This window comes from Notolabrus celidotus, chromosome 4, assembly GCF_009762535.1.
Source record: "Notolabrus celidotus isolate fNotCel1 chromosome 4, fNotCel1.pri, whole genome shotgun sequence".
Taxonomy (NCBI): Eukaryota; Metazoa; Chordata; class Actinopteri; order Labriformes; family Labridae; genus Notolabrus; species Notolabrus celidotus.
The window spans coordinates 29,391,028-29,445,136 of record NC_048275.1 but is presented as its reverse complement, the minus strand read 5'-3'; the positions used below and the strand labels follow the sequence as shown (position 1 = coordinate 29,445,136).

Sequence of the window (54,109 nt, the reverse complement as noted above, 5' to 3'; positions counted from 1 at the left end):
AAGCTCTGTAATAAAGAGTTAAAACTAGCTGTTAGCAAATCAGCTCTTAGATCAACCAATCAATCAATCACATTGTCTAAACACTGCACCAGTGGTGGACTAAGTACACAGCTTAATTACTTGAGTCAAAGTATAGATACTCCATGTCAAATATTACTCCAATACAAGTGAAAGTTGCTCTGTCAGATCATTACTTGAGTTTAAGTACTGGAGTACTTACTTTTAAAAATACTTAAGTATTCAAAGTACTTCTTTAAAAATCTCAAAATGTTGTATTTTCACAATATATCAGTGCAGTCAAGAATACATAGGAGTACATTCAGTTAAATTGTGTTTATCTATAAACCATTAGGCTACTTGAAATCTTTAAAAACTATACCATGGAATAAAAACAGCAACTAAGTTACTCCAAGCACAGAAAACGTAGTTTGAAATGTTCATCATGAATGAAACAAATGTTACGGAGTTCAACACGCTTTCTCAGGTTGGACAGTGAATGTTTGTATGCTTGGGCAGAGTGGGAAACAGGGAGAACATTTCAAACGATACGTATCATTCTTCATTTCAAAAACCTCTAACACGGGCTGAAGATATGGCCATGGGTGCTCAGGTGGAGAATTATAGCCATCATTACCACCTCTACATGAACTGCCTGATCTGAGTGAAACTTGCTCTGTGTTTCCATGTTCAACCAAGGGATCAGATTTCAGAAAAGAGAATGAAAGTCATGAGCTGACTTCAAAGCAAAAGTAGTGAGTAACTAGAGCACTGATAGATATGTAGTGGCGTAAAAAGTAAAATAATTGTCTTCTAAATGTAGTGGAGTAAAAGCAATACGTTCCCCCAAAAAACAATACTCAAGTAAAGTACATATAATCAAAAAATGTACCCAAGTACATTACTCAAGTAAATTTACTTTGTTACTGTCCACCACTGCACTGCTCATATGCTGCTGGTAGGAGAGCAGTGTTGCGTATGTTTGCGTGTGAACAGAAGAGTGTACGTGGTTTTGGAAGGAGTCCTGTGATGTCGCTTGCTGTTTGGGGGAGGAGTACATGGGGACAACCGAAGAAGCAACAGTGTGATATCTCAGTGTGTGAGTGTGTGTGGTTATGAGTGGGTGAATATATGATGCTGGTGATCACCTGTATGATGAGGAGATTTTCGTCTGCTCCTGTGGTGAAGTAACGTCAGGAGTGATTTGCATAGGTAGTGATGACAAACCTCTCCCACTCCTCAAGCTTTCTGCTCCTTCCTACACTATTGTGCTTTTGCAGAGCCAAGCTGTCATAGATTAGAGCCAGACTCACCATCTGCTCTGTTTGTTGCAAAAGCTAACGCAAATTTCTAAATTCTATCTCAGCATCAGAGGACTAAAGAAAACGCAACAAGAAAACAGTGGTTGCTTTTTAATTTTAACATCGACCAGCTGCAGTTGTTGTTAATATGTTTATGCCAACCAATTCCCCTTGGACTGCTTCAACAACAAGAGGTGACCTCATAACGTTACAGACAAAAGGCAAGAGAGTAAGAATAGCACTCAAATTTTAATGTGCCACTCAGAGACATGCTGTTGTAACTGCCACTGCATCATTTTTCATGAACAGGCGATGTAAGCATCACATAACCAAACGCACTGGCAGATCATATTTATAATATTTTACAAACTCAGCAATATATAATATAGGAAAAATTTGAAGCTCAACACATAATTCAGACCTTAACCATTACTGCTGTGTTTGCATAATGACACAGCCAATGCGCAAAGTAAGACTATAACATCACTTTCCCATCATTGCCATTGTTAGAGCTGGACAGATTTTTAGGCTCTGTGGCGTGTCTGACAGTTTTAGAGGTGATATTATTAAAGCTGCAGTCCTGATGATACAGAGATAACGAAAAACGAATATGAAAACATGACTCAAACAGTGAGCACACACAACCACATTTAATAGTGCCTCTTGTGTTAGCCTATTATATTAATTATTATATTATATTATAAATTTTACCCTTCAAAGAAAAGTAATTACGAACAGGATGAAGGATGCTTAATTTTGGAAAGTGAAAGTACATACTATTAAAGATAAATGCTTTTAAAAATGATCAATAACAGTAAATAATGTTATTCATGTGTGTGTGCCCTCATACTTTATGCCATCTTACTATAAGTCAGTGATGCAGTTAGACTTCCTTTAACAAAAAGTTTGAGCACGCCCCAGGTGAGGACAGGCGGCTTTATAGAGGAAACATTTATATTATTATTTCTATTATCATTATTATTGAATTGTTTCTCAGACACATAAGAACGGTCAGAGTGCAGCCACCGTGACAGTTTTCCTGTTTCTTAAAACTCTTAGACAGCATGACACAGAGAAACCTAAAGAATGATTTTGTTTCTGTGACTCTGAATAAATCACTGATCCTTCACTCCAAAATAACAATCCTTTTACACACTCACAGTCAATCAGACTGGCTCTACTGGTTATCTGCGGGTGTTTTGCTGGGCAGCACGCTGGACTCTCCTAAGACTGATGTGTGTACTTTACACAAACGCAGTTTCCTGTAGAGTGAGAGTGTGTGTGTGTGTGTGTGTGTGTGTGTGTGTGTGTGTGTGTGTGTGTGTGTGTGTGTGTGTGTGTGTGTGTGTGTGTGTTCATGGCAGACAGGAAGTTGAAGGGTAAAGCAAAAGTGGAAGTGTTGAGAGAGAATCTTTGTGGAACTTACAGATAAAGTTTGTGTTTTAACAGCATAAATTGTCCTCTGTATTTTGACATGTTCAAGAGGGAAAAAAAATACAGACCCAAATTTCACAAGGCTGTCAAGTGTTGTTCTGAGGTGTGTATTGTGTGGGAGTGTGGTTGGCATTTGCGACGACACAGTCAGTATAAAGTTTCAAGGCTAACGGTTAGAGACAGAAATAAATGTGCACTTTTGGACACATTTAGATGTGATCATTTATATATCGAAATTTTCCATTTCAATTTAAAATGTGCATCATTAGGGGTACTGCTGAGTTGGCTTGTGTGTTGTAGCCTTTTACCAGGAGGCTTAAAGCTGGCCTCAGCTCCACCTCTTGGCCTGTTTGTGGATTGACTGAGAGTTAGGTTGCGTCAGCATTTCCAACATGGTGATATAATAACAACCTTCATTATTAAATGCCTGAGAATGAAAATATTTTGTTTTTGATTAAAAGGAAACACTCGTCAACAAAAAGTCAGTCTATAGAGTATTTTTGAACCTCTTTCAAGTGTTAATATTACCTTCAATTGTAAATGTATGTGTATTCACATTTGAGTTTTGAAATCAATCTCCAAAAATGTGTACAAATGTATGAAGTAAGAAGCTGACAAAATAAATAATCAAGGGCAGACTAGACAGATAATTGAGAGATGATAAATAGTAAGTACACTTAAAGAATAATGTATAGTAGGTGGTTATGGTTATATAACCCCAACAGGGTGAGACAAGACCCTGATGTGAATTGAAGGGGTCTTGTCCACAATGAAGGAGTCCATTTGGCATAAGCGGACACTAAGTATTGATCTGAAGATGATTTTTTTTTATTTATTTTTTTATTTAAACTTTTTTTTTATAAAGCTAAAAAAAAAGTCCCTCAGTTTCAATGGTTGAAAGTTCTTCCATGGCAACAGTATTATCATGAGGGAACTTACAGGTTGAATTAACACTCAGCTTAACATTTTCATTCACAGGAAAGTCTAAACATTAGTGGGGGCTATCTAATGTCACGATTGGGGTAAACTAAAAGGGAGGACCCAATTACAGATTTTGAAATAAAAATGATTTAATAACAAAAACTGAGATAGACAAACTAAAACTTGTTAACAAATCACAGAAAAAACCAGAGGACTAAGAACACAAGAACAGAACACAGGAAAGACAAACACAAGGAAGACGAACAATGATCCAACAAGGGCCAGGGGCAACAGAGGAACTACATACACAGAGTAATCAACACAGGTATGAACACAGGACACAGGTGAGACTAATGAGGGTATTCACAAAAGGAGGGAAACACACAAGGGCAGGACGTAAAACTAAACTGGTGACGCTAGGATTCAGAACTTCAAAATAAAACGGTAGAATCAAGACTAGACTAAGAAAACACAACAAGAGACATGGATCAATAAACACACAAGGGAGACACTAGTGCTAATCAAACCACAACATCTAATATATACAGAAATAACAGCAGCACCTGTATCAGGTTCGCTGTACATTTTCTGTTGGCATTTCCTTCTCACTGAACCAGTCCTGTAACTCTGCCAAAGCTCATATTATATTGCAGTTTTTGTTTGCTTCATGTCTGTTTTCTACAGCTCGGCTCCTTGTGTGTTTTAACATCGACAAATTTCTGCTTTATTTTCCCACTTCTCTTTGTCTTCACTCTGCTGGTGTCTGGCCACTAACCACTAGTCTAAAGTGTTGTGCTAACCAAATAAATGCAGGGAACTACCAAAAACATCCTCCATGTTGTCCACCAATACTATTTTAAAGTACAATTTCTGTCATATCGTCAACAGGAAGAGGTGAAATCATAAACAGTACACTAAATGTGACGTAAGTCCTTTCTGTGGTTTGATTTGATGTGTATGACGTATGTGATCAGGTTGTTCCTAGTGTCACCTACTTATCAGAATTAATAACCATTGTCAAGGGGAAGTGACCAATCAGAATCAAGTACTGAACACAGCTGGGTGGTTAGTAAGACAGCCAGGTAATAAATGGAACAACTTATTGTTGTACTGAAGATACGTGTTACTAAGTTGACATGAAAATGTCACAATGACTCATATTATTATTGACTGTTTCATAATCAAGCTAGTAGGTGCGTCATTGTGTCTGTATTACCTGTTAACAGGTCATTCAGGACCAGGTTGTAATTCTTTGCTCATAATTTTATGGCTATTGTTTGAATAAAGTCATAGTAACAACAGTAATTATAATGCATTGATTATGGACACAGAGTTTCAGAATAAGTAAGGTTACATGCATATTTTGAATAAGTCAGTGAAACACCTCTACACAGCTCAGGTGAGCAGACTTTGTTCAAACAGTAGCTCTCTCTCTCTCTCTCTCTTTCGGTGGGGTTTTCCCGCCCTCACACCTGATGATCCCCTCTCTCTGCTCTGAACGTTCACACCTGTAATTAAAATGAGCTGCAGGAAGTCTGCAGACTGTAGAACAAGGGAGAGTAATACAGGTGATCACATGGGTGTGCAAAGTTTAATTCTGTTTCCATCTGTTTATCCAGAAACAGTTTAAAATTCTCTTCAGGATTAATGGAGTCTTTATGTTCATAAGAATGTTAGGGTTACTTTTTACAGATTTATTTGTAATAAAGTTAGACACATTTTAAACATGAATGAATATAATACTCTCAGATAGTTATTGGGTGTTTGTCTGGTTCATCAAAAAACTTAATGTAATGTGAGTGTGTTCAAGGCGAGGCAGGTACCTGAGAGTGAAGATTTTAAAATCATCAGTGACAACCTGCAGAAACCTAAGTGTGAAGTAACAGCTTTCATTCATACTTGCAGGGAGAGACCAGCTGTGAGCTTGGGGGGAGGAGTCAAGGGAGGGGCTTTACTGGAAAGAGGTGGTTAAACAGGTCCATCTCGCCTTTTCCAGGATGTGATGAGGAAACACTGCAGAAACTAGTACTAACTACACATAGTGTTGTCCTGATAATGAGTGTTGATGCAGCCCTGGTGCAGATTGACATGATGGTTTTCTACACTTGATCCTCTGATTACTACACAATAACCTAGGTGAATTTTTATTTTACAGCTCAGTGCTAAGTATGCTAACACATTATTACTATGACTGTTTGACAATAAGGAAGTGATCTTACTCTGACTCAGCCTTTGTTTTCTCTGTGGCAGGGGTTCCCAAAGTGTGGGTCAGGACCCCCTGGGAGGGTCGTCAAACACAAATGGGGGGGGTCGTGAGATGTCCTCCAGAATGTTTTTTTAACCTTATCTAAAAATAGTACATTTTACCCATTCTAGTAAAAAAAAAATAGACAAAAATAGTAGCTACATTTGAAATAAAACATTGAAAATAGAAAATGTAATGAGTTTTCTGCCTTTCTTTTTGCCAGATGACTCCTCAGTTTAGGGTTAGTGACCTGTTAATTAGCAAAAGCATCAGTAGCTGCAGGTTAATTCATAACAGCACAGGAAACATAGCCACAGGCTCATCTAGGTAGGCAAATTTTCTGCAGACCAGCTAAATGAAGCCACATTTGTAACAGGTGTGAGGGTGAACCCAAAAGCAGCACACTGGAGCCTGGAGGAAACAAAAGGTAACAATCTTTACTAACCAGGTCACACAATGTCTGTTGAGATGCTGGTTTCACTGTGTGGAGGATCAGGCAGGAAACAGACGAGGAGCAGGCAAACCTCTTGGTCAGGGACAGAAGGCTGAGGTAGTTACCAGGGCAGAAACGAGGAAGGAAGGTTGGGGACAGGCAGGGTCGAAACTGGGAGATCAGTCCGAGGAAAAGTGCTGGAGAGTCTTGCATTGCAGAACAATCTGGCACTGAGTGAGCTGAAACCGGGACTTAAATACTGGCAGCAGGTAATGAGAAACAGGTGATTTGTGTTGGCTTACTGAGGAGAGTGTGGTTCAGGTAAACGAAGGGGAGCGGAAATGTACTGGGCTGAGAGGCTGAGCAGGTGTGGAAGGTGATAACTGTGACAACATTAAATCACTTTGAGGGACAGTGGGGGTTGCGAGTCTTTGGTACCTATATTTTGGGGGTCAGTGGCCGAAAAGTTTGTGAACCCCTGTTCTATGGTACCCGCAAGAGCAACATGCTGGACCACCTGTACCACCAACACTGTTCAAGAACTCTGTCACATGTGAAAAGTCTGGCATTCAAAATCATGCTTAAAAATATTTGTGTATAGGAAGTGTCTTGTAAAAGTACTTATAATACCTTTTCATAGAACTGAAAAGTACTCAATATATCATCTGTGACTGATTTATTACTGTTATCACTAATGTATACTGTTTGAAGTTCATACAGATTCTTCAGTCGATCAAAAATGCTGCAGCTCATGTATTTTAATTTGGAGAAGATGTTAAAGCACTTTTGATTTTGCCAGTCTCAGGTTTGATATTTACACCCCTCCAACAACTCTCTTCAGTATGAGTGTATCAGATGCATTGTGGTGGGGCTGAGTCCTTCCACTGGTGTGCCAGCATCACAGGTAGTACCAGAAGTGTTACAGAGAAAAGATGGGACAACTCAGCAGAGCAGGCAGGGCACAACAGCCATGTGTGTGTGCACGTCTGAGTTTGTGTGTTTGTATGTTGAGCTCATTACCTCTCTCACTTTCACAGTGATGTAACGCAAAGTTAAATGACACACAGGAACACTGATTTTACGGCATCATAGGATCAAAATGAAAGTACAAAGGCGTGATGATGGCAGAGCTGCATTATGACACTGTTGCAGACTTGCTATATGAAAAGACTAATATTTGCTTCTCAGCACTGGCTTGCTTTAAAAGCTGGAATAGAATTGTAAAGATTTCTGACCTATAAAGCCCTTAGTGGCCAGAGACCATCATATCTTAAAAAGCTCATAATGCCCTATCACCCCTATTGAACACCATGCTTTCAACCTACCTAGCTCGAGCTGTCTTAGGCTTAGACCACCACCTAGTTATGTTTCTTTAGGCTTAGACTGCTTGGGGAATTGCATGAATCCAACTGCTCAAATTGTGCTCTGAATTTCAGCATGGGGTTTTTCTTTTAACACCATCATGTGTTTTTTATTTGTTAATCTTGAAGCTGCTCAATTATGACTGCTATGGTTAATATTATTAGTCTTCTCCATTTGATCAGTTTTAGAATTTAAATGCTGATAACAGACCTGTTCAGTTTTACTTTCATAATTGTCTGTCATACTTATGATACTTTCACTATGCTGTTATTATTGACTATATTTCTACAAATATTAATGACACTGAAGCCATAAGTCAGTTCAGTCTTGGGTTGTTGTGGTCGGTTTGTTGGTCTTTCCCTCTCTCTTCCTCAGCCCATCCTGTCAAGGCAGATGGCTGCTCAGTATGAGTCTGGTTCTGCTCAAGGTTTCTGCCTATTAAAGGAAGCTTTTTCTTGTTCATGATTGGTCAATGTTGGCTTTCTGTAAATGACATAACAAAGTCCACAGTCTAAATCCACCCTTTTTGCAAAGTGTCCTGAGATAGTTTTTGCAATAAGGATGCCTCATTCATAAAAAATGATTGGTTTGCATATGTTATGTCATATTATGTTTATCAGTTTCAGTCTGGCTCAGTTTTGAAGGTGTCATGTTGTTTTGTTTGAGTCAGAGAAAGAAGGCCTTTCTTATATGAAAAAAAGAGAATAACTCAGTGAAGTCCAAAATGAAAGTGCAAAGTCATGTGAGTAAGTGGAGTCATGAGTCAGGAGGAAGCTGACTATCAGGTGATTAGCTTATTTTCTCAAGCAGAGAAAACTGTTAATCACCTCTGTACATTGTTTGAACTCCTCCTTCAGCAGATTGTATGTTTACAGGTTGGGACTGCAGCTTTAATCAGGTCATCCACCCAATTCATCTTGAATCTTTTTTACATCAAATTAAAATCAGCCACAGCTCCATTAAACTTTAGTGTTGGCATATTAGCTCCTTGTTAATCACAGGCTCTATAACTTACAGTGTCTTTCTTTACTTTCTGCTAACAGAAACATAAAGAAGAGGAAATGCCGTCTCTCTATTGGAGACAAAGCCAGAAGGTGTACTTGGGTAAGTCAGAACACTTGTTTCTGATCAGCTTGTAACTGCCACTGAAACTCCTCCTCAACATTAATCACAGTACTCTTGCAAGACAGATGCTTTTCGCTGTGTGTCTAGATTAAACTGATTAAATATGGTTGAGGAGGCCAAAACACACACAAACACACAAACGTCTGCATAGCAAACATGTTGCTAGAACCAGCAGCAGGTTAGCATAACCTAGCTAAAAGTCTGGAAACAGCTAGCTTGAGATTATGGAGGCTCAGTTTAACTTTCAGGGCAGAGTCAAGCCATCGTTTCATCCTCTGGTTTTAGACAAAAAGCTAAGCTAACTGGCTGCTGGTCACAGGTAGGAATTCACTCTACAGGTATGAAAAGAGTTATAATAATCTAATTTAACTGTTGACTGATATAAATTGGGGATAAACAGTTGGTATAGCTAAAGATGTAATAAGGCCCATAATGCACTCTGAGGTGTCCCAGTATTAAAATGAATGCATGTTGCCTAATCTGCATCCATTCTAATCAAATATCAGGGCACCTTGTTGTTTTGGTCCTTTGTGTAAATGTTCTGAATGCCTGCATAAGGATTATAAGATACAATGCTGATGATAAAACAACAAAAGGGTGAATCCCAGAGACTCTGTTTATTAAGAAAAAATCAAGTACAAAAGTCCCGAAATAACAGTTCTTACAAAAAGTCACTTAAATTCTTGAAAGCAAAAGAATCTGTAAAAAATAAAAGAGGCAACATGTCAGGATGATCCAGGCTACAGCTGACAGACATGAATCCTGCGCAGGAGCCAGTGTTTGTTCATAATCAGACATGTCTCCTCTGATAAGAAGCTCTGTAAGCTAAATAAAACATCTGTATACAGTATGTACAACATGTGGTTTAAGTACTCTGAGAACTCTGAATAATGTGATCACTGCTATGACATAGTCATTACAAAGGAAACACCACGCTAAAAATGTTCCCTCCCACTTCTTTAATGGAAGTTTCAGTACCTGACAGCTCGCTGCTTTCAGAAAGTTTACTGCTGTCACTCTCAAATGAGGCTGACATGTATATACAGAGTGCACTGAACAGCAAATACTCTGCTGTAACAATCAACAAGGAGAAAATGTCAACATTCTTTACAAAGAAATAAGTACAATTTTATAAAAAAAATAATTCTGCTGGATTTGAAAAATCCCTCACATCCTTTTACTCTTGCCCCCTAAAAACATTGATATTGACAATAAAATGGACAGTGAATCAAAGTTCACTTGAGAAAAATACCCACGATATTATATTCACTTCTTTGAAAAGATGTGCTCATTGTTTAATTGCTTGACAATAAAGTCCTCTAACTCATCCACAAACAGAAGCCAGCTGGACTCAGGTGAGCTGACTGTCATTAACTAGTCGAGGGATTACACTCAGAGGTCAATAAAACCAGCAGCTGGACACCAAACACAGCTGTGGATCAGTGGGAGGGATTGGGAACAGTTATTTCTTGGGCCGGAATCTGTTTGGAATAACAACATACATTTTTTTGTAAATAAGAACTTGTCGAGTGACACTGTGTTGCAGCCTGATCATTTTGAGCTCTGTCAGTAAATTTAATCAAGAGTCCTAAAATTAACAGGGAGCCAGAACAGATGGTTAAAACAGATGTTTTCTGTGATTGTCAGCTGAACTGTGTGTAAAAGGTTTACTGTTAATTAAAGGCAAGGCAATGAAAAAAGATTTACAGCAGTCTAAATGTAATTGGATTAATTCAGCATAAAAATCTAAGTTTCAGTTTTTAACAAAGCAGGACGTTAAGTTAGTAAGTTTGGTAAAATTTAGAGCTGTCAGTGTTAATGTGTTGGTTGCAATGCCATTAAGGTCCAAAACCAAGATGATTTCATTCAATTGTGGGATATTTTGTCCCTCCCAGCACACTGTAGTTAAGCTGCTGCAGCACCTTCCAGCTTCCTGTTGCCACCTTAAAGGAAAACAACAAAAACACCACAGTACTTTTGAAAAGACATTTTGCTTAAAAAAGGTGACGAGTGACAGCTCAGTTGACCAGTCAAAAGTAATACGCACTTTGAGTCAAATGGAATTAAAACATTACTTAAATACTTCAAGTTGTAGCTGTCAACCGAATCCCAGAATCCAGCAGAGCACTATTTTGGAGTGTTTGAGTCACCATAGACTTCTGGATTAAACTAAATTAAGACTTAACTACAGCACTTGAGAAATTAGTGACAGTCAGCACTGATGAAGGCTTCATTGGATTAATTTGATTCCCAAATCAAGACAATGGTAACAATTGCTTTACATTGTTAATCTGGACTTTTAAACCTTTTGCATAAACATTCACTTAAAAAAGTGATTGATAGCGATTGAAACAATTAATTGGTTGAAGACCTTAGTTTTATTCATTATGTGGATGAGACCAGGTCAGTGTCCTGAGCATCTAAACTCAAGGATTGGTTAAAATTAACACCAAGATCCTGCAGAGTAGACTGTGACACAGAGGATAGGGCACTAAGATTCTACTTGATTTCTGTCTACAGGCTATCAGGAGCAATAAAGAAAGTTTTTGTTTATCACCCTTAACAGCATCAATTCCTCCCTGCATGTTTTCAGCCCTGTCTGATCAGCCACTAATGAGAAGTACAACAGAGTGTCATCAGCGTACAAGTGATGGGAGATTTTGCAAAGCTAATGAGAAGCATTCTATATGACATGTTTGTCTAAGAAAGAACCAGTCCATTATCAGTGGTATCACCTAGACACAACTGTCTTTGGTTATTGATCAAACATAGTTCTGACCTCATTCCTGCAAATGTAATAGCCCCACCTTGATGCCCTCTGAGCCAAAGTCCATAGACTGTGGTTCTAACAAGAATGGGTAAGGCCAAATGACTAGCTTTACACAGCTAAACAAGATCCACATAATTCTCTGAGCTGTTTCTGTGCCATACATTAAACTAGCTTCTTTCAGTTGCTTTGTTTACTTGATTTGATATAGTCAGCAAGGGTTAGAAAGTGGCCTTCAGGATTTTGCAGATTTTTGTGAGGCTGCGTGTTGCCACTGCAGTCCCGCCTCAGTGGATCCATATTGGAGCCGTTGTTCATGGCACGAGGGAGCAGGTTGGTGTAAGTGTTTCCTTGGCTTTCTCTCTGGGATTGCATGAGTGGAGAATGGGTTTCTTGTCCCAATGACATCTGAGGTTCTTGTTTCAAATGGAAGGTGGGTTGAGACTCTCCCACCAGGCCCTTCACAAAATCATCCCCTTCCATTCCCTCCAAGAAGGAGAAAGTACCCAGCCCTTGTGATCCCCCTCCACCTCCAGGTACTGACCCATTAAAGGGGTTCTGAATTTGATTGAGGTTGGTGAAATTGGGCCATGCAGTCGGGTGACCTTGGTACTCTGGATGGTTCTGGCTCTTTTGCTCAGAGGCAAGATCCGTCCTTTGTTGCTGCAGGTGGTAGAGGGCCTGGGACTCCGGCTGGCTTAGTCCAGCTGCTTGTGAGACTGGGTCCAAGCACTGCAAGTCTGTCATGGAGAGCTCGGGTAAATCATTATTTTCAAAGTTGCCATGCTCCACTCTGTAGGAGAAACCTGGTCCACGGCTCGTCTGCAGCCTTCCAGGGTTAGGATGAGGACGGGACATGTTATTCATGGCACCGGGTGAGTTGATGGTGACTGTTTCCATGGAGAGTTGGGGGTTAGGACTGGCCCATCGATGGTTAACTGGTAAGTTTAGGGCCTGTGATGGCAGCATTACACTCTGAGGGCTTGGTTGGTATTGCTGGTTGAAAACAGGTTGATGGTGCATCATAGGTGTGGGCTGCTGCTTCGGGTAGATTCTGCTGAGGTCTGCAGAGGACACAAAGTGGCTTTAAGTGTGACTACTGGGCAGCATCAGCCTGATCTGGATGACTGTTATATGTGGTTTAACACATGATCATTGCTATTAAAGAGGAACCAAGTCGGAGCAGTTACCTTTTTGCATGTGACCCATAGTGCTCTTTGGTACTGCCTTGGGCCTGTTCATAGCCAGACCAGCAAAACGAACACCTGAAGAAAGTTCAGGATCCTCTGTTACATTACAAATAAGTTAATGGAAAGTACATGCTCATTGCAGTGTACATCATATCACTTACCTGACAGTCCTGTCATGGCCATCGTGTTCTGTATTTTGTGCTTCTTCGCATTGAAACCATAAGGATCTAAAGCAAATAAAACATGTTCACATAAGCCATCCAGCTGAGAACTGTCACCACTTATTGGACTGAGGAGATCTCTGCTCACCTTTGTCGTCAGGCAGATATCTAAAGTCCATCTGTTCACTGACTTCCTGATCAGAGGGTCTGCGTAGCTGCATGTGTACGGTGACAGACTCTATGATGGAGGTGTTGTAGTAGGGCGGAGTCTTGAAGACAATGGCAACCTGACGATGAACATCAGCCTGGGAGAAAGAGCCTTTAGCTTCCCAGCCATCAGAGGAGAAGAATCGCACCTCAATGTCATCTGGAGGGAAGTGATGATTGGGGAAACAAGAGTGGAAAACTGACTGAACATGCAAAAAGATATGGATGGCGCTATGGATATGAAATACATGATGGATGAATGAAGATGAATGGAGAGAAAATAGATGTAAGCTGAATGTACGAAAACATAGTGCTGATTTGTTTCAAGGAACATTGATGGTATTTACCTTTCTGTACTTTGTCACACAGTAAGAAGATCTCTTCCATTCCTTTGACGCTGCCACTGTTCTTGTTGACCCGACAGATCCTCAGCTCGGCTGTGTTCGGGGCTCCTGTTGACAGATGAAAGACAAAGATGATGAAAAGATGCAACAGAGCTGACAAGTCAGACTGCATACAACCAGTAAACACCACATTACACCAAATGACTTCTCAAGCCCTTTCACAACAGAGTTCTGCTGAAGTTGTGTTTCTCCTGTTATCTCTTGGGTTGATGCAAGGTGGTCATAAAAACAACCATGACGTTTTGAGTCCTGGTTCATGCAAAAGTTCAAACATTGTCCATAACCTACCTGCTGCAGCAAACTGAGTAAATGGTAAACAAAAAGGGCTGCTGACACCATGTCTGTACTGAATGAGACGCCATGCTTGTTCACTGTTGATTCACAATGTTAGCACGGCTGTTAGTTACTGTGAATTGGTGAGAGTGTGAAATATGGAAGAAGGAAATACTAGCTTTTATTGCTAACCCCACTACAAGTTGTAGCCTCAATCAGTGCGGATGGCAAAATAACACAGCACACACAGAGACAGCTGAGGACAAAAGCTGCTTCTGTTTCTACTCTGTTTAATTTTCATCTTGTAAATTTCCACCAGGAGTATGAAAATATATAATCTCATCAGGAAGCTAGTTGAAGTTTGTAAATATTGATCCTACCAGATACCAAGTCTTTGAAAAGTATTTTTTTCTGTGATGAAGATGTCTGTAGGTGTCTTTAGATGCTCTGGTATTTTAAAAGTCCTCCTGCTCATGCAAGCACAAGACAATGTGCTTTAACGTAAACACGCTGACATGTTTGTTGTGAACCAAATAGTGCTTAGCCTAAGTGGGTTCAACATTAACTTGGTTTAGAAAACAACCACATTGAAGCTGGGTCACATGTCACATGTCTGCTGTCAAAAGAGGAAGTGCTCCATGGTAACAGTGCTGTGGAGGGCTAGTGTGTTTGAACTTCCTCTTTCTGTATGTGTGTGTGTGTGTGTGTGTGTGTGTGTGTGTGTGTGTGTGTGTGTGTGTGTGTGTGTGTGAGGAACACTGGCTCATCGAGTACTACACACACACGCAAGCACACACACAAACAAACACACAGGTGTTGCAACAAATACTCGCAACAGGTACTTCCTGCATGAACTGTTTGTTCAAACACTACATTGACATTGTGACATAATAGAAAATAACCGCTTTAATGACCTCAGCAGCCTGATCTGTCAGAACAATTTATAATCACTTTCATAATGTTCTCCTCCTTTGTGGCAGGTCCATGGGACATCCGTGTGAAAGCAGCTATACTCTGGTATGATGAGACTTTTATATGTTCCGTCTTGTGATACATTTTAGGCCTGGGCAATATATTATTATTAATAATAATAATAATAATAATAATAATAATAATAATAATAATAATAATAATGCATTTTATTTGAAGGCGCCTTTCTTAGCTCTCAAGGTCACCATACAGGGCGGAGTTATAAAAAAGAACAATATAAAAATTAGGCAGATAAAATCAACAAGGTATGATACGGTAGTGATGTGATTGATGAACGGAGTTCTGGTGATGATACGAGCAGCAGAGTTCTGGACCAGTTGGAGTTTATGGATAGATTTGAGAGGGAGACCAAAGAGGAGGGAATTGCAAAAATCGATGCGTGAAATTACCAGGGTGTGAACAAGTATGGCAGTGCTGTTGGGTGTGAGGGACGGGCAGAGGCAATTGATGTTGCGTAGATGGAAATATGCAGACCGAGCGACATTATTGATGTGAGATTATAATGATAGTGTGCTGTCAAGGATGACACCCAGACTCTTTACCTGGGGGGAGGGAGAAAGTGAGGAGTTATCAATGATAAGTGGGAAACTGTTGAGCTTTGAAATGGTGGATTTGGTGCAAATGAGGAGAACCTTGGTTTTATCACTGTTTAATTTGAGAAAGTTGAAAGTGAACCAGGATTTTATTTCATTCAGACAGTCAGAGAGGGAAGTGGGCGGGAGGGAGGAGGAGGGTTTGGTTGACAGGTATAGCTGGGTGTCATCCGCATAGCAATGGAAACTGATGTCCATGAGTAACAAGTCATGAAATGTTGTTGCAGCAAAACAATGAACCTGTGTCTTCACATGGCTAGACACCATTCTGATCAGCCGCTGGCAACAGGTACGCTAGCTGCAGAGGGTAAGTGTGTGATGTCTCAGCCGATGCTGATGAGGCTTCTATCATAAAATGTATCTCAACTTTTAAACAGACTCAGAAGAAAGGCTTCAGGTAGCTGCTAAATTAGTGTGAGCTATGCTATACATCCCCCACTTATCACTTCATCAAAGTGACTACAGTGTGTTAGTTGTGTGCAGGTGTAAAGCTAACATATTTGACATTCTTACAGCAAATAGAAGTGGGCTCAAAGTATAGTGAATATTATTGTGGCATCAGAAAACTAAAAATAATAGGGACATCAGAAAAGGCTATTTTATGTCTGAAAATTAAAGAATGTTTTATTAGCATTTAATAATTGTTATGGGATGTAAATTGAAAGTCATAATATTAAGTTGTAGAATCCTTAAAACTATGCTTTTGATGTCATTCACAACAATAAAGAACAGCTGTTGTTGTAAATTCTGTGTAAGACATGTTCATAATCCCAAATCAATGTCTATCATGATGCGTATCGTAGCATGAGGCTGTGGGAAAAACCCAGCCCTGGTTAGCAGATGGGCAATAACACTCACGGTTGTCGTAGATGGGGTTGGTGACGATGGGGTTCAGAGGTCTGGTGAACTGTCCGTTCTCGTCCTGTAGGTGAACCTGGATACACAGACGCACCACATTCAGGTCGTACTCCTCTGTGTGTAGCAGCTGCTCCTGTGGTACTGAGGACATGCACATGATACAAAGATATCAGAATCACAGCTGGACAAAACCAAATGAGAACTTTTGTCACAGAGCAGATGTTTGGTCGTCAGCTCTCTCTAATTAGTTCAGAGTAGAAGTTTACCCTTCATGAATTTACACCAAGCATGAGAACACAAAGTTGATAACATGAGTAACACTCAAGATTGACTGATGAATATTTGGCTGTGATGGTGAGTTAAGCAAGCAGGATTTCTGAGGAAGAGGAACAGAGTGATGAAGACTCTCTGATGTTTGGGCTTATTTTGGATCTTTGCATCTTACAAACAGGTACAACATGTTAAAAACATGCAGAGCAGCTGAAAGACAGGTGAACTGTAAGTCAGAGCTAACAAGTTAACTTCAGTATGTGTTTATTTATTTCTCATTATGTCATCCGCTCAGTACTGAACATCTTTATCACTCATCTTCATATCATGGAGGGGGAGGATTCAGATTATCTACTGAAGAAACAGCCCAATTCTAACATCGTAAAAAAATAGTAATACACACTGTATGAAACTTCACATGAACACAGACTGTGAGAATACAAATGAACAAGTCATACGTACAGATGTATGAATTATATTTACGGATAAATTGATAAAGATTCAGAGTGTTCTCTGATGTTCTCGTGTCTGTAAAAATCTGTAGGTTGTCTCCTAACCTCAACTCTGGACTAACACAAACGTCACAGATAAGAACCTCAGCCCACACACTCACACACACACACACATGCATACACACAATAACCCCCCTCACAGGCAACATGCAAACACACCTTTAACTGAGACACCCACCCACACACACATCCTCTCACACACATAGGCTTTCACATCTGCCCACCCTCTCTTCCTTCGTCTCTCAATGTCTATGTGGCTTAAGTCGACACCTCCACGGCTTCTAACTGTCGCCAGAATGACGCTCTGTGACGTCTCAGCAGAGTGGAAAGAAGAGAGTTTCTTAAATGCGTGAGTGTGTGTGTATGTGTGTGTGTGTGTGTGTGTGTGTGTGTGTGTGTGTGTGTGTGTGTGTGTGTGTGTGTGTGTGTGTGTGTGTGTGAGCAGGAGCAGGAGATGACCACGGTGCTCCTGACGTGTGTGAAAGCAGTGGGAAACGTCTTAGCTCTTAAACTTTGTGTTTCTGACACGTTTATTGATATGTTTGAAAAACACTGCAGACATAAACTCAGAGCACAGTGGGACACTACACTTTATGTGAGGTGAAGGGGGAACTCCTTCCACTCAGTGCTAAGTTTAAAATGCTTGGTACGCTGCTGCTGACAGCATGCAAACATGCAGATATTTTGCCACAGGCTGGAGTCCAAGTGCACTGACAGGTCATCAGGTTACCAGTCTGTTTGGACTGTAATTTATCTATTACCAACAGCCGAGCTGCTAAGAAACAAGGCAGCTAACATCTCTCTCTCTTATAAGCTTTATCAAACATGGACATAGGCTCATTGACTTCACCCAGGGAGGTATGAGGAGGCAATGCGAGGCCCACTGATAAAGCATAGAGGTGGAGCAGGTTCAGCCTCCTGGCAAACAGGTACAGTCAGCCTGTCTTATCAGCCATGCTTCTTACAATGCAGATCCATGCATCAAGTTACTAACCATAGACCTTTCTGGGAGTCCCTTGGCTCCCTTGTCTCGTAGGTTCCTCTGAGTCGCTGCCATAGACGACCTGCTGCTGTGGACCTGCCTGACTCCAGCTGCTACTATCCCTCTCACCACTATCATCTCTCTCTCTCTCTTCATCTCCCCCTATTCGTCTTTCCAACCCCAACTCGGTTTCCGCAGATGTGTGTCTAACATGAGTCTGGTTCTGCTCGAGGTTTCAGCCTGTTAAATGAAGTTTGTCCTTGCCACTATAACTTGCTAAATGCTGCAAAGTGCTCTGCTCATGGTGGATTAAGATGAGATCAGACTGAGTCCTGCCTGTAAGATGGGACTGAATCTTATCCTGTCTTGATGTTGAGTCTTTGTTAATAATTTATTTGGTGCTATAAGAATAAAGATTGATTGATTGATTGATTGATTGATTGATTGATTGATTGATTGATTGATTGACTGACTGACTGATTGATCATGCTTAGCCTTCATAATCAAAACAGAGGAGGGGGGGGGTTGTGTGTGCGTGCAGTTGTGTGTTTGTGTGGACTGCAGAGGGTCCCTGTGGTGGTAGTGGGAAAAATCAGGATGACGTCACTGTGTTATGAGTGTGTGAGAGAGCAGAGTGTGAGAGTGAAAGAGGAGGGGGAGGCTGACAGCTTAACCACAAACAGCATCTCCACTGGTGACTCACATTTAAATCAGTTTTAACAGAGCAGCACTACTACACAAAACACCAGACAAACATACAGTGCACTTACATCATGTGCTGGTGTGACGTGTCTTTGTGCAGGTTTTATTACATTTCTTTATTTGTTTCTAACTCTTCATAGATTTGATGTTTTATTGTCCAAAAACAGACAGAGGAGAGAGCTTTCTGGCTGAATGAAAGATCAACATGATCATATATGATTCATATTCGTGTGCATATATATCTTTCTCACAGCTGTGCTGCACTTTAACATGTGGCATACCACTCAAGGGGCACGTTTCTTTATGCATGTGAAATTTATCTACAGCATACAGAGCATACACACGCACACCCAGTGTATTCTAAAGGACAGGTGTGTGACCTCATTAATCTCCCACTTTCTATGTTTCACTATTTCATTACGTGACCAAACACTCACTTGAAGGAAGGAAAGGAGCTCAGAGAGAGAGAGAGAGAGAGAGAGAGAGAGAGAGAGAGAGAGAGAGAGAGAGAGAGAGAGAGAGAGAGAGAGAGAGAGAGAGAGAGTGTCTAATACATCTGTATTGTGATAATGGGGACGCTGAAGGGGGAGTTTTGGGGGGGGGGGCAGGAAGCAGCTGAGTTTCAAAGCAGAAGTGTTCAGCAGATAGGGGCAGAGACACTGCCCTGCACATCGCACAACAAACACACCTGTGTCTGTGGTATTACCACGACAACCTATAACCTGACCAGTTGCAACAGAGATTGTTCAGCCGAGCATCCTGGGAAAATATCAGTTCTTCATTATGCTCTGATTCAGCAGAGTGATTTCATTGCAAACCCTGAGTGTCTACTGATGTTTAGTGTATCCTCACAGAGCAGCAGTCACACTGAAAGATCTGAAAACACACTTTGACTTCACAAGTGTGCCATATCTGACCTCTAACAACTAAATATGACCAAGGTAAATCAAACAGGCCAAAGAATGGCTCGGCAGAACAAGGAGGAATCTGAAAACTCTCAGCTGACAGCTATCAGCTCCCACCTGTCTGTCAAATAAGCCCCACCCCTTGGTTCAAGCCTTATGTATGTATTTTGAAAGATGAGTTATCTAAAAATCAACCGTCCTCACATTTCATACAAATAAAAAAGGGGGTATATAGATTCAGACATATATATAACAGGCTGGAAACATGTTATAAGTCTGCTTTAAAGTCTGACATGTTAACGTGAGGTTCAATGAGGATTGACTCACTCTTGGAGAGAGCCTCAAGTGGACACTTCAGAAACAGCAGATTACAGTACGTCAACTGAGGCTTCATATTTTGAAGCCTTCTTGCTGCACACTGTGTGCGTAGTCTCTGCAGTATCTTTTTTATGTGCAGTGTGCGTACAGTTTTTCTGTACTGTTCTATTTGTGTGTCCAGTGATAGTTGTTTACAGGATTTTTTGAAGTGTTGTTTCAGGTGTGGAAAATAGCCAAAGTGAGTTTTTGAGTCATCTTGAGTTAATGAAGTTGAATAAGGTAATAAGAAGAATCCTCAGATTGGAGAACCAGACACTGGAAACATCAAGCTTGGTTTTATGGATCTGTAAGGCTGTTATCATCCTCTGTGAGAGCTGGGGAACCCCCTCGACCCGCCTCCCCCCGCTCCTCGTTAATGAATCCTACATTCCCAGCTCTCACGTGGCCTCCTGCTCTCTGCTCAATTGAGCAACTGTGAACCAGGAATGAGGAAGTATCTGAGCGCCTGTTTGTACACGAGGACGCAGTCTGTCTGCAACACAGCGCGCAGAGGAAGAGTAGGTACAGGAAACAGCTTAATCACATACACTCTCACAATGTTTGTGGTGCAAACCAAAGACCAGAGAGAAAATCCGTGATATCAGTTCAGAGTGCTGAGAACTGGGTTAAAACCAGCGTGTAGGACTGTTCTCTGGAACTAGTCAACCTTTTTCTCTGTAAAAATGATAACAGCCCAACTTCGTAAATGCTTACTGCAGAATACTTGAATCCTCAGGTAAACTCAGTAGCCTTGTGAACGTAAAGAAGAACAGCAGAGTGTGTCTCTAATAAACTCTGACACAGAAAGAAGTCTGATTCTGAGAACACTGAAAATAACATTCAACTAATTTCTCCTTTTCTTTAAATCAACAGAATAAAGAGCAACAATTGTTTGTGCACTCAGTCACTACAACAGAAATGACAGACGAGGAAGACTCACCATTGAAGGGGTTGATCTTCTTTATCATCCTCTGTATGATGGCGTCTTTCACCTCCCTCCTCCTTACACACTGGATCCCCAGGTTCTGAAAACTGAAGACAAGACTGTGAGAGACTGTAACCAGCTGACTGTGATAAACCAAACACACCTGAGGAAGGTGCTCTACTCTTCATCTTCAGCAGTTTTCACAAAGTCTAAAGACATTTAAGCTCAGTGACAAGCTGAGCGTCTAATTAATCTGAATTTACAGCCCATAACCCAGATTTATAATTATACACAGAGAGATACTGACTCACACAAACACACACACACACACACACACACACACACACACACACACACACACACACACACACACACAAACACACACAGAGAGAGACTTCAGTGATGTCACTCGGGGAATTCCCATAATACCATCCTCATCACAGACATGATCCGACAAATATGCTCTGTGTGTGTGTGTGTGTGTGTGTGTGTGTGTGTGTGGGTGTGTGTGTGTGTGTGTGTGTGTGTGTGTGTGTGTGTGTGACTGTGTGTGTGTGTTTGTTGATGCTGATAGTGACTCTAACTGTAACACTGATCTGCTGTTCTGTTGTTGTTGATTATGTTTTTGTTGTTGTAAATGTTATTTATGTAATTTTTTCCCCTTGTTCTGTTGATGTTGGAGTTTGTTTGTCTCGCTGCAATAATTGTTGTTTATGTAGTACTTGTTTTGTTGTGTTGTTTTTGGTGTTGTTGTGGTTGTGTTGTTGTTGTTTTTCTTGTCATTGCTGTGTAGTTTATGATTTTGTGGTGTTGTAGTAAAGCAGGTGTTGTATATTATAGCCCCTATTTTTTTTTAAGTGTTTGTGCTGTTGTTCTGTTGTTGTTGTTTTGATGTCGATTTGGCTGTTCATTTATGATGTTGTTGCATTTAGCATATTCTGTTGCTGTTGTGTTGGTCTGTTGTTGTTCTGTTGTTATTATTATTGTTGTTATTGTTGTTGCACTGTCATTGTTGTTGCTTGGCTGTTTGGGGACTCACGCTATGACTCTGCGATCAGGTCCAAACTCGGCCTCGTAGAATCCATCTCTGCAGTCTTTCCCCACCAGGTCGTGAGGATGAGGACGGTATGGCTCGTTCTTCGTCACTAAGTATACTCGCACCTTTCCTTTTCCACTGTAGTTCAAGATCTGAGGAGGAAGAGGAAGAGGAAAAGGTCATTCATACAGGAACCGACAGATTTACACCTGTATTGAAAGACATGTGCATGATGAAAACATCTTTATCTCTGCACAGGTTGTATTTGCACCTTAAATCTCCCAGCCACCTCACTGAGTGTGTTTATTATGTGTTATTGCATGGCTTTAATAAATACTTAAATTTGATTGGTCAATACTCCATCACAGTGGTCTGCTATTTTTCAACAGCAGACCAATGCTATGAAGAACAGACAACTGCTATGGATGCAGCTCTGATCACAGACCTTGGAGGACATAAAGCCTAGGTGGGTGGATGCCGGGTTGTTAAGTTAAAAAAAAAGAAAAGAAAAGAGACCACAGCAGAAAAGAAAAGGCAGGAGAGATTAAAGTCACAAACACTATGAGATCTAGGACACCAGTTGGCCTAGTGGTTTAAGCACATGCTTCATATACAGGCTTTAGTCCTTATTGTAGCGGTCGCTCGCTCAATTCCCAGCCACAACCTTTTGCTGCATGTCTCCCACACTCCCCACATTTCCTGTCTCTCTTTAGCTGTCCTACCAATAGAGGCAAAAATGCCTAGAACTACAAGATCTACAAAACCAAAGATGCATGTCGTTAACATTTATAGGAAATTGATACAGGATGTAGCGGTGTGTTAAAGACACATAAATGGAAATGAAAATGAAAATTATTAAATCAATAAAATAATTTCCAAATCAATTCTGGTTGGAACACTGTCATGAACTTGTCTGTATTCATTAAAGAACATGCTTGTGTCTCTGCAGAGGTGAAAGTTTCTGACCTGCACACTCGGGTAGGTCCGGCTGTTGTCACAGCTCTTCTCTCCAGGGATGCTTCCAGCGGAGCGACCCTCACACTTGTACCTGAAACGCATCCCTCTCTGCTTTGGTTGCTCAAAGACCTGCACTGCCGGCTCAGCCACTGCAGAGGACAGAGAGACAGTGAAGGCATCATGAGAGTGAAGAGGAGAGAGTGACAGTGAAGGCATCATGAGAGTGCAGAGGGACAGTGAAGGCATCATGGGAGTGCAGAGGACAGAGTGACAGTGACAGCCTCATGAGAGTACAGAGGACAGAGTGACAGTGAAGTCATCATGGGAGTGCAGAAGAGGACATAGAGACAGTGAAGTCATCGTGGGAGTGCAGAAGAGGACAGAGAGACAGTGAAGGCATCATGAGAGTGTACAGGACAGTGAGACAGTGAAGGCATCATGAGCATGCACAGGACAGAGAGACAGTGAAGGCGTCATAAGCGTGTACAGGACAGTGAGAGGTGAAGGCATCATGAGAGTGCAGAGGACAGAGTGACAGTACAGGCATCATGAGCGTGTACAGGACAGTGAGACAGTAAAGGCATCATGAGAGTGCAGAGGACAGAGTGACAGTACAGGCATCATGAGCGTGCAGAGAACAGAGAGACAGTGAAGGCATCATGAGAGTGCAGAGGACAGAGAGACAGTGAAGGCATCATGAGAGTGCAGAGGACAGAGTGACAGTACAGGCATCATGAGCGTGCAGAGGACAGAGAGACAGTGAAGGCATCATTGGAGTGCAGAGTACAGAGAGACAGTGAAGGCATCATGGGTGTGTAGAGGACAGAGTGACAGTGAAAGCATCATGAGAGTGCAGAGGACAGAGTGACAGTGAAGGCATCATGAGAGTGCAAAGGACAGAGTGACAGCGAAAGCATCATGAGATTGCAGAGGACAGAGTGACAGTGAAGGCATCATGAGATTGCAGAGGACAGAATGACAGTGCAGGCATCATGGGAATGCAGAGGACAGAATGACAGTGAAGGCATCATGAGATTGCAGAGGACAGAATGACAGTGAAGGCATCATGAGCGTGCAGAAGACAGAGAGACAGTGAGGGCATCACAAGGCAAAGAGGTGAGAGACAGTGAAGGCATCACAGACGGCAGAGACAGCCAAAGAATGAATCACATGAACAGAGGATGGACGGACAGAAAATGAAGGCATCACAATAGCACAAGGGATGTGGTACAGTGAAGGCATCATTTGAGAACAGGATCAGGTTGGACAGACTGTGACTCCAACACCAGAGCACAGAAAATGGAAATATAGACAATAAAAAACCATGAGGGAAATTAGGGCGGGAAGATGGACAGTAAAGGCATCACGACAAAGCATCATGAGTGGGGACGAAGAGATGTAGATTGAAGGCAACATGAGAAAACAAAGGATAGGCACATGGGCAAGGAAGCAATCACTATAGTACAGAGGTAAAGTCAGCTATCTGTGCTCTGTCACTTTGTGTTCATCCAAAAGTAAAATCACTGAATCCACTGAGGGAACAGGAAACACCAACAAATGCTTGTTTCACCATTTGTATCTATTTCTCCTTTTTGTCTGTAATAATAAGCTCAGTTTGACTTCCTGTTTTACTTCTGCATCTCATTTTCTCTGTCACATTTTAAATGAGTGCCGATATAAAGCGGGCGCTCTAAGGGTACAGTTCTGCTTTACAGTGAAGTATCTGCAGACAAACAAGTGCTCGGTGTGAAAACAATGTCAGACATTGTTGAAACATTTAATGAAGACTCAGTAGACACGAACAGGTTTTAAAGTCAGGGCTCAGTTTGAATCAAACACAGAGGGAGAGTCTGTTTGTGCTTTGATATGTAGAGAAACAGAAGCTGCTAAACATAAAGTCTGTGAGAGAGAGGAACTAAAACTTAGCACGCACATACACACACACACACCCACCCACCCACCCACACCCACACACACACAAACAAACACACACACACACACACACACACACACACACACAAACACACACACACACACACACACACACACACACACACCCACATACATGTCTGTGTCACAGATCAAACGAGTATTGTCACATTTTTTACATGATTCTGAAATGGATGTTTGTTGCTCAGCTGAGTCCTACTTTAAAATGCATGTAACAGAGAAACACACTCTCTCTCTCTCTCTCTCTCTCTCTCTCTCTATATATATATATATATATCTCTAACACACACACACACACACACACACACACACACACACACACACACACATAAAAGATGAAAATTAAGTAGTCTTGGTTAACACAGGACAGGTCTAGTCAGCTACAGAACTAAAAGAGGAAGTGAGAGGCTGCGTTGTGTTCACTGACTGACTTGTGCAGACAGGCAGCTCAGTTTGACAGCAGATGGGTTAGATGTACTCACTCAGGTTTGGATCCTCGAGCATGGAGGGCAGCAGGGCTGAAGAGAGAATTATACAGAGGAGGAAAAGTGATGAATCTTCATTTCAGGAGTAAGACTGTGTTTGTGTGCTGCTTCAGTCCTTCTCTGACTATCAATCAACACAACACGAAGAGGAGGAGGAAGTGTCTCTGTGTTGCTAAATAAACTGACTTTAATATACATGGTTCAACTGAAACATGAAGCTTTAATGATGCTATACAAAGCTGCTGTAAGGATACACATACAGGAAAACTACACTAAGTCTGAACATGACTTTTTAAAGGATTGTTGTGAATAAAGAAAGTGCATCTGCTCACCGTCCATGATGCTGTCTGTCTCTGTCTGAATGTCTCTCTCTATGTCTCTGTGTCAAAGGGTTGAGCTGAATGACTGATAGCAGAGGAACTGTGATATTTGTTAGAGGACTGTCTGGGGGAATTCCCCTCTGTCCCCGCCCCTTTTTTGTGTCTGAACTGACCAATGAGAGGAAGGCTTGCTCACACGGAGCCCGCCCCTGCATTACAGAAAACTAGATTAACAACAGCTCATCATGCAGTGGTGGGCAGTAACAGAGTCAATTTACTTGAGTACTGTACTTAAGTACATTTTTTGAGTATCTGTACTGTACTTGAGTATTGTTTTTTGGGGATACTTTTTACTCCACTACATTCAGAAGACAATTATTGTACTTTTGACTCCACTACATTTCTATCAGTGCTCTAGTTACTCACTACTTTTGCTTTGAAGTCAGCTCATGAATGTCCTTCTCTTTTCTGAAATCTGATCCCTAAGACAGTAAAATGTACTTCTATGTATTCTTGACCGCATTTATGTATTGTGAAAATACGTTTTGAGATTGTTTAAGAAGTACTTTGAATACCTAAGTATTTTTCAAAGCAAGTACTCTAGAGCTTTAACTCAAGTAACAATTTGACAGAGCAACTTTCACTTGTAGTAGAATAATATTTGACCAGGAGTATCGATACTTTGACTTAAGTAATGAAGCTGTGTACCACCACTGTCAACATGTGCCACGTACCAAGCGCTTCTGGAGGGAGTTCAAATATATTTTACATAAATACAAGTTATATAAAGTTGTACATTGTGGAAAAGTGTGAGAATCCATCCGTCCATCTATTGCAGTGGGTAAAATATGAGTATAAGTTAAATATTTACTGCTCTAAAGTCTGAATCAAAGATAATTACAGGTCCTTGTATTTGTAGCTGTTAAACTGAACCAATAAGCTGATTACAGATGTTATACTAAGCTAGGCAGTTGCTTTTTTTTTAAACACAAAGATATGAAAGATACTCTTCAAACTCTCTTAAACACATTAAAGAGGAAAGTTATCCAATGATGAAGTATACTTCAGAAAAAAACAATTGTAGGTTGTGCGATCTGTTCGAATGGGCTGAAGTATTTGAGGATTTTGCTAAGTTAAACCTAAGGTGTCATTTTATCATCAAATCTGGTTTATTCATCTGTACCCAGCTGGCTTTATCATGTCACATTAACACCATGACCAAACTGAAGACAACTGTGGCCAGTAGCTATCTCATGATCTGATGTCTGTTTTATATGAAACGTGCCGGATACATACAGGGGTGAAAAGCCAGGCCAATTCTACAGGCCCATGACAGGGGCCCTGAAAACTACCTAAACATTGGCGTTACTGCAGTGGTGGTCACAAAGAGGGATATTTCATGGGCCCCCAAATCCCTGGTGGTGCCCTTGATGCATGGCAGCTGAGTGTTATCAGTTAACAGCAAAGTGATCCCACGGATAGCACAGTCAACTCAATCTGAGGAACCTGTTTCACCTCTGCCTGTTGACACTGTGGCAAAAACAGTAAGACTCCGTAACATTCTACATTGGAAAACAATATGGAGGATATTTTCAACAGCACTTAATTTATTTAGAGCACAAAACTTCAGATTTTTAATAAATGGCTGATCAATCCCCAGTTAGGAGAAGGGTGAAGAAAACGGCGCGGAAATTGCGTAGGACATTAAAAGACAAGAAACGGAATCCAGTCACTTTGTGCATCAGTTCAAAATGCCACAGAAAGCATTACTTTACTGTGAATAAAAATGTTCACATTATAATTGGGTGCACAAGTAGGCTGTTGAGTTTTAGCACCATGGAAGTGCCACCAACCATGAAGTGTGCATGTCTAGTTTTATTTTGCTGTATAAAACAAATCAACATTACAAAATGTAAATGTATACATTATTTTGTGTTAACTTATGAAGTTATTTGGTTGGTAGGTACGCAACAAGCAGGATAATGAATAGTGAGCAGGCTTTGCAACAAGATGCTGCCCGTCCTTTAACAACCTATTCACTTTGTTATCCCTTACTTCTTTTATAGTCTTCATGTTGGCATCAGCTATTGTTGACAAAAAGTATTAAAATGATATAACATGACCACAAATCAAAACAAAATTCACTCATATGGTTGTAAAGAATTTAAGGAAAACACCCCCCTCCCCTCCCCTCCCTTTCTGCACATCAGTAAAAAACACAAAAATGTACCTGAAATAAAACAGACAGACAGCAGCAGATAGTTTTTGGGGTTTAATGGTGTACAGACTCATTTAAAGGAAGTGATAAACACATAGAAAAATACCCTTTGAATACAGTTTAGAAACAAACATCTAGATGGCCCGTCTGTTTAAATGAGCTGTCAGAAACAGAGTGATGAAGAGTTCATTCAAAGAGACCTACCTGCTATGATGCTATTAAAAAAAAGATCACATGGTACAAATATGCAAATATAAATAAAGTGATAAGAAAACCCCAGTAATGAAGAAGAATATGTCTCTGAAAAAACTCTTCTCTGTACATTTAGTCTCTAAACCTGCACTAATGAAGAGGAGGAAGAGGAGGACAGAGCATCAGCATCACTTAACATCAGTAATCAACACCCTCACACAAACCTTTGACCCCTCAAAGACGCTGTTTAAGAACCTCCACAGGAGGCGCAGGGGGTCAACACCCAAAACACAGGGAATTCAGTCTGTTCACATAAACACAGCCAGCCTTGCACGCACTGAGGACCATTCACACACAGTTAACAATGCACACACACAAGGGCTGCAACTGATCGTTTTTGTCACATTAAATCGGCTTTTTTCACTGATGAGTCGTTCCATCTGTAACATGTCACAGGTTTGTGTGAAATGCTCCAGCAGAAAATCTTCAGATTTAAGAAACTAATTCAAAAAATGTTGGACTGTTGCTTTTAAATGAAGGAATTATAAAAAAATATTTGGTGATAAACTTTGTTTTCAATCAATAAATGTTGCAGCTTTTATGCACACACAACATCAAAAAGCTTTCAACCATTTGTTCTCAGAGTATCACAACATTGAGAACCTGCTGCATCAAGACGGGCTTTGTTGTGAACTAGGGGGGTGGGGTAGGGGGATTAGACTCTCAGGTCACCTGCTCTGAATGTCTCACCTGCAGGTATAAACACACCTGAACAAGAAGCAGAAACCATTAGACTTAACTGACAATCCAACAGCAGGTAAGACACTGAACGTGAACAGGGTTATTGTTCTGATATGATTTTGATGTTCTGTATTAACTAAACAGTAACTGAAGGGCTTCACACAATCTCCATCATGTGTCCTGTTGTAGCTGATTCACCTGAGCAGGTGCAGAGTCTTCGGGCATCTTCTTCCTCCTCCTCCTCCTCCTCCTCCTCCTCCTCCTCCTCCTCCTCCTCCTCCTCCTCCTCCTCCTCATTCTGCAGTCCTCTGTGGGTCCTTGTGATCTCTGTCATTAATCCTCCTGAAACCGAATCAAACCTTTACAGTGTTTACAAAAAGATCCAGGATGAGACGTTCTTTTTTGGACAAGCGATAGAGAAAAACAAAATATTACAATTTTTTAAACTTTTTTTTCCTTTTTAGATAAAACTACAATAAATGTTCAAAAGACTCAACGGTGATCTTTTGCTTCTTTTTTAAGACAAAAGTTATGTACATCAACATTTACTGTACAGGTTTGTGTTTGGGTGAAACAAAGTCAGCGTTCAGCACGAGAGTGTGCATGAACCGTCGATAATGTTCTGTTTAAAACGTGTTCACTGGAAAAAAAGAAACCGAAAGAAAAACATCTCCGTCTGTACGTTTAAACACCGAGAGGAGACGGCTTCTCCTCACTGTTAAAGGTCCTGTTGGGCGCTAACTGAGCAAACGGCGCTACAGAGCCGACTGAGGAGACATGGAGACACTTCCCGTCTCTGTGGAAGGTCATATCCTCTGAGTATGAGGCAAAGCCCTGCCTCCTCTCTTTATAGAACAAGTCTGTAAGCCCCGCCCACTCTCTGTAGAAATCCAGTCTGTGTTCTTTATTCAGGCTATATGGATCCTGGCCTTCTCCGTCTCCTTCAGCCTCTTGGCCTGCTCCTCCAAGGAGGGAGAATGGGGTCTCTTGGAAGCAGCTCCGTTTAGGGGATCAGCACCTCGGCTCACTAATGTGGGGATGGAGCTGCCCACGGGGGGCGCTGTGTGTTTGGCTGTAACATGTTCTACAAAGAGGAAGAGATAGAGGGGGGGGAAAAAAGTTCAAAGATTTAAAAAAGAAGTGATCAGCCATGGCCACAAGTGACTGTGTTTGAATGTTATCAGACTGAAGAACAGTTCTTCGATCTCTGTGCTGTATGGTAAGATCACAGACTGAAGATAGAACCTTCCAAACACACGGGACCTGCCTGATGACATTTCTGCAGCGGTGTAGATTAACTGATGTGTTCACCAAAACACTTCTCATTTCCTGCTTCAACTTCAAATGAGTAAAGGAATACAACATCAGCTTCCCTTCTTTCTTAAATCCCTTTGATGCTGCATGTTCTGTAAGGGGTTTTGTGCAACATGTGCGATTGTTCTGACAAATGGATCTCTTCTGACACTTTTTTTGCCGTGTCTCTACATATTGAGCTTTGTGCAGTCCAGGACTATTGTGATTGAGTTTGTTTACCTCTTCGTGCAGGGACATGAGTTCAGCCAGAGCTTTCAGCAAATACTGCGACAGGACGGTAAGAGGACACTGTAGGTCTGTCTATGTGACACCACTGACAGAAACACTAACACGCCGGATGTTTTTTTATAAGAGTGGAAAGTCAAAACAGCTGAATGTACGACTGGGATAATTTTAAGTCTGCTTTACATCAGACTTTCAGATTTTATATTTGACTTCATCCGTCCATCTTTCATAACTGTATCTTCAGTCTTCAAGAAAGAGGGTTGAGGCTTTTTTAAACCTTGCATAAACAACTGATGTGACAGATGAGCACCAGGTTAAATTCGAAATAAATAACTGAATAAAAATCTGAGAAATTACTCACTGGAGCCGATGACAGGAATGGACATGCCCTTCTCTTCTCCTGCAGGGGGAGTTTCTGTGGGGAGGGTTCCCTCAAACACAGGTGGTTTGGGAGGTGTGATGCTGCATTAAACAGACAGCAGACAATTTAGATATTAAGAATATTTTTTTAACTGCAACATTAAAAAGTAACACACACAGCTTGCATGGTGTGTGTGCGTGTAAGGATAGATACTTACTTGTGGCGGTTCAGAGCCAGTTTAATGGAGTTTTTCACCACCCGACAGCTGTTACTGGCTGGTAGAGGAGAGGAGGCGTCAGGCAGCTCCATGCTGGGAAGTCTCTGAAACACACAAACACAAATACGCACAATCAGTTAATTCAAAGCCCCACACAGAGACTAAATAACAACCTGGTCATTTACTCTATGGACTATGAAAGAGAAAGAACTCCTCCAGAACATGTGTTGTTTTTTTTGCTTTTGTGCTGTCATTTTTTGGAGTTTTTCAAATCTTGCATATCTCAAAAATCTAACATCCTAAAAGAGTTGTGTAAGAAGTGTAAGTGATTGTTTGTGGTTTTTAAAAAGTATTATGTAGTGATCTCTTGAGGTCAATGAAAGGCCGCCACTCGATGTCATCAATGAACTCACAGTGTAATAATGTAGAGGAAGGACGTCTTAACTTTCTGCTGTAAGAATAACGGTTGAGGAAGAGCCCCGGTTATCATATGTGTCTTTTCATGATCCTGTTTGAATTTATCAAAAACACATAGGGTCAAGCTCTCAAATGAATCAGAGCTGAGAATGTTACCTGTGTTCTTGAGGTATCGATGGTTGGAATGGGTTTAGCCTTTGATCCAGAGAGGGGGGTCTGATGGTAAAAAGAGACATAACTTGTTCTTAATGTTCGGTGTGTGTTTGCAGGGTGAAACAAACAGAGACAATAACACTTACAGTGCTGTTTCCTTCTGCGGGTGTGTTGCTGTCCGAAGGAGGATAGGGCTCTTTAAATGTGCAGTCATCACTGGATGCCACCTGAAAAACACACATACATTGCATTGTCATCATACAGTTGAATTCCATTCAATTAAATACACATAAACATTAAGTTCCTTGTAATTACCTCAGAGTCTCTGGGCCTCTTGGCAGGGTCCTCCTCCGTGGGGGAGTGAGGTCTTTTGGCAGCGGCTCCGTTGAGCGAGTCTTCAAGGCCGTTGGGTTCCTCTCGGGGGCTGCTGGCAGCGTTGGGCTTCACGTCTCCGCTCAGCACGGAGCTGATGGAGACGCTGGGTGGAGGAGATGGGGGCTTTGCTTTCACTGAAGGCTCTACACAGAGAAACACAAAAGAAGACGATGTAAACAGTCTCGTCAAATACAGCACCATCAGCTCAGCTTCTAGTTCACCCTTTTCGATATCAATAATATTTCACATGGACACAATGAGATAACATCTTGTAAACACAAGGAAAACTAGACAGAGCTGACAAAAATGAATCAGAAATATATAAAAGGTAAAAGCACATACAACATGATGGTGTTAAACAGTTAAGTGATCAGTTGTCTGCAGTCACAGTTTAAAATGGATCTCAAACGTGAAATCAGTCTGTCACTCCCCCTTTTCTAGAAGTGAATCCAGTTTTACTTCCCTTTGTGGACTACAAGGCAGCTCACAGTGCCCTCCTGTGGTGGCCATGTGCTCATACTTCTAGTTCGTAGATCACCAAACATGAATAAGATGTATTTTAGAGTTCTAACATTCTGAAAAGTTTGATATGTCACTATTTTCAAAAACTTTAAATGGCTAAATGTGTGATTCATTTTTCAACAACTTTTACAGCTTCCTTGTTTGGCTATTCTAATGATTTAGTGTTACACTGTAAATGAGCAGTAAGTTCATCTACATTCAATGTGTGAGGAAAGCACTGGATTAAACATTACAGAAATTATGTTCATTCCAGTTAAACCCTTTTTGCCACTGACTTTTTATGCTTGATGTAGAGTCATGAGCAAAGATATATGAACTCTCACTTTATAAGTGGGATTTTACCCCTCCTAGGTACAAACTATTATTACTTAGAAAGTGACAGGATTTAGAAAGTTAATTCTGAACAATCTTCTTGGTATATTATTTAGAGTATTTTATAGAGTTTAAGAGCTGACTACACTACCTGTGTTTGTAAAATTCACTTCATCATCTGCATACAGCTGAATGATGATACATTCACATGCATTTATCACAACATGTAATTGTCACATACATTTTAAGCCTCGTAGGACACCTACAGGACATTAACATGAAAGAGTTATACATAGTTTTTCCACATGTATTATGGTTGCTATATATTAGTGTTTTTGTGTTTGATGGATGCTAGATAACACACGTCTGTTCAAAGAAATAATTTATTTATTATCGGAGAATAATCACTGGGGAAGAAAAGACTTACTTGAGCCAATGACAGGGATGGACATGCCCTGGTCCTTTGCAGATGGAGATGCAGCTCGACCTTGGGCAGCAGCTGGTGGAGAGCTTGGACCTGGGGCTGGACTTGGCGAATCAGCTCGAGCAGCAGTTGGTGCTGCAGTAGGATCTGCAGTGGATGCAGCACTGGGTGCTGGGGAACCCTCCGCAAAAAGCTGCTTAGGAGGGCTGACAGTGAGAAAGATAGAGGAGGATGGAGGATTTGAATTGGGTCAATGTACAGTAAAATTATGAAGCAAAGAGAAACGGGGTGTTTATTATAGAAAAACAAAAAACATGACAACAGTTAAACGTAATGAAAAAGTAGAAACACAGGCAGGTGTGCGGTACCTGTCCTCTGTGTCAGACGCAGGTTTGAGGGGTTTGCCAGCCGGGGAGCTGAAGGGAGTCCCTGAGTCGGTGTCTCTGGAGCTGTCCAGGTGGGAGCTATCCAGAGAGATCCGCTTGGAGCTGCCCCCGTTAGAGCTGCGGTTAAGCTCTGCTATGCTCTGAGGAGAAGAAATCAAGATGTTATTACAAGAAGTACCATCTGCTGGAATGTGATGAAGGCTTCACTGAAAGATCTCTAACCCTCTTCTTCTTCTGCACCAGCTCAGGGGGAAGGTACTGATGAAGCTGCTTTTTCTTTACGTGTGTGGCTTCAATCTTCATCCCATCCTTCAGCATGTTGATGTTGTTAGCTTGTCTGTACACTGTTTAGAGACACAAACACCAAGTTAGTGTTTATAGAATCGAACACATTTCTATGTGTAACACAGTCACAGTGGCTGCTTTTGCTGTTTTCATATTTTTAATAGCTGTGGTAGCTTTTCAGCAGTTTCTTACTCATGCAGTATGGTACAGTTTATTCTTAAATGCCCCATACTGAAGCCTTGTCTGGGGCTCTGTCTGTCTACCCAGCAGGGGGCGATATGAGCAGACTGACCTGTGTCTGTGAAGGACTGGATGTCGTAGGTCAGGTCAATGTTGACGCTCTCTGCATTCTCCACTTTCTTGAAGATGATCCCAATGAACCACATGGACACAAAGTCGTTCCTGTGACACAATAGAAACAGTAGTTAGCTTATGATTAATTATAATATCATTTAATCAGAGCACAGGAATTTACAGAGAAAAAGATTAAACCACAGTAACAAGAAAGATAATTTTAGTGCAGTGCTTAACAACCTTCTGATTCTGAAGGAGTCAGTCAGCGAAGTGGAAATGTGCTCACTAAAAGCTCTCTAAGCTGTGGAATTTGGTTTTCCAGCCTCATAATTTACAACTTTAGACTCATTTTAATAATCTCTTATCAAAATAGTGTTGGATGATTGTCAAATTAACCATATTAAATGTGGACTTTGTGATTCTTATTCCTCAGAAAACAGTGCGTGTAATGATTTTGAAATGGTGTCATCCTGAATCACCAGTTTACAGTTCTCTCATTTTTTGTCCTTCTGAGGATCCCTATCAGTTAAAAATCCTTGTTTAAAGGTTTATTTCCATCTAAAAATATGGATTGAGTGAATTTAAAATGATAGTGAATGTAGACTCCTAAAGTCTGAAAATGGTCTGGTATCCAACATTAAAGACTTTTCTCTATGCCTCTTTCTGAGGGACCAGAGTTATTTTTTTTTTAATAAACAGTGAGATGGATTTGTTTTCTCGCTAAGCTATCTGCATGCGAGGATAAAGAGGACTCACTCGTTTCGATTCTCTTTGGACCCCGGGAAGGACTGAGGGTTGACGTGAGCCAGAGTGATGTACTCGTTTCGTTCCAGGTTTCCCACCAGAACTCTGATCTTTGACTCCACCAGACCGATCCTGAAACACAGGAGAAGAAACCCAGTCACACTTTATCTCAGGACTCAGTACACTTGCGTTTTTAAAATTTAATTACACTCCGTCAGCTTAAAATATTGTTTTGCCACATACTTATTTAAATATACATTATAAATTGGATCTGATTAAAACAAGAACAAAAAAATAATATATGTCACACTGCAATGAAACACAAGACATGACGTCCTTTAACACTCACCATTCTAAGTGGTTTTCTTCTGTGGATGCGCTGGCAGTCAGGACAATGTAATGCCTGCAGCACAAACAAAAAGCAACGGAAGGAAGTTTAAAAAACAAAACAAGTCGACTTAACTCTACAGCCTGTGGTTAATAGGGCACCAATCTGCAAAAACACCATCACCCTCTAATAGTTTCAGCTCAACGAGAACAACACAGTCGAACTAACAGATCCACCAAACCCACTATGATTCCTGATCTTACAGCAAAATGCACACAGACATAAATGATCAATAAGTAAGTTCTGCCCAAGAAACTATGAAAAATAAAGCATTTCTGTTAAATAAATTAAAATCACCTACTTGTACTTTTGGAAAAAATTTGGAGGTTCAAAAAGTTTTGGCCATTCTGCTTTTCCCTGAAGAATCTCATCCGTGACGCTGAGGCCTGTTAGGACACACACAGAGAGAGAGAGAGAGAGAGAGAGAGAGAGAGAGAGAGAGAGAGAGAGAGAGAGAGAGAGAGAGAGAGAGAGAGAGAGAGAGAGAGAGAGAGAGAGAGAGAGAGAGAGAGAGAGAGAGAGAGAGAGAGAGAGAGAGAGAGAGAGAGAGAGAGAGAGAGAGAGAGAGAGAGAGAGAGAGATTCCCACAATAAGAGATTACACTCTAAATCACTAATGAGAACAAAAAGTTGAACCATTGCTCCAGGAGATGATTTCAGCCTGCAGTAGTCAAAAGGCTGTAATGGTTACAACATAATTATTGATTGATAAAAGTGTGTCTGTTCAGAGTTCTATTGTTGTCAGTGATAGGCTCAGGTTTTTATTTCAGCGTCTGAAACATGTTAGACAGGATCCCTGTAGAGATGGGCCTTTTGGTTTAAGAGAAAGATGCTTCATTTTACCCCCATAAAAAAAAAGCTGTTGCATTGGTCTCTACAAAGCCACCACACTCCATTGACAGAAACACTATCCTTACCTCATAGAGCGCAGGAGCGGCTAGTCCACTGCTAGTTGAGCTGGTTTGGTAGTTTTGTTCTTCTAAATATTTTGTTTGGATCCTACCAAACACAAATAACACTGAATAGAGATGAGGTCAGGGCAGCAGCTCACATCTTTTGTAAAGTCTAATTTGTATTTTTGTCAATAGTCTGGTGACTTTTAAGAGAGCAACGAAACAACCTTTTCTGGCTTCAGAAAAAAACGTTTCCTCCAGAGAAAGTAATTTTAAAAAGTTATATTTTTGGGTCTTCTACACCTTTATTTAGAAAACAGAGGACAGTGGATAGAGCAGTAAACTGGGTGAGAGAGTGGGGGAATGACATGGAATATGCTATATGGGAGTGCGACTTGACCATTAAGCCTGCGTCCAGAGATATAAGTTATTAGCAAGTTATAAAAGACTGTATTACCGTATTTGAACTCCTCGCTCATGATGGTGCGCGTTGACGTGGAGACATTGTAGGTTGAGTTCTGCTGGGGATAGGCAGGTGTGATGATGGGCATCAGGTGGTATCTGTCAGAGGGGTTGACCTAAGGAAAAAGCCACACACTGGTTTCACGATAAGGTCAGCAGACTCCCCTCTCTAGACCTGTGTATGCAAATCAACTCCATAGACACTAAAACACTATCAGGATTCAGGCTTGTGGGCATGTTTTCTCTCCAGGGTTAAGATTATTATACAAGATATGCTTTTGTCCTGAGCATCCTGTCATCTATCAGTGATGAAGCGGGGAGCAGAGCATGACCACAATGTGAGTTACATCTTTTATTTCATAGAATCATGCTACACTCAGCCGGAATTAAACACATGCAGATAGTTTAATGCTCCTCTTCAGTTGTGTGATTTGTCACTCCCTGTAGGAACTCAGATATATTAGTGTTCGTGTCCTTGCTGTGTTTCTAAAACCTGTGACAAACCAATAAAGGGTCACTTCTCGTCCATCCCTGGGATCGTCTCATACAGTAATGTAAACTCACCGTCTCACCGAGCTGAATTGTAATTTTATTCAAAGCCCAGCGATGCATACACCGTTTTCACATGGAACTGTTGAACACATGCACACACATACGCCCCGACAAAACTATGAGGCTGTTTGTGCTCTGGACCATCTCTGAGGTCTGATCAGGCAGAACATATTCAGTGTCATTTAATTAGTTTACACTTGTACTTAGATTTCCAGGAGGCATATTGACATACGTTAACAGTAACTAGGGATATTCCGAAGTGACTAATTTCATTTAAACAGAAACTTAAATTTCGACTGGCCAAATATATAAAAGGCAAGAAAAAAACTCAGAAAGCAGTCAAAATTGAGCAGAATTTATTTAACATGGCTAAACACAAGATCACAGACTCTGTGGGCAAAGAATGTCAAATTGGTTTGCCAAGTGTGGCTAACGTTAACAGAGCTAGCACCACCAGCCTTCAGTCCCTCCTGCAGGTTATCGTCCACTCGTCTGTTCTTGTTACGTATTCTTCGATTGAGTTAACCAGAGACAGCCTTCACACCACTTCGTCTCCAGGTTCTAAATCAAAAGACTACCAAACTGCACCATGCTACGAGATGAGATGCCATCTGTGCCCGTTTACATCTGAATAGTGGCGCATGATCACATTATGGCAGGCTAGTGGTGGGTAGCTGAACTACAGCTGAGACACAACATATGACTCTGAGCCTCATTCTGAGCCTAATAGAATACTAATAACGTGTAACCGACTAGATATTCTGGTGAGGGTGGCAATGTTTAACCATTTAGTCGACTAAACATGCACAACCCTAGTACCAACTTTTATAGAGATTAAATATTCAGTGATTCTTTAAATGACAATGTGATACCTAATGATATGTAAAATCTACCACAACAAACTATCGATTTAATTAAATTCAGGGGCTTAAAATCGATGAAGGAATATACATCGGCTCAACCAAAACATTAACCTGTGAATAAATAAATTACAGTAATAACTATAATATCCTAAATATGTTTCCTTTAATTTTAATGAAAAAATATAAACATATAGCGTTTGACCTCAATATGACAAAATGCATTGATTGTTAACATTAGGGACAATGAATTGTTGATAATAAAATCCTTCCATCTGGGTTGATGTATTGTATCATCTCTGGTGTAAACAGGGCTCATAGAGCTCTGTGTGGATTGTCATATTGTATATGTATAACGTGTTTATAGCTGAAGAGAATAGAAAAATAATTATAAGTGCTAAACATTCAGACCAACATTTTTTTGGTAAAATATTGTACATCATTTTTACAAACAAGAAACGCTACAGTCAAGTTCACAGCCTGAAAGAAGAGTAAAATGTATACTTCAAAATTTCCCATGTAGTAGATCTTTCAGGTTTCAGGTTGCTCTGGGAAATCTCCGCCCAGCAGAGATAAGAACTTAGGATAGAGATCTGATCGATACTGAGGTCACATGAGGACGGAGGTGCTACTAGTAGAGAGGATTTAAGTTCCTGTACTCTTGAACGAAACATGTAAACCCTGTTCAGTTACATATTTGTTTGTCTGTACAGACATAAAAGCACACATCATTATAAACATAATGGCATAGTTGACACTCACTCTGGGGTCCCACACGGGTAAATTCAGGTTACTGTCCTCAGGCTGTTTCAATAACACCGGATTGGGCCACTCCCTGTTTGAAGGAGAGGACGAGAAGGAAAAGGAGTTAATAATCACGTATAACTGTCGGTGAAACCCTGTCATCATGTGGAACAGGCCACATAATATAATGACATTGTTTTAGTTCTGACCATTTGGAAAAGACCAGGAAGAACTTGTGGACCAGCGTAGCAGCAACAGCGTTTGGGTAGAGCTGACAGGTGCGGGCCACTAACATCGCCCACGAAACACCACCAAGGAAACCCAGCATGTTGGAGTAGATCCCTCGACCTGCAGACACGAGCATCAGTCACATCAGTAAACACTGAACTGAGGGAACCTTTGACCATGTTTGCAGATTAAATCAGATATATATGTTCCTAAAACACTTAAGGCAGCGTACGTTTGGCCCACAGTTTGATGGCTCTCAGAGTCAGTCTGAAGTTTTCTTTGTTTGGCACCAGGTACAAAATCTCATCAGTCACTCGACAACCTGAAAACAAAACAGCAGAAAATGCAATACACTCAGACAAAGTGTTCAATGTAGATACTCTGTTTAGGTTTCATCCTGTGAATGCAACAATACAAATAACCTGATGTCATTTTTGGAGTATCTTTAAATGCTTCTCTGCCCCAAAAAATCTATGTCTATGTTTGCTCCTCAGTGCCGTTGTTTAACATCACAAGTAAACATCTCCTATTATCAGGTGTTTCAATATTTCCATCTTTAATAGACCAACTGTGTCCATATAGATTTGTTTGATTATTTTGTTATAGCATTTTCAAAACCTTCTAATCCTTAAATCTATCAAAACTTCAGGATATGTAAGTTATGAAAATGATGTTTTAATTCTAATTATTGTGCTTTCTATCGATTCTTCTCAAATAATTTGAACAAAAAACTTTCACTGCAAGATCACACCAGCAACCTGCTCCAGTGTGCTGTCACACCACTCTAAACTTCAGTATAGAGCATAAAAATAACTAAATAACATGATTGAAACGATGAACCCGCATCTTTCTAGTGCAACAGGAAGAAGGCTCAAAATATGTTTTAAATGTTTGACAGAAATACACAGGATCATGTCAAAATGATAAACTGGAAGCAGAAGTTAAACTCATAAATTTCCCCTTTGAGCATATTTTACTCTTTCACTCCATAAATTTCCCCTCTGTAAAATATATCAGAATCCATGCAGGGTACCGTTGAGGGAGCGGATACAGCGAATGTCCAGGTTCCTCAGGATAGAGTCCCCCCTCAGGTCCAGGTTGTCTGGAATGGACTGTAAGGCCAGTCTGGCAAAGAGCAGGTCAATCTGACGAAGACAGACAGAACACAGGTGAGAAATAAGACATCTTCTTTAACCGCCTGTCCTTTTGTGTTAATCTCCCATTCAAACACTCCCACAATATGTGAATGTCCTCTATAATATGAGCTACATGGGAGCAGTAGCTCATATCATAGAGGGCATAGTATGTATTATGTTACTTGGCAAGTTGATTTGTGCTCTTTTTTTTTTTACATTTAACAGCAGGAACACTTTGAATTATAAACTTCTACTGACTGCAAGAAAATTATATTTCCCTTTTTCCAAGGAAAAATTAGTTATGATTCTCTATGTTACATTTTCAGGCTGTATTCTGTGAATCTCAGAATTAAACTCATGTTCAAAGCAAGTGAAAAATAAATGAAGTGCTTTAACTTTAACTGAGGGAGGTGATCATGGTGATGCACCTTGTCATCTCTACCCACCATTTATATGTATCTGATGAAACTAGAAAACCACATAATCACCTCTAAATCAGTAAGTCACAATGGCTCTACTGTCATCCAACATGTGTTTAAAGTGAAGTGTAATGTACGGACACTTACCTCTATGCCATCAAATTTGAACTTTATCACAGGTACAAAAGCATCCTCGACAGCCTGGAAAAAAGAAACATAGAGAAATCAGTGACAGAGTTAAGACAACCTGGGGTCACATGATAATTGGATTCATACTAAATGGAGTGTCAGCATCACAGATATATGAACCCTATCCAGGAAACGTGGGTTGCAATTAGTAACATTTATCTTCTGGTACCATTGTGCATTATTGTATCGAGTCAGCAACGTTAGATTAAGTTTAAAGCTACAAAAAAAAAACACCAGATCATTCAGTTTAGATTTAATATAATCTTACAACATGGGATAAAGGGGAGTACACACTTTTTCACCACTTGATAAATATACACTACAGTTATCTGCAGACAGTCCCGACATCATCATTCACTCTACCTCTTAAGAGGGGCTGGGGATTGTCAAGAACATCACAATTCAAGTCTGTTTTGATTTGTTTCTATGTCAATTTAATTCAATATTGATCAATAAATACAATTCAGTAATATGCACAGATTACAGAACTACTCAGATCATTCGTTACAGTATCATCTAACACTTGTTAAATAATAATGTGTGCGTTATTTGTATTGGCGCAGAAAAAGAAGGTACAGTACAGCAAGCACAGTATGCTCTGATGTGCACATCTGCTTCTTTTTAAAGACCTCGTTCTCAATAACACTTAAGACTTGGGTCCTAACAGATGGAGATCACCACAGACTCTGTTATCTTCTGTGGACGCACAGAGCTTGACTGCAGTTTGCAGATAACCGAGCTGCGAAGCTGTATTTCTTTGTGATCTGCAGGTTTATTTTTGGCCCACAGTTTGTGTTACCTCGGCATGGAATTGGCTAAAATGGTTGCATCGGTTCATCATATTGTTGCTGTATTTTAATAGGGCCTCAAAAAGCACAACATTACTTCTAAAGACTTCTTTGGATCCCATTTTACATCTCAATCCAAAATGTGTCCAATCCAATTCCAGGATTGTCTGAGTTGATGTTGCATTGGGAGAGAAAAGACTGCAACGTACTGATGTGTTTATTTAATCAGCCCTACTCCTTCGCTGATGTTCTTCGAGACTGAGTGAACAGATCTGATCCAACATTCACTAACTGTTTTAACTTGAACTTACAACCCTGAGCTTTACTGATAGAAAGCAAAGACTCACCCGGAGGTCTTTGATCTCTTCATGCTGTTTCAACTTCTCAAAGAAAGACGAAAAAAAGTCACTTCTCTCTACATGTCGGGGAGCCACACATAAGGCATCAATATCAGCACCTGGAGCAGAGGGTTAAAGAGGGAAGAGAGGACTTAGGTCTGTGTGCAAAGAGAGGGTTATACGAGTACACAGCTCAGAGTGGTTTCTTTATATTGGATCAACAAATAACATTGATTGTGTCATTTTCTCTGACTGTCTGCTAATAAATCCGGACCTTGCGTCACGTTGTGTAGTGTCTAAATTTAATAGATAAGAAAAGAACATATCAGAGCTGTTTCTGTCAGACACCAATGACCTCAAGTGAACCAACTCTGAGGAGGACAAACAAAACTATTTCAAGAATGTGTATGAAACTTTAAAACTTCACTGTTTGACACTTTACAGAGCTGTTCATTATTTACATACACAGTAAAGGATGTCTCAAAACTGGAAAGGAATTATTTGTCTTTATTGTGATGATTTTTAACACCATGACGCTGTTCTGTTGGCTCGACCTGGAATAAACCTGACCACAGGCGGACCACTTCAGCAAACATAAGAAGGTCAGGAACACAAGTTGAGGTGAGCAGTCAATACAAGTGACTGTAACCGTAGACTGCCGTGCAAAGTTCAGATATTTTAAAATTTGTGACAACTCTGCCACAGAATTTAACACCTGATGGATTGTTTTTCTTGTGCAGTCCAGGAAGTAATTCACCTGAATCTGTGTATACGAAGTGGTAAAACCAAACAGATGTGAAGAAAGATGAAGTTCTATATTTAAGACAAACAATCCCTGTGGCTGAAAAGGTGGCACAATCCTCCTTTTGTCAACAATCTTGTTTTTGTATTTGTTGATACATCATATTAAAAATTACCAAGTTAAGTACTTAATCTTGAAAGTTATAGTCATATTCCACACCATAATACAATCAGTTCAATAGATGTGATCTGCTGGGACTTCCTCTTGACCTCCAGCAGAAACCAAACACCAAACTTTTAATGCAGTCTTCAAAACTCAAACAGTTTTAGAGGTGTGGCACACCTGAGAAATTCTGCTGACACTGAAGAAAAAATTTATTTTTTTAACTCAGAGTCTCTGCTCACTTTACTTATTCATACCTGTTCCCTCAGCACACAGAGTGAACTGAAACAGTAGTTGTTTTCACTTTCTCACAACTGTGCCAACACACAGAAATTTAAAATACTCCAGCAGCTTTTACATTGAACTAATCCTGAAGTGCAAGGATCACTAGCCATTAATCAGGGCTAATACATAACGTATCAATCCATGATTATAATAATCCTATCACCACCAGCACCATTAGCATTTTGTTGATCAGCTTGGAATATTATAAATACTGAACATTTTCAACAACCATCTTTTAAAATAATTTGGGGTGCAGAACAAATAGTGAAATCATCAATGCACATTCTGCTCTTGTTTATCCTTTCTGCTCATACTCTGTTAGTTTCCAAAAAAGCAGGAAGGTATTCAGGGAACATTCACACCTCTGGTCCTTACAGGGTGTGTGTTTGCAGCTTTCAAAACCAAACTGCTCTTTACAAACACATTTTCTATAGCAGAGAAATATGACAAAGGGGCCCTGCGCTGTAGTGCGGTTAGAGTGAACTCTGCTTTACAAAAACAATGACACATGCCTGCTCAAACACAAGGCTGGGGTGTGACACAGCTGCCACCTGTTTGAACAGCCAATCACAGTTTAAAGTTTAAATAATTTCACACAACCAATCAAAATCGTAAAGTTACTTCATCAATGAATAGCCTGCAAACATACCTTTTGTGTGCACTCCGAGTCTGTATGAACCAAATGTAAATATCTTGCCACCCACACAGCTGATGGCTGATGGTGGAAGGTTCTGTTGAGAACACAGACATACACAGTGACATTAATATGAAGTCCTATATGTTTGATTGGATAATCATTATTCACAAGTCTGTAAAACACAACAAATCAAAGCTTTAACAGCACAGCAGAACTTACCTTTAATTCGCTGATCTCTGCAATCCATTCTTTAACAAAGTTATTCAACTTTCCCAGAACTGCAAGTCTGAGAAGACATTTACAACTGTTTTAATCACAAGGCGCCTTTGCAATAAGTCGCAGACACTCCAGTGGGGATGATATAACTACACATGGCTATTGAATGACATTTCCACCTGCCTAATACAGGGAAAATGTTGGAAAATTCATATTGCATGCCCCAAAGACAGATTATTCTTTGACTGAAAATTTTCAACAATATTTATCTAAACCAGAAATACCTAGAAATAAAGGTTCAGCATACATTCTGTGATTCTCATTCTAGATATCTCTGTACTCACAATTATATGGTGTTCAACTTAGATTTAGGAAGTGGTGGACAATCTTTGAGATTCTAACTTCAATAAGCTATGAAAGTGACCACCAGGGAAGTGCACCTTTGTATTACAGGTGTTCATATGTCTGATATCTGTTCTGAATATATGTTAACATGCTTTTTCTCACCTGTGGTTCAGCTCCTCTTCATCTTCAAACACCCCAAACGGTTTCATAGCATCACAGAGCTTCTTGGTGTACTGGTGGTCTATTTCTCGGGGGGGAGCCAGGCTGATGGCGGAGGTGATGCCATAGTGCTTCTGGGGCTGCTGCTGCCCGCCAGGCATCGTGCTGCCAACAAACAGGGAAATGACAGCAGACTACATTAGCACCGTAACTGTATCAATGACTCCTACAATCTCTTTTACAAATGAAGTGGAAAATCGGATATATAGCTAGGCTAATATTAGTCCTATTATTAGTCCATAAAGCACTCAATGGTTCAGCTCCACAGTACATCTCTGACTTGCTCACAGTGTATAACCCGACCAGGATTCCTTAGGTCAGCGGGTGGAAGGCTTTTAAATGTATCCAGAGTCAAATCAAAGTCTGATGAAGGGGCCTTTAGTTACTGTGGTCCATCTTTTTGGATCAAACTGCCTGCTGACCTCAGGTCCATCACTACTGTCTCCACTTTTTAAAAAAAGACTGAAAAATGTTTATTTTCTCAAGCGTATGAATGATATAATGACTGTTGTGACGGGATGCATGTGCAGCAACACTCTGTTTGATTGCCGTGTCTGATGTACACTACAGGTCAAAAGTTTAGACACACCTTCTCATTAATCTTTTTTATTTATTTTAATTATTTTTGACATTGTAAATTAATATTGAAGACAACACAACTTTGAAATAATCTGGTTATGCCATAATATGGATTACAATAGTAGTCAAATAGAGCTATCCATTGTGTACTAATTTTACCTCTGATCAACACAACTGATGGTCTCAGACACATTAAGAAGGAAAATCATTCAACAAATGAACTCTTGACAAGGCTCATGTTAATTAGAAGTGGTCTTCATTCCAGGAGACCACTTCATGAAGCAGACTGAGAAAATACCAAGAGTGTGCAAAGCTGTCATGAAGCAAAAAAAGGGGGTACTTTACAGAATCTAAAATATAAAACATTCTGGTTTTTTTAACACTTTTTTGAGATTTAAATAATTCCATATATGTTATTTCATAGTTGTGATGTCTTCTATTAATCTACAGTGTTTCAAATAATTACAATAAATACAAACCCTTGTAGAAGAAGGTGTTTCTAAACTTTTGACTGGTAGTGTATGTTGGGTATTGTTTTTCTGTTTTTATTCATTCCATTTGGATTTTTTAAAATTTGTTTTAATTCTCCATGTAAAGCACATTGAATTTACGTGTAATGAAATGGGCTTTATAAATAAGATTGCTAATATTCGTCTGAACGTGTTGGCTGTTTTGTATTTGCTTGTTTCAGTTCACATTCTGTTACTACCGCGTACTCGAGTGTAAACATAGAACTACATGCTCTGCAAACAAAAAGCGAAACAGACAGCTCTATTACAACAAGCATGCAGATTTATTTAGATTTGTTCATAATTAAAATGTAAGAAACAAAAGAAAGCTGTTAGAAGTGTGAGGTAGTTTCAGCTAACGTTAGCAGAGAGGCTACAAACAGGTTGCAAGCGCTATTAGCTCATTTAGCTAAGCTAGCTGCTTCAAAGAATTTAATGAGTTTATTTTGGTGAATTTCTCTCATGTCGGACTTAATAACGACACAAATATGCACCATTTGAGATTCCTTGACTTGTTTGTACCGATAGAGTCTCCAGCAACAACAAACATCGAGCTCTGGGCTCGCGGAGGCTGCAGGCCTTGTTTGGTTGTTGTGACAGTTGGCTAACGTTAGCTGTTAGCCTATTCTTCAGGGCTCACCTGAGCACGCTCCAAAAACATGAGAAATATCACATTAGTCGCATGCATGCCTTACCTTGACATCTCTTTCATGACACTGTAGAAAGCTCGCGCTGTTTTTTTAAGCCGTAAACCCGTAAAAAAGTGTGAAAAGTCAGCAGGTGGAGCTGATAACAGCCTCGACCTGATTCCAACAATGGTCACTTTCCAGAGAAGCAGTTCAAACCTCACGCTGACCCGGAAACACTTCTTATAACACAACCAGCAGCCTGCACGGAGGATACATCACTCTCATTTTAACAACAGCACACTTCTGAGAGACTCGAGGGTAAACCATAGACTGTATAGGGGTAAACACACCCGGACTAACCTTTTGTCCCTTTTCTTAATTTAACTAACGACAAATAACGGCATCATGCGGGAAAACGTCTGCGTGAAGAAATCCGAACAACCATCACCAGGAGCCCAGAGACCACGTGACCGAGGCCCGACACTCACACAACTTCACATTAGCAGATAAATGTCAGCCGCACAAGAGTGGTAGACTAAAATACAAGACACACAGGTCTGTAGTTATATAATATATATATTTATTAAGTTCCAATAAAAATGAAGCACTTTGGTTAGATGGCATGTCTTTATATAAGTGTTTGCTAACATTAGCTATGTTTTTAGCCTATTAGGATTTAAATGAACTGTGGATTACGGGCATATGTTAGATAAAATAAGATAAGAAATTATTTTATTGATACCCCGGGGGGCAAATTCAGTTGTTACAGCAACCCAGACATAAGTAAAATCAAGAAAAAGTTCCAATTAGTAAAATGAATTCAGTGAAAAATAAAAATAGATAAAGATAGAATACAATTTAGATATATACATTGTTACAAATGGAATTTAGATAACTACAAATAAGAGAAAGTCAGTGTCTTTATTTTGTATCAGAATCAGAAATACTTTATTTATCCCGGGGGTAAATTCAGTTGCTACTGAATGCTCTTATATACAGTATGAAAAAGTCCAAATATTAATAGAAAGAAGGAAAAAAATAAGATATAAATACGAATGAAATAATATAAATTGGACTAATAATAAGTATATACAGAAATGCAGAATAGTTACAGTTCTATGCTATGTACAAAAGCACTGGGAATGAAGGTATTGTATACAAATTATCAAAAGTTATTAGAATTTGTGTCTTAACTAATATCCTCACCGTACATGAAATTTCAAAACATTCCATTCATTTTTAAAATGATGATCGGAAAAAATGTGCTCCATCTTGGCAACTTCTTAGTTAAATGCGTTGGTAATACTCAACAAAACAAAAGGTTTAATTCTTTTTAGAATTCAAGTTGAATTATTGGATGCAGAGATAATAATTCTCTTTGGAAAGACTGCATTTTAAATTATATTATATATATATTTATATGACCCTTCCGTTCCTAAGATTTTTCTGTTATTACAGTGATTTCGGCGTTGAATATTTTAAATTTTATTGCACAGTGTATTGCATGTTGTTGCACAGAGTACAGAATATAGTCAGTCATCAGAGGGAAGAGTTGTACAGTCTGATGGCCACAGGCAGGAATGACTTCCTGTGGGGTTCTGTGGTGCATTTAGGGTGGATAAGTCTTGCACTGAATGTGCTCCTGTGATTTACCAGCACGTTATAGAGAGGGTGGTGGATGTTGTCCATGTATATATAATACGTGTCCAAATATACATTATGTACATACAACTGTGAATACCAAGGGTATTTATGAATGCAATAATAAAAGAAAAGGGAAACAAAAAATGATGGTCAAATTATTACTTTTGCATATTGAATTTGTCTAACACTGTTTTTCATACAGCCTCTCTATGTGCCGAAGCAGTTTTGGACACAACAGTTCAGAATGGTGTAGTCCAAGTCTTTTATATATTTATATGTTGAACTTACAAATAAAATCAACAATAAGCAGCCAGAAACTAACATCTTCCTCTGTGAGTGCAATCAGAGCATGTGAAATATCAAAATATGGATATTCATGTTTTCATTTTCCCTTTTTAAGCTGAACATGCATCAGTTATATTCTGGTTTACCCAGTATAAAAAGTCTGATATGTCTACTTCTACTCTACATAGAGTACAAAATACTGAATGTCATTTCTAAAATTTTGCTGCTTTTTTTCCTGTATATGTAATCCAACATTTAAATTTATTTTGTTAGAAGACAAAACAAATCCCTCAACCAGCTCTTAACTCTTCAATGAGGCAAGGACATTTGTCTATAGCTGATGGACAAGATTTTCTCCTGCTCTAAACCCTTATTTGATAACCAACTCAATGATGAATCTATCCCAATAGGCGGTCACTGAAACAAAGTGTCTACCATATGATTAAAGTGAGCAATAAATTATACGGATTCGGTTGTAACACCACGACTCTTCCTATAATCCTAATAAAACTTTTACTTCTGAAAATCAAAGTGCTGTGTTTTTTCTTTTCCTCATGGAATAAAATACATGTAAAAGAGTGCAATGTAAAGAGAAAGGAGAGATTCACATCTTAGCACATAATTATTGGTGAAAATATCAGAACAATAAACCATCCACTGATATGTTAAAGGGAGTTGTTTCCTGGAGCTGGATCCAGAAGGTCACATGGGTTTTTATCTTCTTGTCAGATTATCCAACCAATCTGACTTCCTGAAGAATCAAACCCCCTGTGTCATTGCATTCAGGGAACTTGCTTAACATCTGACACAAATCCCAGGGAATCATAATTCATAAGCAAATACAGCAAAAGGACGATCAAAAACCTATTAAGATGGGTCACTTGAAGCAGATAATGAAAACACACAAACATGTTTGAATAATATTAATCTTCCAAAATCTCCTCTGATCATTTTGTTTGCAGCCGTATGATGTTCAGGTAGAGTGTAAATGTGTTTGTGTTTACCTGATAAACTGGTGGTCAGTTCTCTGAATTTGTAATGTACTTTTGTAAACAGGTGTTCTGAAATTACAGTGTTTTATGTTTCCTAAGAACTAATCAACATTAAAATGTTTGACTTTCTGTTGGTAAATTGTCTATTGTTTTTTTTTTCCTGATCTAAGTTGGACTCATAGACTGTATAAAAGGATCCCTGAGACGTACACATTTCTCTTTCCTCACCAAGTGACACAGCTTCACCTAGAGAACAGAAATGTGTTACAATGATGACACTCAGATTTACCCGCCAATTAGAGCCACTGATCCCAGCAGACAGATGGTTTAGGTGATTTTAAAAATGTTACAAATTTATTTGCAGCACAACTCAATCAAAACTGAGATCCTCATCAGTGGCTTATGGCATGCACCACAACACCCTGCCCTCTGCTGGCCTCCTGTTGGAACACATTCAGCCAATTGCAAATAATTTGGAAGTTTGATTTAATAGTTACTCAAACTTTGAGTACTACACAACAAAACGTGTGCAATCTTGGTTTCACCATCAAAGAGACATTGCCAAAACCCTATCTATTTCATCATTTAAGGACACAGAGACAATTTTACATACCCTATCCCACCCTTTGATCATTGCAACAGCCTCTGCACCTGCCTCAACCAAAATATCAGCTTCAAAATTGAACGGAGCTCAGCTGGCAGACTTTTAACTAGAACCAAGATGAGTGACCCCATAACACCTGTTTTAACCTACCATGCAAAGGCTCCCAGTATGTCTTAAAATCTGCTTTTCATTCATAGCCTCAAACCATGCTACACACCGTATCTGACCTCTGGGTCACATCAGACCGAGTGTGAACCCTGAAAATCTCGGATAGAGATGCCTTTTATGTGTTCCTGTAGCACGACTGAAAACTGCGGGTGACACCGCGTTTTGTTCGCCCTTCTGCATGTCTACACTTGATACAGGTGGGTTTGTAACATAAATGTTGTCCATAAGATGAGCTAACTCTGACTGCAGAGCTTAGTACATCACTTTGTTTGCATTTCATGGGAGGAGACGAATGAATCAAGTGAAGTACAGAGCCAATGTTTATGGTAGGAATTTGGAGATATCCCTTGATGGACGAGAGATTTTAGATACTGAGATCCCTAGAAGTTCATGCACTTACGAGACACATTTTTCATATTTAACAACAACCGAGTTAAAGAATAAAAACTGAAATCATACAAAATTAAAGTTAAACATGTATGAAATTAAAATTCAAGTTGACTCTGAACAAAATGTCATTATAGTCTGTAAAAAAAGTAAAGTGATTGATATTATGTTAATTTATAGCAGCATTGATGTACTGCATTGCCATTAGAAACTTATTTATTTGCTCAGTATCTGGTTAAGAAGAGGGTGACTGTTAAAGTCGACCTTTCATCTGTCATCAGCAGAGCTCCACCCCCCTCAGCCTACTCCTACTTCTGCTTTTTGGACTTTAAACCTCAGTCAGATTGTTAAAAGCTGATCAGAGCAGCAGGTCAATCACAGAGGATTCACACACAGAGACAAGATGAGTCAGGAAGCGTCCGTGGTAAACGTGGAGAGGTGGATCTCTGAGAACAGGAATGCCTTCCTGCCTCCAGTCTGCAACAAACTCATGTGAGTCAGTTTACTGAGAAATCCGACATCAAACAGGCAAACATGAACCTCCAAGACACCCTGTGCACAGCTTCAACATGGAGGAATGATGGTTATATAATGTAATTTACTTTTACTTTTACTTTTGTTGTGTTAAGTGAGTTTAAGCACAGTCATTTCTCTCTCTCAGGCACTTTTCCCAGGTGGTCATCATGTTTGTCGGGGGTCCAAACACCAGGAAGGATTATCACATTGAGGAGGGAGAGGAGGTCAGACACTGTTCTGTGTAAAGTCTCTCTGACTCTCATTGTCTCCTGATGTTAGTTCCCTTCCTGATTTATCTGCTGCGTATTATCAAAATGTAACAACACAGAAAACTTTCTTCACTTTCAGTTTCCACATCCTGTCTGACTGTTAACTGCACTCTCTATCAGGAGCAAACTCCACAGAGCTGCAACAACTTTTCTACCTCCTGCTGTAATTAGCATGCCATGCTGTCAAGATTTGACATGTGCAGGATGGCAGGTGGTCATATGACTGACTCATGTAATACACAACATGCTGTTAATGAACAGTCAGACCTGAGTTACATGTTAAAAGATGTGACTACTTTCTGAGCCTAAAGATTTCCTGTCTGAAACACAGTTGCTTTATCAATGCAACACAAACTGGAAAGGTGTATTACCTTTTTATCACATAAGACTTATTTTTTCTGGTCAAAACCGAGCAACATTTTGGAGCATAATCCTTTAAAACACTGTCTACAGTTTTGCTTCAGTTTCAGGGTCAAACAAGGTTTGTTTTCTCCTGTGGGTGTGTTATAGGTAGCAGTCAGCAGCATTATCTTAATAAACAACGCCGTAATGTCTTTCTTATCAAGGAGCTAAATAACTTCTCTTTTGAATAACCTTGTTTGTATTTTAATCGTGCACTTTTTTCATGATAACTTTCACTGACTCATTAGAGGTAGTTAATCAGAGGATGACTTATTTGCTATTTCTGTAATTTTCCCTGGCTCATAAAATGAAACTGTTTAGGTTAAATGTACTTTAACCCACTGCATATGGTTTATTTTCATTTTTGGTTTTGAACAGCTGTTCTACCAGCTGGAGGGAGACATGTGTCTGAAGGTGATTGAAAACGGGAAACACAAAGATGTGCACATTAAGGAGGGAGAGGTGAGCGCTACACTGATTTTAAATCATTTTTCTACTGTATGCTCTGTAGAGCAGTTATCTTTTTTTTTCTTTCATAAATCAGCATCACACTTTCAACATTATGAATTGAACTGGCCCCAGATCTGACACTGCTGTGTAATTTTATTTCTTTGACAATCTGAGTCAATTTATGTCCCTCCATCATGCTCAGATGTTCCTGTTGCCGGCTCGGATCCCTCACTCCCCTCAGAGGAAAGCAAACACAGTTGGTCTGGTAGTGGAGAGGAGACGACTCCTGACCGAGACAGACTGCCTCAGGTGAGCTTCTGTTTTCCACCTTGCTTAACTTCTTTTCCACTTTTCTACTTTCTCAATATTGCCTTCTTGGGTAGAAAATAGCGGATGATGCAGAACGAGAAAAAGGAGAAGAACAGAATAACAATATCACAAAAATCTTGACCTCAAAGTGTTGGAAGAAAGAACAAGACACAAGTGCATACCTTAGAATGGGTGAAACACAGGTCTGCTGCTGATTGTGTCAAAACTCTACACCGCTTTCATATCAGCAAATCAAATAAGGAATGATGGACATGTTGTCACGCTTTTACAGCGACTGCTCTGACACTGACTTTCACAGCTTGTGAACAGAAACAGATTGTTTCCTATACTATAACTGCACTACAGAGAGATCCTGTTGTCTTTGTTCTGATCACGTCGATTCTAACGTGGAGGGATCACTTCAGGTGTCTAATAAACTCAGAAATACCTGCAACTAACTACTTTTTACATCATTTTAACCAACCAAGCATCTTGGACCCTGTTGTTGAGTCACTTTAGTTGCTAGCATTACCCGTAGCTTGCTAAAAGTATTAATCAAAGTTTAAGTTGGCTAACTACCCGGTTACATCACACACTTACACTAACTTTCCTGGATGCATCCTGGACAGATGTCTTTTAAAGTTAGAGTTTCTCCCCTTCCTCCCCTTAATTGATTTTTTACATATTGAACACACTGCATTGGTCTTGCTCGCATTTGCTTTAAAATCTTTGTGTGCAAAACACAAGACGCCATGTGAACATAGGCTACATGCAGGTTAACACAGGTGCCAGCCTTTGCTTAAAACTGAATAAATCACAAGAACTTTAAATAAAAAACTTTAAAAAACAAACAACAATGAATCAGCCTATATTATTTAATAAATCTGAGTCCAGTCTCTCCAGTTGAGTCCAAATCTGAGTCATCGGTGCTCAAGTCTAATTCAAGTCACAAGTCCTGAACATCAGGACTCAAGTCAAACCCGAGTCCTGGACTACATCCCTAGTAACATGAGTGTGTGTTGGTGTCTACAGGTACTACGTGGGGAACAGCACTGACCCTCTTTTTGAGAGATGGTTCTACTGTGAGGACCTGGGAACACAACTGGTGCCTATTATTAAAGAGTGAGACCATCAGTCATAATATGTATAAATATAAATACAGAAATCAATCAATCAACCAGTTTAGAGATTATTAAATATATAAATAAACTAGTCTGACCAGCTTGTATATGCTTGTGTCCCTCCTGCAGGTTCATGGCGTCAAAGCAGTTCCTAACAGGGAAACCGGATCCAGGTACGTTCTCCTGAAGATTCGATGATGACCTAACACTAAGCAGCTGTAGCTCAGGGTTTAGCAGGTTGGCCTCTTAGCAGAGGGTTAGGATTTGTATCCACAGCTTCCAAAATGAACAAATTTGATATCCTTTTTCAAGACTGTGAACCGCAAACTAGCCACTGCAGTGTAAAAGTGAGAATGTGACGAGTAGTGTTAAGCTCTTAAATTGCCAGAAAAGTTGAAGGGTTTTGTACAATTGTAGTCCATTTCTAATGATGAAATAATATAAGAAAACATATTCTGTTTGATCGGAGGTGAAGTCACTGTTAATGCCTCTGTGGTGATGTTGTTTGTATGAACAGATGAGCAGTTCAGGGAGCCTCCATTCCAGATGAACACGGTGAAGGTGATGTCTCCATTCAGCTTCAAACAGTGGTTGGACAAAGAGAGACCGGCTCTGAACAGCAGGGGGCAGGTTGATATGTTTGGAGACCAGTTTGAGACTCAGGTAACTGGAAGCAGAGAGGTTGGCTGACTCTTTTCTTGTACCAGATAACACTCACATGAAAACAACAGACTGTAGCAGTACTTCAATCCTATAACAGATATTTATTAAAGTTTTATAGTCAAAAAAATATCTTAAAGT

The 54,109-nt window shown here is 40.0% G+C and overlaps 3 protein-coding genes across 6 annotated transcripts in view; 1 reads left to right on the top strand and 2 right to left on the bottom strand.

Annotated features, from left to right (window-relative positions):
- Positions 1 to 9,416: 9,416 nt before the first annotated feature.
- On the bottom strand, positions 9,417 to 25,780 carry rel (v-rel avian reticuloendotheliosis viral oncogene homolog). Its single transcript, XM_034682656.1, has 11 exons — positions 25,675 to 25,780; positions 25,340 to 25,375; positions 22,917 to 23,056; positions 21,954 to 22,102; positions 20,930 to 21,021; positions 16,262 to 16,402; positions 13,491 to 13,595; positions 13,085 to 13,303; positions 12,937 to 13,002; positions 12,776 to 12,850; positions 9,417 to 12,649 (listed from the first exon to the last, which is right to left on the bottom strand). Exons 1-11 carry the CDS (start codon positions 25,679 to 25,681, stop codon positions 11,766 to 11,768), a joined length of 1,914 nt encoding a protein of 637 aa, XP_034538547.1. The 5' UTR covers positions 25,682 to 25,780; the 3' UTR covers positions 9,417 to 11,765.
- A 2,141-nt stretch (positions 25,781 to 27,921) lies between these two features.
- Positions 27,922 to 46,645, bottom strand: papolg (poly(A) polymerase gamma). Of its 4 annotated transcripts, XM_034681341.1 has the most exons (25): positions 46,522 to 46,645; positions 46,228 to 46,420; positions 44,388 to 44,549; positions 43,884 to 43,950; positions 43,677 to 43,758; positions 41,848 to 41,957; positions 40,671 to 40,724; positions 40,002 to 40,113; positions 39,201 to 39,290; positions 38,950 to 39,088; positions 38,759 to 38,831; positions 36,580 to 36,700; positions 35,532 to 35,616; positions 35,192 to 35,245; positions 34,855 to 34,974; positions 34,097 to 34,206; positions 33,742 to 33,863; positions 33,502 to 33,659; positions 33,137 to 33,339; positions 31,816 to 32,018; positions 31,647 to 31,727; positions 31,504 to 31,563; positions 30,931 to 31,034; positions 30,714 to 30,814; positions 27,922 to 29,155 (listed from the first exon to the last, which is right to left on the bottom strand). In XM_034681341.1, exons 2-25 carry the CDS (start codon positions 46,242 to 46,244, stop codon positions 28,971 to 28,973), a joined length of 2,613 nt encoding a protein of 870 aa, XP_034537232.1. In that variant the 5' UTR covers positions 46,245 to 46,420; positions 46,522 to 46,645; the 3' UTR covers positions 27,922 to 28,970. The 4 variants fall into 4 exon arrangements, with proteins under 4 accessions (XP_034537232.1, XP_034537234.1, XP_034537235.1 ...); XM_034681343.1 differs by lacking the exon at positions 46,228 to 46,420; XM_034681344.1 differs by lacking the exon at positions 46,228 to 46,420 and having other exon boundaries at positions 27,922 to 29,897; positions 46,522 to 46,643.
- Positions 46,646 to 50,554: 3,909 nt separating this feature from the next.
- The window catches only part of haao (3-hydroxyanthranilate 3,4-dioxygenase), a 5,559-nt gene continuing 2,004 nt past the window's right edge, over positions 50,555 to 54,109 (top strand). The window contains exons 1-7 of the mRNA XM_034681235.1: positions 50,555 to 50,733; positions 50,903 to 50,981; positions 51,807 to 51,890; positions 52,081 to 52,187; positions 53,220 to 53,309; positions 53,438 to 53,481; positions 53,826 to 53,971. Of these exons, the coding sequence (XP_034537126.1) occupies positions 50,645 to 50,733; positions 50,903 to 50,981; positions 51,807 to 51,890; positions 52,081 to 52,187; positions 53,220 to 53,309; positions 53,438 to 53,481; positions 53,826 to 53,971 (639 nt within the window). The 5' untranslated portion in view covers positions 50,555 to 50,644. The remainder of the gene's footprint in view (positions 50,734 to 50,902; positions 50,982 to 51,806; positions 51,891 to 52,080; positions 52,188 to 53,219; positions 53,310 to 53,437; positions 53,482 to 53,825; positions 53,972 to 54,109) is intronic.

Bases quoted from the DNA above. Each gene is read 5' to 3' on its own strand.
- rel (XM_034682656.1), bottom strand. The intron at 16,403-20,929 runs GTGAGTCTTCCT...GCATGTCCTCAG, and splicing joins GAAGATCAACCCCTTCAATG to TACCACAGGAGCAGCTGCTA. The intron at 12,650-12,775 runs GTAACTGCTCCG...TGTCCTCTGCAG, and splicing joins TATGGGTCACATGCAAAAAG to ACCTCAGCAGAATCTACCCG.
- papolg (XM_034681341.1), bottom strand. The intron at 43,951-44,387 runs GTGAGAAAAAGC...ATGTCTTCTCAG, and splicing joins GAAGAGGAGCTGAACCACAG to ACTTGCAGTTCTGGGAAAGT. The intron at 41,958-43,676 runs GTATGTTTGCAG...CCTCTGCTCCAG, and splicing joins ACTCGGAGTGCACACAAAAG to GTGCTGATATTGATGCCTTA.